General features: G+C 41.2%; 1 protein-coding gene across 1 annotated transcript; it reads left to right on the forward strand.

Annotated features, from left to right (window-relative positions):
• The first annotated feature begins 20,506 nt into the window (after window positions 1-20,506).
• Window positions 20,507-52,828, forward strand: TMX3 (thioredoxin related transmembrane protein 3). The gene is made up of 16 exons (XM_086472549.1): window positions 20,507-20,552; window positions 20,778-20,832; window positions 25,188-25,227; window positions 25,648-25,771; window positions 28,936-28,981; window positions 30,553-30,633; window positions 32,035-32,134; window positions 32,381-32,458; window positions 34,682-34,748; window positions 37,699-37,797; window positions 39,862-39,919; window positions 40,770-40,823; window positions 41,144-41,200; window positions 46,418-46,547; window positions 48,722-48,790; window positions 49,861-52,828. Exons 1-16 carry the CDS (start codon window positions 20,507-20,509, stop codon window positions 50,116-50,118), a joined length of 1,362 nt encoding a protein of 453 aa, XP_086328675.1. The 3' UTR covers window positions 50,119-52,828.
• Window positions 52,829-70,975: the final 18,147 nt, after the last annotated feature.

A 70,975-nucleotide genomic window follows, 5' to 3' on the forward strand; every position in this document is an offset into this window, starting at 1 on the left:
CAATTTCAGGCTCATGTGCCTCAGGGGCTGTCTTAGGTGTCCCACTTCAGCTCTAAGCCTTGTTTACAGGTGGGGTATTTAATCCTCTGCCCAGGAGATGAAGGGGGTGTTACATGTTCTGTACTACCCTGCAAGCTTGCAGCCTTCCTATGTCAGACTTAGAAGTGTGCTTTTCTCAGTAAAAGTTTTACACATTAATTCGGATGCTTCTGAGTATTATCAGCAAACACTAGAAATGCATACGTAACATGACAGAATGCTAGTGAAATTTTTCTGGTATCCATAGGGCACCTAAATCATTGAAGTTAGCTCTATAATTAACTGACTGGATGGCACCTAAGGCTGATTTGCTGGTTGAAAAGAAAGAGAGAATACAGAGAGTCTTACTAATGATCAGGATCTGCCACACTCACACTGAATATCATTTCACTGCCCAAATTGTCTCTTCAGTTTTAGTTGACCAAGTCAAGTCAATTAGGTTGAGCAGTAATTTATGCCAAAAATACCCGCACTGGTACTATTGGACTAGTTCTGGAATAAATTACTATTCATGTTTATCCCTGCTATTGTTCCTTCCCCTAAACAACAGAGAACACAGCAGTAGTTAAGGGTCATTTCATATTAAAATGCATAAGAAGTATTTTCTGAAATGTTTCTAAATCGATATCCAATGAACCAAGTCTTCTATTTGACTGTAAATTCAGTACATGTAATCACAAGTTTCCTCATTCCATCCACCCTGGCAATATGTTTTAATCCCAGTTTGAAACAATTACATCTGAAGCAAAAAGCTTACTCAGTTTCTATACTCCCAGCTCGTTGGAGTCTGCTTCACACATAAAAACTATATCTACACTGCAGAGTCAGAACAAACTGTGCTTCAGCTGCATTTAAAACTGTAGCATTTACACCTAGAGAACAGATATCTTCTAAGAAAGGCAATTAATCTAAAAATGAACATTTTTTTTTATTTCTTATGAGAAACCTCTTTCTAGTTTCAAAGCCAAAACACTCATTTTGCACATCACAAATGGACCTGGACTGCACAGTGAGGGAAGAATAAAAGACCTGTTAGTAAATAGTACATAAAATTTCTAGGCTGAGCATTTCTTTCCAGGGACATGTGCCTCTCTTATCATCAGCACAAGCAGAAGGGTAATTACTCCACACAACTGAAAGGCAGTGGTGCATAACCTCCATCTCTCAACAAACAAATACTTCTGAAGTGGAAGACTGAAGACAAAAAGTAAGGAGATTTCTGGGAACATCTGTGCCATTTGCCATGTTACCTTCTGGTGACCAAAACTGCTGATGCAAGAGCATTCTCCCTAACTTCCAAAGCTCCATGTCCCTCCTGATAAGCGTGCAGGAATCTGCCTGGCTTGAGGCACTGAAGGGCATTGCATAGAGAAGAAACAGCATAGGTCAAGTTCTTTAAAACTAATCGCCGCAGTCTGGCAAATTTTTGGCCCACAGCCACCCCCAGCAGCCTTTCAAAAATGCCAGGTGGCTCTGTCTTGCCAGCAAGATAATTCAGTAGAGTTTTTGAAATTAAGCAATTCGAAGTGAAAATCATCTGCCCTTTCTAAACAAAACTGTCTCAGACACTTGATTACATTTCAATCCAAAATAGGTATTTTTCTGTTCAAATTAACTGACTACAAAATAAGCCATTTTTTGTCCTAGCCTGTCTGGCCGATTGTGCCTCATAACGACTTTGTGGTCTTTCTGCATGTTATCTTTGCTCAGGCATGGGCTCTGTTATGGAAATTGGCAGGATATATTGTATTGAGAATTATATTTTGGTAATCTCGGTACGTAGGAACTTCATATTAATAAAACCTCTTGTGAGCCACAATGCACATCTGCCCACAGCTTCTTGCCACATGGAATCTCATCTTCAGCAGCAAGACTTACTAGGAGAAAAAAACCTCTAATTCTGTCTGCTAGATGTGAGCAGAGGTAGTTGAGAGGCTGTTAACAGATATATTTTTGTTTATAAAATATTGAATAGTCAAAACTGAACCTGAGTTAGTTTTATAAATTTTCTGATCTCAGAAAGATTTCCCGTCTTGAAACTGCTCTAAGATCTAGCATCACATAATTTTATTCCCAAGGGTTTTTTTTTTTTAATTTGATTTTATTTACACCACAAAGAATGTAAAAGTTTAAAAAAATCAACACCCAACCACATTTTAATTGACTGACATTAACTTGAAGTGAAAATTTTCAAAGGTACTTTTCATTCTGGTTTAACCTTTGAAAAAACTTTCATAAATGAGAAAACAATTTCCTAGACTGTTCTAGACAAGAACATTATGAAGAGATGTAGAATTTTTTTTTTTTTTCTAAAGGAAACGGCCTCAGAGGGAAACCTAGTTCTGATGCACAAGTCATTCCTGAAACTCCTCTGCAAGAAGGAAGCTCAGCAGCAACTCAGAGCTATTCAGGGTACCTGGTGAGGAGAGGGAGCTCCTGTGGGGTTCCTGCTGGGGTCTCTCCTTGCCCTGCTCCTCCTCTGGCTTTTCCCTACTCCTGAGCACTGCTCTCCTGTCGATTGTGACTGCTGCATGTTCATTTGGCTGGGTATAACTTTGATACCTCTGTTGGTATTGGTGCTCCCTTTTCTTTTAATTGTTTCTTATATTTCCTTAGAGCCCTTGCTTTTTAAATGTTCTTTCTACATCTGTTTTAGTTCACTGTGCCTATTTCATGATTTTTTTCCTTCATTTCCCTAATCCTCGTCACTTTTAAAATATTTTCTCCATGCCTATCTTTATTCCCTTTGCTGTTTTTTTAATTATTTCTTGTTTTTCCTTAGTGCTGATGCTTTTTAAATTTTAGTTTGCTGTCACTGTTTAATATTTTTTTTCATTTCCCCAGTAACCATCTCTTTTCAATTCTTCTTTCTATGCCTACTTTTAATATTTCTTCTCTTTCCTTAGTGCCCTTTCATTTAAATTTTTTCTCCCATTTTAGTTCGCCACCACTGCTTTCAAATTTTTGCTCTTACCTTCTTAATTCCCAGTGCTTTTAAAATTTTGTCTCCTTATATCCCATTTGCTGTCTTATTTTTTTTTGCCACATTTTAAAAGTATTTCCTGTCTTCTTTGGTGCCCTCACTATTTAGATGTTCTTTCTACCCCTGCATTTCATTTTGCTGTTGCTATTTGTTAGTTCTTTCCTCTCTTGCTACTTTGGCTATTTTTCCATTCTTTCCTGTCTTAGTCTCTTGGCTTTAAAAATGTTATTTCTGTGTCTACTTTGATCTAGTTTGCTTGTCTGTGTTTTTAAGTTTTTTGTTTGTCCTCTGCCCAGTCACTTTTGAAATTTTCTTTCTATATCTCCTTTGACCAAGCTCTCTATACTTACTTTTTTAATTAGTTTTTGGTCTCTTGTGTACCCTGTAATTTTTTTAATTTCCTTGGTATGTGTCTCTCTCTGTAACCCTTTCTTTATTTTTCAGTTTTTTCTTGTCTTGCCTAATAGCTGTGGCTTTTTAGGTTTTCTGTGCCTAATTTTATCCAGCCAATGCATTTGTTTGTTCTTTCCCGTCATTCCTGCAGCCCGCACTTCACTTCATGAATTTCCTTCATGTTTCTGTTTATTTAGGTTGCAGTCTCTGTTTCTGAATTTTTTTCTCTCTGAATTTCTTGGCTATTAAAATGTTGTTTCTCTAAGTGTACTGATAATAGAGTTTGCTGACCCTGCTTTTAGTCCTCTGTGGACTGTACCGTAGCTTTTTGCATTTTCAAGTTTGCTTCTATGTCTACTGTTACTACGCTGTCTGTCCCTAGGTTTTAATCCTTTCCTGTCTGTGACATACCCCTTTAAACTTTAGAACAAGGGGGGGGGATGAGCAGAGGCAGAGTCAAATAATAACTGTGTTTTGGAGACAGGTATAAGCATAGATTTTGATGGAGGTGTACAGCCTTGTCCTGCAGCAGCGCTGTAGGGAAGGGCATCAAACACGAGCAAGAGCGTTTGCTTTTATGCTAAGAACGTGTTGGAAATCATATCTGTTTGTCTTACTGTGGAGTTCAAGTATTCAAATCACTCTGTTTTGTAGAGGATGTGTTTGTATTTCGTCCTGGTCTCCTTTAGTTCGACTGCTGCCCTATCCCTCGTTCTGATTGAATTCCTCTCCTTTCTTCTGTGTTTTTCTTCTAATGTGCTGAACTGTGGTTCGGGCTTTTTGTTTCTCAGATGTCTTGCTCTAAGTGTCCGGTGCTGCTCAGCAGCTACAACCGCCCCTCCCCCGCCCCGCCGTTTGCCCGCTGGTCGCTCAGCGTGCTCGCCCCGCAGGGCCAGCTCTGTCTCCGTCCCGGGGCTGCCCCGCAGGTGCGGCAGCCATGGCTGTCCGGTGGGGAAAGGGGGCAGGTGTTGCTCCGGGGAGCCCGTCCCGGGAGGGGGACGTGGCAGAGCCGAGCGCGAGCAAGAGCCACGGCACAGTCCTTTGGGGGATGCCCCCCCCCCCCCCGCTGTGCGTGGGTCAGGCATCGAGCGTGGATTCTGTCTGGTGGGATATGGCAGGTGAGTGCTCTGCTGTGGGTTATGCCGGGGGGGGAGCCCTTGGTGTCGGGCATCCCCCACCCCTCTCCCGGGTCTCCCGGTGCCCCCAGCAGTAGAGAGAAACGCAGGTGCTGCTGCCCGGCGGTGACCGCACGGGGACGCTGCGTGCGCCGTGGCCGCCGTTTGCGGCGCTTTGTGCTGCCACTGCGTGAACGGGTTAAAGTACTGCAGCCCGTGAGGCGCGCATGCGCCCTGGCGGCCCTTTGCGGGGCTCTCTACTGCCACCATTTGACCAGGATTGGGTCCTGCAGCCTGGTACACGGGCGGGCGCGGTGGCGGCGATTTGCGGCTCTCGCTGCTGCCACCCTGTGACCGAAGTGCGGTACTGCAGCAGTGAGCCGCGCAGTGGAGCTTGGCGGCGCGCTCTGCTGCCACCGTGTGACCACAATGCGGTACTGCAGCCTGGGAACCCCGCATACGCCCTGGCGACGGGTCCCGAGGTTTTTTTGCGGGACGTGCCCCCCGACCCCCTTGCCCTCCTACCTTGTGCCCCCACCGCCTCCTCTCCCCCCCTCCGCCCTGCCATACTCGGCACTGCCCTCCTATCGCCCTTGTGCTTCGGGACCTCGGGTGCTGACTGCACTCCCCGACTTGCCCCTTGCCCCCAGCCCAAGCTCCTCCTTGCCGCCACTCCCCCGCTCCTGCCCCGCCGGGGGCATGTCCTCCCACTGCCACCACGGGGCAGTGCCCGGCTCTGGCCGCTGCCACCTGGTGGGACCTCCTCAGCACATCACCTCCTCAGACATGCCAAAATCTTTGTCTTCTGGCCACTTTGTGATCACTTCCAAAACCCCTGGGTGGCTAGGGCTCCCTATTCCAGCCCACTGTGTTATCAGTGCAACCCACTTACTCCATGTGGCATCAGTTGCATGACGTGTTGAGAAGAAGTCTCTCCCTTTGGACATCCATCCCAGCACTAGCAGTCGGGGTGATAAAAGGAGCTGTGCTTCAATTCCAGCCATTTCTGAGGCAGCTCAAACTCCTTCATATGCTGACAGTATCTCTTTTTCAGTTGGAGTATAGTGGGCCTCAGATCCTCTGTGTCCCCAACTCCAAAACCCTAGGAGTTGGCCTCAGGTCTGCCTGGATGCTTCTTGCCAGAGACTCCAGGTCTGGCCATTCTCCCCGGCTACGGGAAGCACATTCCTAACGTCTTGTCCTGTCTGGTCTGGCCCAAGGGCTACTGCGTGAACAATCTCCCTTTCTCAAAAACCTCCTCTGCTGTGTCACCCCGTACAATGATGTCAGCAATGTATTGCAGGTGTTCAGGAGCTTCACCCTGTTTCAGTGTAGTCTGAATCAGTCCGTAGCAAATGGTGGGACTGTATTTCCACCCCTGGGGCAGTCGATTCCAGGTGTACTAGATGCCCCTCCAAGGGAAAGCAAACTGAGGCCTGCGCTCCACAGCAAAGGGGTTGAGAAAAATGGATTAGCGATATCAGTTGTGGCATACCACTCGGCCGCCTTTGACCTCTGTTTGTATTGAAGTTCTAGCATGTCTGGCATAGCAATCAGCAGTGGCGTGACTTCGTTTAGGCCACGATAGTCTGCTGTTAGTCTCCGCTTTCCATCAGAGTTTTGCAGTGGCCATCTGGGGCTGTTAAAGTGTGAGCAAGTTTGGCTGATCACGCCTTGACTCTCCAGCTGACAAATCAGCTTACAGATGGGAATCGGATTGTCTTGGTTGGTGCGATATTGATGCCTATGTACCATTGCAGTAGCGATCAGCACCTGTTGTTCTTCAGCCTTCACAGAAGGGTCCTCCGAGAGACCAGGCAAGGTGGACAACTGTTCAGCTTCCTCAGTCTCCAAGGCAGCTATACCAAAGGCCCACCGGTATCCTCTTGGGCCCTTGAAATAACCCCCCCTTTGAAGCAGTCTATGCCAAGGACGCACAGAACCTCTGGGCCAGTCACAATGGGGTGCTTATGCCACTCATTCCCAGTTAGACTCACCTCAGCTTCCAGTACAGTTAGCTGTTGGGATCCCCCTCTTACTCCAGAAATACAGATGCATTCTGCCCCTCTATAGCTTGATGGCATTAGGGTACATTGTGCACCAGTGTTTACTAGAGCCTTATACTCCTGTGGGTCTGATGTGCCAGGCCGTCAGATCCACACGGTCCAATAAACCCAGTTGTCCCTTTCCTCCACCAGGCTGGAGGCAGGGCCCCTCTAATCCTGACCAGAATCACTCACTTGTGATACTGACTTAGAAGTGTCTTCAAGAGGATCAGACCTAAGATCAGCCCTTCTACCCTGTCTGGAGGATTTCCCTGGTTCACTGTCATCCCTCGCTAAGCGAGCCGATTTCTTTGTGTACTTCTTCTGTATAGGTGCAACTGATACTGGCACAGGTTGGATCTCTGGTTCAGTGGTAGTGCCTGTTGGTCTGTTTTCAGGTCCAGAGACCTTCTCTTCCCCTTGAGTGCACCGAGTAGTGTTGAGAGGGGCCCAGTAGCCATGGGCCAGGCCTACAACAACAAGGTAATGACAATACTAATGAAATAATACATACAGTAAGTGACACGGAACGCAACGGCTCCCTGCCCAGACAGCCCACCGCACCCTGCCGTGCGCACCTTCCCACCACTTCCCCGTATATACTGAGCATGACATCAGCACGGTATCAAATACCCCTTGTCTACTTCGGTTTGGCTGTACCAGCTGGGCCCCATCCCAGCTTCTTGTGAAAGTAAACCCTATCCTAGCCAAACCCAGGACATTAGCCCTTACAGAAAACATTCCATTCTCCTTCCATTCCTAAACCCACCCATTACATTAGGTCTAAGAGTTGCAGCACTACCGTGGCAATGGCAAGAGTAGGGAACTACAGCCCTGCCCCTGCACATGCTATTAACTGATGCTATTTAGGTAGCAGGACACACAGAGGGACATGTTCTGCCACACACCACCCCAAATGTCCTCAAAATTTAAGTTCACCCAAAACAGCACTGGGGAACATATTGCCAAAAATGGTTGGCAATACAACTTTGATGTCTGACACACGCACACGTACATTTTTTCGAAAGTTGCCATCGGCATCCTCTTCTTGTTGTTCTTCCTTCAGAAGCTCTATTTGCAGCCAAGTTAATCACAACCGGCTCAAGCATTCCCCTTTCTGGTATTACCAGCACAGTTACACAGGCAAGTAACTTCATTGTCCTCTGGGTCATTTCAGAAAAGCAATTACAGCTGTGACAGGAGTGAAGGAAAAGGAAGGCAGAGGTCAGGCAGCAAAAGAGCTCGGCAGCCTGCCACCAGGCAGCATCGCACGCTTTTCCCCAAAAACCACAGACCCCCACAAACCACAGCACCACCACTCATCCAACACCACACCACCACCCCCCACACTCCTCACCCAAACCCACACACACCCCCCACCCACAAAAACCACACCAAAACACCCATGACCCTCTACCTTTTTTTTTTTTTCCTCCTTTCACAGCTCATCCCTGTCTCAGCAGATTGTATTGTCAGAGGATGAACTGCAGATGACCTATATCTCCACAACACTTGCACATGAGGAGTACATGTTCAGAAATAGTCCGGATCGGTAAGATGGGTATCATTTCTGTGGCTTCAATAATCAGAAGTCAATTTTACTGACTTACACATTTGTGAGGAAATTTACTTAAATGTAGTGCCTCTTGGGGGGGGGGAGGGGGGGCGGGGGGAAGGTGTTGAAGACTGAAAAAAAGTCACAGTTCAGAGCTCCCAATCATGACAGAGCAACAGGGAAAGTAAAAAAAGCAAGGACAAAAAGCAGCAACGTTAAGTGAAATTCAGCTTTAATTCTGATCACATACTTAAGAGACTTTCCAAATCTATACCTCAGTCCTATGAAGGACTAGTCCTTTTTTGGAAGGTAACTTTTTTTTTAATGTAAAAGTCCTAGATTGAAGGCTCCACAGAAGAGAATGTGCATTGAGCCATAGGACAAGAAGCCATCAACGCCTCAATGAAAAAACAAATCAAATAACAAATTTCATCACGTTTCATTTGTTACATTTCTACTGACATCTAGGTGCCCAAAAATTCTCTGTCCTGACACCACATTTTACTAAGAATGTACTTAGGCATCTAAAAATAAAAGGACTCAACTTGGAGTTGAGTAACTTGGAGTTGTACAAGAATAAGAATCAAATTATAAGAAGAAAAGAATAAGTATAAGAATAAGAGGAAGAAGAAGAAGAAGGAGACAATAAGAATAAGACTAAGTATAAGAATAACATAAGAAGAAAAGAATAAGAATAAGAATAAGAATAACAGAAGAATAAGAACAAGAATAAGAATAATAATAATAGAATAAGAAAAAGAATAGGAATAAGAATAAAATATGAAGAAGACAAGAATAAGAATAAGAATAAGAATAACAAAAGACTAAAATAAGAATAAGAGTAAGAGTAAGAATAACAACAAGAAAAATAAGCATAAGACTAAGACTAAGAATGAGAATAAAATAAGAAGAAAAGAATAAGTATACAATAAGAATAAGGATAAGGATAAGGATAAGGATAGGGATAAGGATAAGGATAAGGATAAGAAAAGTAAGCATAACAATAAGAATGAGAATGAGAATGAGAATAAGAAGAAGGTAATAAGAATAATAAAAATAGGAATAGGAATAAGAATAAGAATAATAAGAATAAGAACAAGAATAAGAACAAGAATAAGAATAAGAACAAGAATAAGAATAAGAATAAAAATAAGAATAAAAATAAGAATAAAATCAGAAGGAAAGAAGAAGAAGAAGAAAACTAGAAGGAAATAAGAATACAAATACGAATAAGAATACATATAAGAAAGAATAAGTATAAAAATAGGAATAAGAATATGAACAAAATGAAAATAAGAAGGAAATAAGAATAAGAATAAGAAAAAGAATAAGAGGAAGAACAAGAACATGAACAAGAACAAGAACATGAACAAGAATAACAAGAATAAAAATAAGAATAGAATAAGAAGAAGGAAAGAAGAAGAAGAAGAAAATTAGAAGGAGGAAAGAATACGAATACGAATACTACAAATAAGAATAAGAAAATGAATAATTATAAAAATAGGAATAACAATGAGAACATGAAGAAAATTAAAATAAGAAGGAAATAATAATAATAATAATAAAAATAATAAGAATAAGAATAAGATTAAGATTAGGATTAAGAATAAGAATAAGAATAAGAATAAGAATAAAATAGAAGAAGGAAATAAGAATAAGCATAAGAATAACAATAACAATAATAACAATATAATAAGAACAACAACATAAGAAAAAGAACAGGAATAAGAGTAAGAATAAGAATAAGAATAGGAACACATATACTAAGAAAAAGAATAAGAATGAGAATAAGAACAAGAATAAGAATAGGAATTGGAATAGGAATAGGAATAAGAATAAAATTAAGATTAAGATTAAGATTAATAATAAGAATAGGAATATGAATAAGATTAAGATTAATATTAAGATTAAGATTAAGAATAAGAATAGGAATAAGAATATGAATAAGAATTGGCATAGGAATAAGATAGAATAAGAATAAGAATAAGAATAAGATTAGAAGAAGGAAATAAGAGTACCTATACGATTACGAATACGAATATGAATACAAATAGGAATACGAATAAGAACAAGAACAAGAATAAGAATAAAAATTGGAATAAAATAAGAAGAAGGAAACAACAAGAAGAAGAAAATTAGAAGAAGGTAATAAGAATACGAATACGAACAAGAATACAAATAAGAATAAGAAAAAGACTAAGTATAAAAATAGGAATAAGAATAAGAATATGAACAAAACTAAAATAAGAAGAAGGAAATTAACAATAACAATAAGAATAAGAATAGGAATAAGAATAAGAATAGGAATAAGAATTAGAAAATTAATAAGAATTAAAAAAGAAGAAAGAAATAAGAATAAGAATAAGGATAAGAATAAGAATAAAATTAGAAGACTGAAATAAGAATACGAGTACAAATAAGAATAAGAATAAGAATAAGAATAAGAATTGGAATAGGAATAAAAATTAGAATAAGAATTGGAATAGGAATAAGAATTAGAATAAGTATAGGACTTTGAATATGAATAAAAAGAAGAAAAAGAATAAGAGGAGCCCTCACAAGTGGTCGTGCTCAGTGCTGCAGAGGAAGGCAAAAAACCCCCGGGGACCAGTGCCAATCTGCCCCGGGGGAAAATTCCTTCCTGACCCCAGCGCTGGCTGGCGATCCGCTACTCCCTGAGCACGTAAGCAGGACCTGCCGCCTCCTCCTCCTCCTCCTCCTCCCACAGGCTGGTCACGCCTCCCAGGAGGTGCCTGACCCCTGCTTCTCCCTCAACCTGGAGCCACCTCCGGGGCTGCCCAGAGCGGCCAAATGCCCCCAGCCTGATCGACCTCGGGGGCAAGAATCCCCCTCCACCACGCCTGGCAGGGCACCTGTGGGTGCTCCAAAGCACTGGCACCCCTGCCAGCGTCCCTGCATCCCCCTTCTTACTGCCCCTGCCCCTGGCTCCGCAGGGGTGAGGACGGCGAGCTCCGCAGTGCTCAAGATGGCATCCACTTGCCTGGCCGCTGCTCTCCAGCTGGAAAGGCCCGACAGCCCTGGGCACCTCCGGCTGTCACTGGTGGTTCTCCTCCCCAGCAGCCCCGTGCGGCCTCCGCTCTTCCTCCCTCAGCCCCCTCCAAGCCATTCCGCCGGCTCCTCAGGGACCTCCTCTGGGATGTCTCCGGCTGCCCGGGCCAGCTCTGGCAGGGGCAGGGCAGGGGGCTCCCTTTATCCTGCCCCAGGGCATTGTGCCATGGGGGCGTTGCCGGGTGGTGGCATTGTGCCATGGGGGTGATGTGGCCCCCATGCACCGCCCCGCCCACCACCCCTCTGCCCAGCCCCCTTCAGCGGAAGGCCTGGGGGCACAAGGGGGGCAATTTCAGCAGCTGCAGCCCAGAGGAAACCCAAAGTCTGTTCTGCCTTCTTGGGCGGGGGGGAGTAAAATAGTGCTTTACTACCCCTGGAGCAGAACTTGTGATTCTTGGAGTGCAAATTTTCAGCAAGACACAGATACCTTCCTCTATTAGGGCTTGTGTCTGTGTTGAGGACACATCTCACCACACTGGGAAGACTCTGCTTTAGAATTTTCTTACTGCAGTCCGAAAAGCAGCGAAGCTTTTTGTCTTTAGAAGTGCTCAGCTGATTATTAAGAATATATAAATGGAAAAGGAATGGCTAAGAGGCTTAAAATGGTTAATAAGTGATATTTAGATATATAAAATTAGGATATATATAAGTAAAAGGAATGGTTAGTCTCTTCTTTTTTCCCTTATTCATGTTTTTTCTTTGGTTTTTCTATTGTTCCTTTCTCTACCTCCTTAACAGTAAAATGCTGTGCTGACCCTGCTGCCTGTAGAAGGGTTCAGGCTCACTCTTAGTTTTTGGGCTCTGCGTAGCAACAGAAGTTGGCAAGAGGAAAGGAGCTCCCCAGTATAACAACAGTCTGGGGAAGAATCAGCACTTGGAAAAATTCTTCATGAAGGGAAGCATGTTCTTTGTCCTTCTCAAAATGAGCTGTAGTGTTTCTAGACAGAATCATCTTGAAGTGAATAAGAAAGACAAAAACCAAAATGTGTGTTATCTTGGATCTCCTTTGTGGTTTGTTAAACTTTCTTTTTATTTTGGAGATTTTTTTTGGCATGTGCTTCTCTGGCAGTAACTGACTTCCTGTGTTGGAAGAGGAAGATAATAGTGGATCTAAAAACCACTTTTGTGGTCTACCGTGAAGTGTTCATCTGCTAAAGTGTTGTAAAGCAAGAACTGTCACGTAGGGGGTTGTAGAACTCGGATCTGTGGTACTAACACAGAATTGTCTTACTCTTTTATAGCTGGTTTCTGGAGGAGAAGGACCAGAATTGATATTGTTGTCATCTACGAAGACCTGTTATAAATACATGGGTATATAATCTAAATGGAGCTTTCGGGGTATGGGTGTGGGTGGGTTTTGGTGTGGGGTTTTATTATTCACACGCTCTTGCAGCTGACATTTGAAAAAGGGTCGGGATTCCCTCTTCAGCAGAGGTGCATTGCTAATGATAATGCTGACTTTATATGTTGCAATGGTGGCGTTCTTGTAAAACACGCTAATCTGTCCTGAAGAAAAGACTTTCTTTTTGTTAGTTACTGTGTTCTGTTACGGAAGTGCACAAGTTAAGTAGTTTTAGAACTGGTTGATGGAATGGAAAAATAACAGTTACATTTCAGTTGCTCTCAGTATTCAGGTTTTCTACATCTGTGGCATTTGTTTATGGTCCAAGTCTCTATAAAACTCGAGCCCTGAGCCAAGACATTGCTGTTCGTTAGAGTGCTGGCAGGTACTAAGCTGGATCATTTATTGAAATGCAGCTTCAGGCTGCGTCACCAGAAACCTTGTGGCAGAGCACTGTAGAAATCTGAAAGCTCTTCAAAGTGCATCCATCTGTGTGATGCTCAGCAGCCTTTCATTCTGCTGGCCTGGAGGTTCTGCTGTCCCAAAATCAGGGTTCTCTTACCCAGTGTGCTAAGAGCAGACAACCACAGAGTCCAGATATTGGTTTAATTCCAGTCTGCATAGAAAAGGGTGTGAGGTGGTAACTCCACAAAGCTAGCATGGCTTTTGAGAAATAAAGCTGGGTCTTATGTACAGAACTACAGTAAAGTCAGTGATGTCACGCCTAACCTTACATATGAAAACACACCTTTAACATTCTTTTATCTCGATTCTCCTTTCGTCTTCGAGATTAGTTGGGTGCCACCAAGGTCTGACCCCCGCCCCTCCACACATCAACTACCCAAGCCCACCCAGTTTGGAAACTTGGAAGGTTTGTGACTGCTCACTGTGGTTAGACTGTGGTTAAAATGTGATAATTTGTTTTGGTAATTTTTTGATTTATTTTTTTAATCAGCTAATCAGTGGGACTCATTATGAAGCTGGAGTTGTGCATTAGAACAATGGGCATCACTTCCAAGTCCTCAAGGCCACTTACAGGGAGGTAGGAGATAGTTTTAATGTCGTGACACTGTGAGCCACATCATCATCATCTCTACCAGCTCAAGGTGTGATTTACATCCAATACACTGAGAAAACAGGAGGGGAAAGGAGAAATGAGTTGGGGGGTGGTGGTGGGGTGAGCTGCAAGCATAAACACATAAAACAATTTCCTAAGATCAGCGGATCCTAAGATCCTTGATCTTTTTTTTTTTTTTTTTTTTTTTTTGTGGGGGAAGAGGTTGTTTCATTGTTTGTTGTTCTTTTTTTGAAATCATGTCTGGGAAAATCAGGATCTCTACTTGAGCACAAAGATCTACAGCTGGATTATGAAACCTATTGGAAGTATTGGTGTCCCCTTACTTGGATGGGTTATAAATGCTGTTTGAGGGAAGTCTGTCTTTTAAGTCTTGAGAGGCTTAAGCTGGCTCTGGGTGCAGTAACAACTCCAGACCCAAGCATGCTTGGCTAGTTATCTTGGGATGGACTGATTACAGTGGGTACTGTCACCCAAATACAACCGCACCCGTTTGGATGCAGGCTGCACAATACCTGGTCTCACACCATGTGGGCCACGTGGCACAGATGGGCCCTCTGTGGGGATGACCAGATATTCCGAGAGGAAAGTGTTCCCAAGGCCCAGGAGCAGTTCAGGATGCTGTGTTTCTGCTCACCCCTGCCTGCTTTGCTCCGGCAGGTCCAGAGGATTGTGCTGCTCCCCAGGCTCCTGAAGGAAAGAAGCAGAGGATCTCAGGCGCTGGCCTGGCACTACTGGTGGGTGCTGGTGGTGGAGGAGCCGCCCAGCCTCCAGCTAGCTCCTGCTGGGGATATGCCCAGTGCCCCATTGCCCCATGCCTTTCCCTGGGCAGGGAGTGTGCACAGGAGTGCTGAGACCACTGTCCCACAGGTGCACTCAGCTGGCCAGGGCAGGACCAAAGCACTTTCCTGCTTGGCTTTTGGCTTAGGATATGCTATCTTGTGCTGGAGGCTGTGGAGCCGGCTGCCAGCAGCACTGAAGTGCTGAGGGAGGTGGATCCAGTGGAGGAGACGGAGGTGGACAGGGACGTGGAGGAGAAGGTGGAGATGGAGGTGGACCCATAGCAGCCGGATAGGCATGTGCTCCCCATTCATTGCCCGCAGTCAGGGTGGGTTGCCTACCCCCAGGCTGAGGTTGGGGTGGGTGGTCCCTGCTGCAGGGACATGGCGACCGGTCCCCTCGTCCTGGCGGCACAACTGCCACTACGGCGCTGCCTCGAGCACCCGTCTGCTTTGGAAAGGGAGGGATTTCTTAGCGCCACGCAACCCAAGTCTAACCCTAAACCCAGCTGGGGCTCAGCGCTGCTGTCAGTCCTGCTCTCCCTAGTGTGTCCCAGGGCTGTGGCAAATCTAATGCCCATCAGTAGCCTGATCAAAAGGACCATGCTGCTTGCAGTCTTCCAGGGCTGATGGAGATGCAGGGCCTGGCAGAACTGGAGAGGAGCTTCCAAGATGAAGAGCTGGAGTTGGAGTTTGCAATGAGTTGTAGTTTGTAGTTAGTTAAAGGGAGTTGTTTTTCTGTAAATAAAGAGAGTTATTGGTGTTTTTGAGACCTAAGCTCTCTGTCTTAGCCTTTTATTTGCTGTAGGCACATGCAGCCTTTGCAGAGGTGTAGTTTCCACTTGCTTTGGGTTCCTGGGGCTGGCGGTGGCTGGGGATGCTGGCACGGCTGCCCCAGGGGCAGGGGGTACCTGAGCACTGGGGGGTCCCCCTTACGGGGGTGGCAGCAGCTGGCACGGTCCCAGTGCCCAAGCTCCATCCCCGGAGTGTTGCAGGATCCTGGGAGCAATTTCAGGACTGAGGGAGAGCCCTGCGAGCGAGAAGGGCACAGGGTAGGTGCCCAGAGAGAGGTGAAGCTCGAAGCAAAGCGATCCCTGCCCTGCCCGGGTTCCTGCTGCTGGCAGCACCCCCGGCCCCTGTTCCGCCTTGGCAGGGACCCATAGAGTGGGCAGTGCAGGCTGTGGGGGGAGGCTGCGAGGGGCTTTCAGGAGAGGGAGCTGGCGAAGTGGTGCCCTGGGCCTGGGCCGCCGCCCGAGGGAGCTCCTCGGGGCTTGGGGAGCGAGTCCCGCTGCTGGACCGACCCCGGGTGGGCCCCGGCCCGTCCGGGCGAGCGGCGCCGTGTTCTGGGCACCCGGGGCGGGAGGTTCCCGCGGGTGAGCGGGGGGTGCGGTGTGGGGCCGTCTCGCCGCAAGGCCTGTTCGCCAGCCGGGGGAGTTCTGCAGGCCCGGGGGGCGGCAGCACGTTCCCGCCCGACACCCGGGCTGGGGGTTTGCCTTGGGCCGTCGGGGCGCTGGCCGCTTTGGGTGGAAAAACCTTCATTTTGGGCAGCCGCTCTGCCTGCCGTGGGGGTGCCTCTGCCTGGCACCTGGGCGTGGGGTCTGCTTGGGTGGGTCGCAGCATCTCCAGTGACTGCTCTGCCTGTGGTGTGGGTGCCTCCGCGACACCAGTACGTACTGGATAATATGTAAATGTTCTCAATTTAATTTTCAAATAATGTAGGAGGTTCTAAATATGAGTATATACGATAAATTATAAGCAAACTTTAAAGCAAACCCAGGTAAAAAAAAGGAAAATGTTAATTTTGTAAATACACCCGAAGACCACCAGGTGTCTCTGTAATAAAAGGAATGTAAAAATCTATTTAAAAAAAAAAAAATCACTCTCCAGCCCACAAAAAAAAAAATCCCCCTAAGGATCAGTTCAAGCAGTTCTGAAAACCAAAGTTATATAGAAAGAGGCAATGTTAATGCAAGATCAGCCAAATTCTGCTGCCGTTGTCAACAGTATTCATGCCATCACAATTAGGGTTTTAATTCAGATTCTACTTTGCACCTTGCAAAAGCTGCAAACATTGTCACGCAAAGCGGTGAAAAAATCCCCAAAGTGTACGAGAACACGTGCAATTATCCGTTCTTCTAATTAGACACAAGATTGTTTCACTACAAGTTTCTCACTACCTTGAATTTAACTATGATTTGATGACGATCCGATTACTGATTTAGTTCACTTTATGAAGCTGCCTTAGGCTGTACCCACAGGAAGGTGCCGACACAGCACACATGGTACACCCCCCTGCCAGAGGTGCAGTCCCCATGATACTGCCTATCGGTGCATCTTATTCCTGTAAAAGAAGAGAGATAACCAGCACTGATAGAGCCTATTTACAGCAGCATAACTTTGCATATTGCCCATTACAACATTCAATACTGAATTTACTGACATTCTGTCTACTGATAATTCTCTTTTGTAGTAGTATTGCACACGAAGACAAACACTTCTGTAGCTGGCACGTCGTGTCATAAAAGTGCATAGATGTGTTTTGTAAAAACGCAATGACACAAGAAGCGTTTGTTCACAAATGTGCACATCACTTTCAAATTAAAGTACATCCCCTCCCCCTCATTGTGACAGTCTGCCTGCTTTACGTGAAAAGCTGCTTGAGTACTATTTATTTAGATTTTTGTTTTGCTTAACATGTCTTTGACAGCAGTTCTTAACTGTGAGCGCTGTAATCTTAACTGTTTGATAAAAGGTAAATACCACGGAGGTGAATATTCTCAAAGTAGGGAACACCTGTACCTTACTAAGAAACATACTTTTCTATACTTTCAAAAAGAAATCTCTTTTAATTTTGAAATTACTAAGTTAATTCTAGGACTACTTCTACAAAAATTAAAATATATAGTTTGCCACACATTCTTGGATTTCACACAACAGCAAAGAAAACATGAATAGCTGGAAAACATTTTATAGAAAATCTTTGTGTAAATGTTCAGAAATAGCATTTTTAAACTTCATTTTGATGTCTACACATTTCATGTTCTGTAACAGCAAATATATTTAGTAAATAGTATACAATGAAGTCAAAACATACAGTAAAATTTATATCAAACAAATAGTAAAATATACCCCAAAATAGCAGCATCATCAAGAGATGTTCCTGGTGGCGAAATGAGAAGGCATGTGAATTTCTCGCGTTGCCTCCTTTGTAAGACAGAACCTGTTCTCCCTTCAGCATCTCAGCTTCTTGGCTTGTCCTCACTTGTAACTTCTTCCCTCCCTACCACAAGCTCTCAGCGCGGGCTGCGTTATCAGCTCACCACCAAACTTTGTCCATCTCACATGCTCTTCCATCTCCTTCTAGGCATCTTTTTCTTGTTCAAGCTTTCCTTTCGCCTTCTTCCCTCTCCCCCCCCTGCCCTGTCTGTCTGCTTGTCTTTCTTTCCACTCTTCCACCCCCTCTGCACGCTGTCAGTCTGATCTGTCCCTACGACCCTCCATGCCTGGCTGGGCAGCGCTGGGAAGTCTCCTTTCGCATGGTGTCACGGGTAGGCTGCTCACTGTACAACAATACAGATGTGCGCAAAGAACTTTAATATTCAAAGTATTTTATCGACGCCTCTGTCTTTGTTGGACTTCTCCATCTATCAGGTTCAAAACCAAGAACCATTATATCTTCCTACACAGTATGGATTGGAAGGAGCCCTCGAGGCCTTGTCTGGGAACTTGCCTTTTAAATTTCCAATGTTTCATTGACTGCTGATCTCCCTATAGGCCCCACTTTCTCCTGCAGTAACCCAACAGTATTCTCTGTGCTTTTCGCTTCTTAGCCTTCTCTGTCTTCTTTTTTCATACCTCCTGCTCAGTTCATTTACCAAGGTCATCCCTTTTCTGCTCTAATTATCTTTCTTATATGAAACTCCAGTGAGCTTAATAATCTATTAATAGTAATGTATCAATCCCATATTTTTTTCAAATGAAAAGTGCGTAACAGAAATAATACAAACACAAAACCCCCTTGAGATTTCTCTACACCTCTCCTAGCATTACCCTATTTATTTCTTTTGCATGTCCCATGCTTTTCCCACAACACTTTGTTAGTTGGCTTCAGCGCAAGAACTATCTTTTATAAGCATATTGCATTTTAGGCAGTAAAGCTGTGCTGTAAGTTGTATAAATAAGTATAATACAGTGTTCTGTATGTGGGTGTACATATATTTAGTTATGAAGAAGTAAATACACAGTGACTCCTTCAATTTCAAAATAATACAGCTCGAGAGTCGTGTACAGGCTCGCAGAAGTAGACTTTGGCTCGCAAAACGCAAAAGTTCAATCAATCACATTCCATTATTTCAGAGACAGAAAACTTCAAAGCTGACAAACAGGACTCAGAGGATGTGCAAACAGCTTTATTCAAATCTATACAAAACTATGTAACAGGTTCCTTTCACTTTAAAAGTGACTTAAAGCCAGCCATGAACTGTCTGAGTAAGAGGACAGGATTGTACTAATTTAACAGTTACTTGGCTATTCCCATTTTCTCCCATATGGATTTTCCACTAAAGGACTGATGGGGTAAATTGTTTTCATTGTCTCAGTCTAGACAGCAGCTAGATTAGGATCAAAACAGCTGCCAGCTCTCATTTGGTCAGGCACACAGCCACCACTTAGCCAACAGAGGTGTACAGAAAGTGAAGTGCTGTGCAACAGAAATTCTCTGTATCCAGTGAATAATTCTCACAGTTTATCCAGGGCAGATGTGTGCAACTTCTTAGTTCTATTGATGGGGGCCGGTGGAGGAGGAAAATAAAAAGTGAAGTGGTCTGATCAAGGTACGTAATGCTGCATAATCCTTCAGTGAAACACAGGTAAGAAAGAGATACGTTCACCATAGGCCAGATCAGTGACTTCTGAACTCTAATGTGATCTATGGCACACGCTCTCAGGTCTTGACCTATTTCTTAGCCCAATAAACCTATGATATGGCAGTTGGCTTTTCCAAGGGGCTGGACAACTCTGGGGATGATCTGGTGAATCCAGCATGCTGTACCCACAAAGCCTAAGTGAAGGGGAGGTCCTCACCAGGCCAGGTATGGCCTAGCGAGGAAGGTGATGAACAGCCACTTCATTTGATTGCTAGAGAAGGAGAATGTGTATCTACGTGTGTGTAGATACATGCACATGTGGGCGCGCACACACGCAGAGCAGCCCAAAAGTGAGGCAACTGCAGTGTTCGCTGTTTGTAGACCCTCACATTAGAAGAAGAGACTTGAACACTTGAAGTCAGAGGACCTGAATTGTCACTGGAAGGGATCTGTCCTTCTCCAACAAAGATCTCAGACATTAGCATGTAAAGCTGAGGAATGTAACTCCAGCACAGGGGAGAAAGACATACGTAAGAACTGATACTGAAGGAGTCAGCTCTGAAAAGGAGCAGATCACGGAATCACAGAATGGGTCCAGCAGAGTCACCAAAGGCTGGTTGTTCAGGACCACGTCCAGGTGGCTTTCGAGCATCTCCAAGGTGGGAGACTGGTGGGCAGCGCCCAGCCGCCCTCTCAGTGAAAAAGCGTTTCCTGACCTTCAGAGGGAACCTCCTGTTTCAGTGTGCGCCTGTTGTCCCTGGTCCTGTCATGGGCACCACTGGAAAGAGCCGGGCTCTGTGCTTGCACCTCCCCTCGGGTATTGACATACACTAGTAAGATTCCCCCGAGCCTTCTCTTCTCCAGGCTGAACAGTCCCAGACCTGCTTTAACGGAACTTTCTCAAAAAAAGGTTCCTCACCCGGATTACTTGCCCTGCCCGGACCTGCGGGTCTGCACGGACAGGCAGACAAGCTAGCTGAAGCCGGGAAGGACTACCCAGGTCTGAGGAAAGCTGAAGGGAATGCCCGGTCGTTAGGCAGCGCGGAGCCAGCCCCCCTGTGCCGCTACTGTCAGCAGCCGCCATGGCGGCCAGGACCGCCCTCACCCCCTCAGGCGCAGCCACCGCCTTCCCACGCGCCACCCCCCCCGCCCCAGCGGCCCGCCGCGGCCACGCCTGCGCAGTGGGGAAAGGTCGACACGGCCGCGCGCCGCTTCCCCTTCCGGCCCTGCCGGGTCTCCTGGCATCATGGCCGCGGCGGGCGGGAGGCGGCGGTGGCTGCTCTGGGCGGCAGGTACTCGCCGGGCAGGGGAGTAAGCGGTGGGCTTGGGAGGCGGGAGCAGGGCCGAGGGGAGCCGCGGGCAGCGCTGCGGCGGGCGGGGAAGCCCGGGGCTGCGGGGAAGCGTTGGAGGCACGAGGGGAGAGGGGGAAGGGTGAGGGGAGCCTATCAGCGGGCGTGGGCGAGCACCCCCGGATGGGTCTGGAGATCGCTCACGGCACGGTCTTCCTTCCCTCGCAGCGGTTGCACTTGTGGTGGCATCGGGTGCAGGTTTTGTGGAGGATCTAGATGAGTCGTAAGTACTGGGGTGTCTTGCCTTATTGCTTAAATATTGTCTGTCTCTTTTGGGGGGTGTGGGGGGGTGACCCTAGGCTGACAGCGTTGTGTGGAGTGTGGTGGTCAAGAAAGCTGCGCTGGTAAAATTTGTCTTAGCTGGAATGGCAGACAGATTGTGGCCTGTATTAAGTAGGTGCAATTAATGAACGCTTTAATTTTGCGATTTTTGGTTATTATGGGTGCTGGTGCCAAAACGTTCTCAGGCTTCCGTGCCCTTTTCTTTCGGTTTGGTGAATATACTGGTGGATCGATGCCTGTCCCAAATAAAAGCTGATTGCGTCTAACCAAATTCTTCATTAGGGTTTGCTGCCACAGGGAGAACGGGTATAAGTGCATCCATGCATGGCTAGAGACGGAAGAGAGAGGGAGGCCTGCAGGGCTGGTTCGTGGCTGCTTGAAGTGCCGATTATGTTCCAGTGTAAAAATGTGCTTTCACAACAGATTTAGCCCCGAGACTGTGGAGGTTGCTGAACTGGGTAGTCCTGCCCTTACCTGGGTTGTGTAGTGTCATTTTTCATGTACTGCCTTGCTTTAGCAGTTTGATGGCTACGTACTTGCTGTTCCCAACACAAAATAACCTTTCAAAAATAGAATTTTTTTTTTTTGCCAGATCAGCAGGTTGAGCTAAAGTGCTACAAAGCAGCACGATTATTAGAATTGAAATAAAATACTTGCTGATAGGGGAGGAGAAGGTGGCGTCAGATGGCTGTGTTATGATAAATTTAAGCGAGTGAAAGGCAATGTTTTCATGAGGGTTCAGTCCATGATAAATTGCATCATAGAGCTAAACAATCAGACAACCGTTCACTTTTTTTGCCATATTGCTTATTCAGCTAGAGCAGATAATCACAGGATCAAATGAGGCGCGGGGGAATTATGGGGCAGGGAATGGGAGTGTACAGAAGGGGTGCTGAAGGGAAAGACATCAGCATCTCTGACTCGTGTTTAAAATGCTGTGGAAAAGCAACTGAAGGAGAGGAACAGCTTGGACTTGATTTTCAAAGCTTGTTTTTGAAATGTGCTTCATATTTTCAAGGGCTGAAGATAAAGAGGCTTAGTGATTAAAATAGCATGTATCTGTGCTCCTGCATCATGTTGCCATCGTGTGTTTCCACAGGTGTAAATTTAAATGTAATCGCTGTTTTGGAGTGAAGCAGCATAATTCTGTAGTCAAATAACTTTTTTTCAAATGGCTAATAAAAGAAAATCCTGTTTGAGAACATTTGGGATTTTTCAACTGCAAAACTATACAGATGCCTGTAGTTGCAATTGGGAGTAAGAATTAAATGGTTAGTTGTTCAGGATAGTGTTGGGTTTGTTGTTTTGTTGTTTTTTTTTTTTTTTAGCTAGCTGACAGGTGGTGAGAAAGGTCAGGAAAACAATTAAAAAAACCTGAGAGCAGTGACTGGTGAAAGTTTCAAGTTTTCTATTTTATAGATATCTAAACATGGAGTTTTTGCTATTGCTGGAAACTGTGGGTTTTATTTGAAGTTGAGTAGTTGCAAACAATGCCTGCTAGCTCAAGGTGCAGGTCCCTTTCTCAAGCTGGCAGGAGACAGGAAAACAAGCTGCAGAGAAGAAGTAACAGAGGGGCAAGGTGCCCAGCATCGCCCAGGGGGGCTGCGGAAGGGTTGCAAAATCCAAGCTGTGGTTCTGTTCAACTGGTGCTGGCCTTGCTGCCGCGGATCAGTGCTCACCTTGCGGTGTTCACTGACTTGTTCCAGGGTGATGACGAAGCTGATAAGTAACTTGACTAAAAAAGGAAATACTTTTCTGCCTGTGAGGAAGTGCTAGTGGCTCAACCCAGAACCAGAAGCATCAGAAGTGGTGCGAGAGGGGTGAGAAGGGAGACAGGGAGGAATAGAAACAGCAGCTGGGTTGGTTTAAGGCCCTTGGAATTGTGACCTCGGTCTTCAGTTTTGCTTCATGCTGGTTTCTTTTAACTGCTAGTGATTAAGTGGGCTGTGTGGATTAAGTGGAGGTTGAGGCAACATTTGGTCATGTAGTGCTGAATGTTGGGAAGCTGTATGTGTTTGAGACAAACAGTTTTGATTCAACGATGTGCAACACCTATGTCATCTTTCCACCAGTGAGGTTGTGTCTGTGTCAGCTGACAGAGGGAGCTTTGCCTAGGACAGTTGAAAAGAGACTCTGGGATCTTATGCTCAGAAATGTATTTACAGGGCCTAGAAACAGCACCTGCAGAAAATGCTTGGGTAACTGTTTGTACAGAGATTTCTATTTTTCTTGACCTTTCTAAATGTTGTCTAACAATTTAGTCACTGATGTTACCAAAACTAGAATGAAATTATATGATTGATTTCTGTCACACTTGAGGTTTTAGTTTCTGTGGAAGTTCATCAAATAAGTGCTTGTAAATGGGTGATACAACTTGGAATTTACTATTGTAAAAACTGCGGGGTTTTTATAATATCTTAAGCCAAAGTTACTAGATTCTTGGAGTGTTCTGCCTACAGGTGTTTCCTTACTTTCCGTCTTTTCCTTGCTGCCTGCTGGTTTTGTAAGATTTCGGTCTGCCTTTCTCAGTGCCCTGATGATCCCTCTAATCTGCTGTAACAGTTGTACTGTGTCAGGGGGAGGAGAACGTTGCATTTTAAGTTTTTCTGTTATAGACCAGAGGTGATATTCTGCATGGAAGCCAGGCCCAGGATCTGAAGATTCGGTAGCTGCTTTCTGCCTCTTGCATCATAACCAATTAATTGACATTGTAATTGGAGGATAGCTGAGGCTTCGTTAGAGTTCTCAAGAGATACAAGACTCTGACTAGCTCTTTCGTTAGCTCTGCAGCACTTTGGGTGGTGAAGTAAACTTTTAGTGAAGTGGTCAACTAAGCAATTTTGTGACTTAAAAATGCTGCTTTCCCGTAGCAGTTTTCTGTTAGTTGTTGCAAATACCTGTCCTGCTGTTCAAGCGTTACAGCCTTGGTATGCCATCAGTAAAACAAAAAAGGCTTGAATTTACCAGTGAAATGCTGCAGTTCTGAGTTTCAAACACTCAGTGCTGTAACTAGATTATATTCATGATTTCTGAAGGATTTCTTTCAAACGGTAGGCCAGCGTCAGCATTAGTATTTCTTCGAGACCATTATGGACAGTTACAAATCTATTCAACTTTAAACAAAGTATAATAAATGTTCTCTGATTCTGCTTGCTGCCTGTGAGGCATTCACAGGCGTGCTGCGTATTGGGAAATGGTGCGTTGGGCTATAACTTCTCTTAATTGGATCTTAGAGTGTAATCACATGCTTATTGTGTAATTATATATATATATTCATCTCCTTTCACAATAAGAGTGTTACAGTAAGAATGTTACAGAATGTATTTTATAGCACGTGACATTACTCCCAGTTTTAGCCAGCTTTACAAAGCCCATGTTTTACAAAAACAAGCGTTACAGTAAAATTCTGGTTTATCGAATTCTGAACATAGAAATAGTTATGTAATGCGGTAATTTCTGTGATCTTATAGTGGGAACAGTTCAGTGAAGTGTGTAACAACATTTCAAGAGGTACTAAGGAACATGATTTATCATGTTCTGTTTTTGTTTTAGAGGTTTTAGCATTTAGTGATAGATTTAGAGTTAATAAAACTAGTCGGTTCATTAAGATATAATTTGTCTAGCATTCAGACTATTCAGTAGTACCTGCGTGTCTCTGGTTTTTCAATAACTTGAACATTTTTGTTCCAATAAGTTGGTTTCTTGTGTGCACCTTTGGTAAGAACGTAAACCGGCACACGTGTAGCAGAATATTGAAGGAGGTTGAATTAAAATTGCTTTGTGTGTTAACATTGGAGACAAATTAGTTGGTCTGCATTCAGTAAAGCCAGGATTAACAGCATGAACCAATGCTCTAAGAGTCCGTATTCACTGATCTATGAAAATGCAACATTTTCTGAACAGTCAACGACAGCATTTAATGTAACTAGAATAGCTGCAAAATACCTCTTCCCCTTAGATTGCATATCCTAATCAGAGAGCTTTTGTGTGTTTGCTGGTTTCTTACTGTTTTTCTGTTTTGTTTTGGGTGGGGTTTTTTGGTTGGTTGGTTGGTTTTGTGACTTGGCGAATAGTTGTACAAACCTAATTGCTACCACCGTGTATGTGGTATCATGTGTGGGGGCAATCCTAATACTGGGAAATAACTATTTCCTTCCCCGCCCCCAAAGAAAGAAACAAAACAGAATTCTTGTTTCCATAGTTTTGTACAAACTTGACCATAGACTTCACACATGCGATTCGCTTAGTTATTTTCAGATCTATCATATATTGATTTCATTTTTTTTCCTCTCCTAGGTTTAAAGAAAACCGTAAAGATGATATTTGGCTCGTAGATGTGAGTATGTGAGAAACATGGGAAGACCTGCTGGTGGAAATGAGAACACAAAATGTACAATGTTCCAGTGTCAGAAAAGTGTTTGTACATGGTGCAGAGAAATTACACGGCAGTAATTCTTCTGACAGGATGGATAAGCAATCTGCCTGTATTGTTCAGGATGAACTGGGAATTAGACTGAGTACTGGATGCAGACAAGCTTCAGCCTGTGTTTTACAGTCCCTAAAAAAGGAAAGCTCTGTTTGTTACTCCAGCTTTGTAATGAGCATGCAGTTTGATTAAGACTTAAAGAACACCACGACTGGAAAATAAGCCTTGCTAATATATTTCAGGGTTAATCATAGAATCAGCTTCTCTTAATTATTTCTCTTCATTAACTAATTTTTTTTTTTTTTTAAATCAAATGTATTTGCTCCTCAGTTTTATGCACCTTGGTGTGGCCACTGCAAGAAACTGGAGCCTGTATGGAATGAAGTGGGTATAGAAATGAAAAACATGGGGTCTCCAGTAAAAGTCGGGAAGATGGATGCAACTTCCTTTTCTAGTAAGTGTGGTTTGGTTAGGGGTAATTTCATGGCAGTTTTTAAACCTATACATTCTTTTCATGAAGTCATGCTTCTGTTCCATACCATAGCGAAGGTATGCAAACAGTCACTGGAGAACAATTTCCTGATCTTTTTCCTTTCTAGAAGTAGTATGCATTTTTTATCACACTTGTTTCTGCTAATGTAGGGAATTCTTCTCGGCAAATGGGAGGTAAAAGCTTTTCAAAGATCTGCTTTTGATATGCTGCTGTGAGTAGCGTCACACAAGCATCTTTATGTGTGCATCTCTTGGCAGCATCCAGTTTTAGATTCCTTGTAGTACTCCTGGACAAATGCTTGTGTTCTTGCCATTGTTGTTTTCAGGTGATCAGTCCTGAAGGTGTTATACCAAAAGCCTGCTGAAATCGCTGAAGTCATTACATCAATGTTGAGCCGATTTCTCCCTGTGTTTCTCTGTAAAATGTCTTCTTGAAGAACCAATTTCAGCTATTTTAGTGCTTTCTTTTTGATGATGCCTTTCATGAGTAATGACCTTTTCAGAGAAAACCCCAAATTTTCATTGTTCAGAGAAGTGGTTTGGGTAGACATGAGAGGACTGTTGCATGCTTAACAGTATTTTCCTCGTTTCAGCGTGCTTTTTTATTGTCGTTTCACTTAGATCTGTGTTGAACCAGGAGAATATTTAAGAGGGAAGGCATAGGGAGCAGTGGGGCCCGAGTATGTAATAAAACTCTGTTAATACACGTGAAGTTTTTAATTAATACCTGTTAAACCTGATTATTCAGGATTGTTATATATGTATAAAATATTATGCAGAATACTTTTTTCAGTGATATCCCAGTTTTTCTGTGCTTACATACAGCAGAGTTTGATCTTTTGAGATGAAAATGGTCGTATCTCAAACACTAATTTATTGTAGGTAGCTTTTCCTGTAAAATCACATAAATTTGATCTCACGTTTCATCTTAAAGATACTTATTTGCTAAACAAAAATAAGACTGGGGAGTTGAAAGTTTCAAGATCATGCAAGCAGGTAACTTCAAAACTGGGGTTAGGTTTGGCAGAGCTCTAACATTCCAGTCATGTATATAAAATTCTAAATTATATAAATTGTATAAACTTTTACTGTGAAACACTTGTGTCTGTCATTCTGATACTAAATTTTTGTATTTGATGCCTAGAACATAATTGGCACTTTGTTTTTTTTTCTAAAATTTGGGTTTGCCTATTTAAAAATTACTAAAACCCGGAAGTGTTCCTTTGTGCCCTGGAAATGTTTATATTCTCAGTTTTGTGGAGAACAGGGTCCGATAAATCTTTTGAAGTAGTTTCATGTTTTTATTTTGAAAGTGGAAATTTTACAACATCTGAATATGAAAATCTCAGTCAACTTGTCTTAGTGTCTGCTCGATCTAGAAATTCTCTGAAATCAGAGTAATTCGGTCTTGAGAATGTCAGAAGGAAGTGCAGCTGGGCTCACATGCATAACTAGGAAGAAAGACGGATGGTTGGCTCTGCATAGTTCGTGTTCCTAATGGGAATGTGAATTAGTGTGAAAAACCTGAACTTTGGGTGGCTTGTTGTCAGAGAGTTGCGATCACAACTGAGCATAGAGGGCGTCCAATCAGTGTTGCTTCTAGTAGCTGTGCGGAGTGAGGATACAGCAGTTTGATCAGCAGAACAGTTACCTGGTGTGGTATCACTTGGATTTTCGTGGGGGTTAGGCTCAGGAGTCCGCTGAATGGGGTCAGAGTAGAACTAGGTCACATCTGGGTTCAGAGTCATTGCTGCTGTTCGCCAGTACTGCAATCCTCTTCTCAACAAGTGGAGGTGGTGATGGAAATGATCAGTCACTTCCGTGATGTTGAGAGGATTTAAGTAATCTTCATGGCTGGATGTTTCAAAAAACATATTAAAAAATGTCTATTTTGTATTTCTCCTGGCTGTGCTCAAGAGCTGTACAAGGAGAAATTAATTGCCTGTCGACAGCTCTTGTGATCACATGTTCCAATATGCATTTTAAGGCATTCTAGTCCTGTGTGGTACAGCTGTGAGAGAAGAGGGTCGGAATCAAATTGATCCCAGCACGCATATTTCTTAAATCAATCTCCTTTGACTAAGATGCCGGTATGTGAGCTGCTAGTTTTATTTGTAGTTCTGTGCAATTAGGGCTGTGATCCAGGCAAACAACCTTAGGATCACAATTTCTAAACTGTTGTTCGGAGCCCTGCCCCCAAGTCCTCCCCCATCTGCTGCTCTGGTGTGCGGCTGGTAGCTTCAGAAAGTTGATGCTAAAAGCATTGAATCTTGGTGCATTTTGAGTGCAGGGGTTGTTTTTCAGTAGGGGATTGCACAAGAATTGTCAGAATTTTAAGACTGACTTTAGGCTTTTTTGAAGACTCCTTTAACTTTTGTAAAACACCGAATTGACTGGAAGGAGTGGTTCAAGGCGGCAGTTGCTATGTTCATGACTGGAAGGGCGGTTGCAAATTGCACCCCTCTAGTTGGTGGGAGCAAGTTACAAAGTTTTAAACAAATGTGAGATGGGGGAAGAAGTTCTGCAGTTGTCTCACTTTTTACCACTTTAGTAAGCAGCAGGTAAGTAACTGATTGCTTAGGAGGTGTCTATTTCTGGTGATGTTGATGACTGTAGACATTTACCTCGTCAGAATATGCTTTAAAAACTGACTTTTTTGTAACTCCTGCAGTGTGATACTGCACTTTTCTTGCTACCCACTACTGTAGCACAGGAGTAGTTAATTGACCTTTTTATTTCTTTTAAGCATTAGTATTTACAATTCTACTTCCATGGTGCTTGGCTCTTGCCTCTGATATTTTCAGCCACTTGTATGTGCGTGTTAAAGGCGCACTCCCTTTTGGTGAGAACTGACCAAGCATGTCTGTCTAGAGGATTCTTGTGCCGTTTGACCAGTGGTGTATGGATTGAGAGCCTGTGCTGGGACCCCGCAGTACCTCTGAAAGAGGTCTTGAATTTGATGATGTAGCTTTATAACAGCAGCTGCTTGAAAGCAAGTAAAATAATTCATACTGAACTAAGTGGTAGGTTTTTAATTTATTTATGTGGCTTGAATAGTAAACTCTGTTGAAAGGTAGGAGAGCAAGAAAGTCTTGATTCACTTTGGCATTAACACGTGTCTTTCAGGTATCGCGTCTGAATTTGGAGTGCGAGGCTATCCAACAATTAAGCTGTAAGTTGATGCTTCCCGTGGAGTTTCTAACAGTTACCTATCCTAGCACTGATTTTGTGGCAGTAGAGAAATAGTCCACTTAAAAATCCCAAACAGACAAAGCACAAAAACGCCGCAAAACCCAACCCAAAACCAAACAAAAATACTTGACTGTCTCATTTTGACATTATCTTTGATTTCTACTGGACTGTTTTGCTTTGAAATTCAGTATTATCGAGCATCTTCTTTAGAAACAGAATTCTTAAAGGCAGGTTAGCAGATTTGGAATTAATTTAACTGCTGTTTTTTATACAACTTTCTAAAAGTCTGTGTATGTGTATTTCAAATATATATATTAACTTACTATTATTGAAAGGAATTTCATGCACCAATTGATTTGACACCTTTAGAGTGATTCAGACAGTAAGTGCATACCTGACTCTTCCCGTTAACTTCTTGTGAGCTGCTGATTGCATTTTCTTATTTTGAATTCCCTCTCTCTTCTCTTCAGTGTACCTGGAAATCTTATGTAAGTGACAGCAGTGGTTCCTATATAGGGTGAAGTGTGAGAGCGGTTGTTTGACAGGAGAAGTATCTGTAGATTTTTTTTTAGGGAGGACAAAATTTATAGGAAAATACCAGTCTGTAATGGCACTATATGTGCTTCCTTATAACTTGCATAGTGTATAGTCCAGTACGAGATCATATTAAAGAAAGACTTGATAGTTTTGAGTACTTTCTACTGTGAATGTACTGGGTTTGTTAGCAGGTTATTGTTTAAGCAGAATAGTATTCATAATGCATAATAAATCTTGTCAAGTTAGTTTTCTCAAAAAGGCATCAGAGAAGTTTGGTTTATTCATCTTTAAGGATGAAAAACTCCAGAGGCATAGAAAACTCCTCAGAGGCATAGAAAATTTGGTTTCTGATTACTTTTTTCCTGTGAGTTTCCTAAACCTATATGTATTCAAGAAAAGCCTGTTTGAATTAGTAAAACTTCCTTGAATATTCTTAAATGCAAGTGTGCTGCATCCCCTGTCAGCAGAGTACAGTAAACTGAGCAACACTTCATGGAAGCTTAATTTAATACATAAATTCAGGAGGTTTTGCGAGTCATTTAATACTTCTCAATTACAAAAAAGCATTAAAGAAGTTTATATATTTTACGAGTCTTTTACGAGGACTAATCCCTAAGTTATGTAAATGTTGAATGTTTGGGATTTCGTTCGGGTGTGTGGGATTTTTTTGTGTAGTCATAAGGAAATGTTCCAAATGAGCTGTGTGTTTACAAAGTAAATGACTGCTGTGCACTAGAAAAAAAATAATTGTAAAAGAACGTTAATTATTTTTAAGAGTTGGTAGATCAGATTGTGTATATAAGTTTTTACTCCATAATTGCATTGTATTGCATTACTGAGTTTTATGTTTTGCTGACCACTTCTTTTATCTGACTGTTTGAAAAATTTACCTTGCTTATCACTGGCTAAAAGGTGAGTGTAATAAACACGTGTAGAATGAATAACTCTAGATGTGCAGATACAGTTTAGTTGATTTCAATTCTGTTCTTTTTTTTGTCTTTCCTATTTACCTAGCTTAAAAGGTGACTTGGCATACAACTACAGAGGACCGAGAACCAAAGATGATATCATTGAATTTGCTAATAGAGTGGCAGGGTAAGTGTACTTTTCTGTGACACTGGTTCTGGTGACTTGAAACTTCTGTAGGAGTTTGAGGTGGGCCAAAAATTACATCTCTTTCACAAAGAACAAGACGTTGACATGAAGTTAAAAACTACATATACAATACACGTGGTTGCATGTGAGACTGGTGGTGAGTGGCACGGAGAAAGTAAGAAAGAGGCTGGCTAGTCACAGTCCCTTTTACAGTGCAAGAACGAAGGGCTCTTCAAAGTAATGGAAACGAGGAACAAATGAAACGTGTGGAAGCCATGAGTTAGTTCTTGCATGGGCCAGAATACCGACCTAAATGTTGGCTGATAGACAGACATCAGATAAGGCAGAATCTGTTTAATACTTGAAAGTTATCTTAGAAATATCAACTTAATATATGCTTATGCATCTGAAAAGTTGTGGCAATTGGCAACATAAGGAAATTGCCTTTACAGGTTTGTTCGTACAGTTTCTGTTGGCTTTTGCTTCCTTCCCTACCATGGCCTGTGGCCTCAAAGTGTTATAGACAGTAGTCTTTGGGGAGAAAAAAGGAATAATTTCTTTCCTTCATTCTTACATATAATTAAGAAGCATTCATATAGGAACATAATATTATTGTTCAGAGTTTTGTAGTTGAGGAGCATCAGTGATCTCTAGTAATTTACCAGAGTTGTGTAAGATGATTTATTTCTAAGACCATATTTTCTAACTGCTGTGCTTACACTGACAATTTTCTCTCTGAAATGGATGAGACCTTATTGTGGCCTTTCACTATATGAAGAGGGCTTATAAGGTGGAGAGAGTCTTTTATCAGAGACTGTACTGACAGGATAAGGGGCAACAGTTTTAAACTGAAAGAGGCTAGATTCAGGTTGGATGTAAAGACGACATTTTTTGCTATAAGGGTGGTGAGGCACCGGCATAGGCTGCCCAGACAAGCTGTGGCTGCCCCCTCCCTGGTGGTGCTCAAGGCCAGGCTGGATGGGGCTGGGAGCAACCTGGTCTGGTGGAAAGTGTCCCTGCCCATGGCAGGGGATTGGAACTGGATGGTCTTTAAGGTCCCTTCCAACTCAAACCATTCTGTGATTCTGTGGCTGGTAAATGTCATGCATGTTTACATCATAGCAGCATTTTGTACCAAGATATTAATCTCAAATCTAAATGTGCTATTTGAGGAATGTGACAAGTTTATTTTGGGTGGATTTTTAGTTTTTTTGCTTTTAGTTGAAACTAAAATAATAAATTGAAAAATTAAATTAATTTGCATTGGGGTATCTAGGTTTGGGTTGGTTTTTTTTAAATACAAAAAACTGTATGGCATTTTCTTGGGGATTTTTATTTGTTTGGGTTTTGCAGCTTGCAGAAACTGAGATTGTTTCTTTCTCTTTTTTTCCCTCCTCCCAGACCTCTTATCAGGTCACTTCCTAGCCAGCATATGTTCGAGCATGTGCAGAAGAGACATCGTGTACTTTTTGTGTATGTTGGTGGTGAATCTCCTTTAAAGGTTTGAAGCTTGATTAAAGTTACTTATTTTGTGTATTCAAAGGTGTAGTTTAAAATATCTTCTAAAAGAATGAAGTGCATGCTTGTAATAAATTCTCATTTTCTTTTACACTTATTGAAGCGTTTTTACAATCATGTCATAACTGTATTTTCCGATTACTCTTTGAAGATAAAACATGTCACAAAACTTTTGCTTGAAGCACACTAAAAGTTCAGAAATAAAAAAACATTGTTTATATTTTTGCAGGAAAAATATATTGAAGTTGCTTCAGAACTAATAGTTTATACATACTTTTTTTCTGCCTCAGAAGATGTGCTGCCTGAGGTAAGCTGTTTCAGTTCCTGCTATTTCCACAGAAATGCAATAGTTCTCCTCGTGTGTGATTTTGCTGTTTTGATGGCACAGAGATGGCTTCTTACAATATATTTGGCTTTGGTAGATTTCAAACTAATTACACTGAAACATTTAATTTTTGAGTCTTTATGGGGAAAGAATACAAAGCAAGGTTCAGTCTGTTCTTGCTTTGTATTGGCCAAAGGACTTGTTCAGTCGTAATAGTTGAATTTGACAGAAGGTACGTGGAACTCAACGTGGATGGCGCAACCTGCTCAGGAAGGTAGATACCTTGATTTTTAGCCAATGCAAAGCTCTTACTGCTCCTGACAGCCATTTTGCCAGCCACTTTTGTAACTAGTTTGGGGGTCTGTGACAGGGAGCACCGCCGGTACCCTAGTAACAGAGAAGTAAGTGGAAAGGTAAGTTGCTTTCACCTTGTGCAGTACAGCTGATCAAAACATGAGTCTGCCCAGGGATCAACTGAACCAGTCTGCTGGCTGCAGAATTCTCATGTGGCTCTTTGGAGGATTCTGTAACAAGGAAATTATTTATAGTTAGTCACAAGGGTGCAAAAAAAAAAGCTACTACTGTTATTAAGTCTAACCATTGTTGTTTGTGTTGAAGCAAGATCGAGGGGCTTTTCATTTGTTGTTTTCTCCAAGTGGGACCTCAGTCTAGTCCATGCCTGGTAACGCATGACTTGGAAATTAGTTTGGGATTAGCAGGGTGAGGACTAGAGTAATTTTTTTTGGAGGGCATCTGCATTTTTCAACACTGTAAGTAGAACTGGCCGGGTTATAAATCAGTGTGTTGTAAGATTTCCAGGAGCCTTGTATCAAAAGGTGCATCAGTTTGAATATCGCTATTTGCACTTCAGCCCCAGCTGAGCAAGCAAAGTACTGCTCACTCGTGCAGTGGAAGGAGTGTGAAAGACTGGAACTCTTTGAGATTCTGTGATGCAGTGATGTAAGCAGAGAGCTGGTTTTCCCACTGAATGTGATATCCTGTGAATGTCATTTAAGCTGAAGTAGTCGTGGTATGCCGTATTCTGTGGAGAGAAGCAAAAATGTTAGGAAATCACTGGTTGCTGATTGTAATGAGGCTTTACATGCCAGTGTTCACTTTGTTTTGTCACCGTAGATAATCTTGTTCCAAGCTTCAGGCGTTTTCTGCAAGCCATAAGCTGTACACAGATTCATTTGTCTCTTTTTTTAAAGATGCTAAACTGTGTGTTGGGCAAATAAGAGAACAAAGCGTCAGGTAGAGTTACCTTCTTTCTTGCTCATATGAGCTGTTATGCTACAAACATACTGCTCTCACATTTATTTCCAAGAAAGGTAATGCAGAATGATTACAGAAGGCATGTCATTTGGAAAAGCACTCATAATACTGTTCTTATGTTTCCCAAACATAGCAGTAAATTAGACAATTCAGCCAACATCATCAAAACTAAGCTCCTGATACAGTCCTTTCTTAGCCACAAATGCTATTAGAATTTTAACTTGGAATGGTAACAGGCAGTATGGAGTAGATGCAGTATTTTTTCTGTGGCAGTTTACTGAAAACATGAGCTGAATAAGATTCTCTAAAGTTCCAGGGGAAAGGTTTCTACACCTTGTTTGGTTTTTTTTTTTCATATATCCCTGACCACCCTAAATACCATGTTGTGATGGTAATGCAGGCATTCGTTGTTCTGTTTGCCTAAATGAGGGCTGTTTGCAGCCCTGTCTGCTGAAGCTGTCTCTTTATGTTTCCATCAGCCAGAACCACAGGAAATAGCCCAGATTTAGTGGGACATGTTATCAATGTTACAATGTTGCCTGTCCATTTAGTAGAAGTAATGGTGTGACAGGTATGCTGACAGCAGCCCAAATTGTGAACAGAGAGTATAATTGATAAAACCCTCAAGTTATGATCTCCTGTGTAAAGATCATGTCCAACCAATAAAGTATTCATCATGCTGCTGCAGATACTAGTAAAAATCCTGCTTCATGTACACTTCGTGAGACCTATGAGTCAAAAATACATCTGTGTTCTGTTACTTTTTAGTAAGTGGGAGCTGATAAGTTTATTTTAGTAAATGGAGACAGAAAACATTTACATGTACTTTGAGAGTTTCCCTATGGACTACATTTCCACATTTTAAGATTTGTTTGTATGTTTAAAAATCTTTTAATCTTCCATGGACTAATTGAAAACCACCTCTTTCAGTATGTGACATTGCCTGAATTGCCTGCTGTTGTGGTCTTCAAAGATGGAACTTACTTTGTTTATGATGGTGAGTAAAAGTGGATGTTACCTTAAGACGAGGTATTTAAAGTACATATGGAGAACTGGAACAGTTAAGATTTTTTTCTGAAGGTTGTGTTGAGGTGCTGAGAAATTCCCCCATTTTATGGTAAATAACAGCTCCTTCATCAAGAAGAGAAAAAGCTAATTAGTTCTTAGGGGGCAGAATGCATTTGAGAAGTAATCAGTTTTAGCAGTAGTGAAGTAGAAGTGGTGACATTTGCTTTGTGTTATCGGTAACATGTAACTTCTAATATTATTGCTTTGCTGACATTAATGCACTTACAAAAGTTATCCCTTCACTCGCTGTCCAAATTCATCATACAGAAAATAGAACTGTTGCTGAAGAGGAGTACACATAAGATAAATTTACAGTTCCAAACAGTGAATCAGATTTCCTCTAAGTGCTCTTCCTGACAGTCAGATCTCTCTGTCCTGAAGTTAACTTGTTTTTTTTTCAGATCTGTACTCCGCTCAGAGATTGCATGAAAGGGTCCAGTTTGAGCTCTTTGTGCCTTGGCCATACCAGCTTGTAGTTTCTTAGTGCAACAAGCCTTCCTTGTGAAGGAAGAGGAAACTGGTCCTGCCATTATTGCCAATATTAGAACCTTCCCTGAGAGCTTTAAGCATCCATGACTTTCACGTTTGTGTTACTGGGATGTGGGTAGTGGGAGAGGAGCAGACAGCCTGTCCTCTCCCTGTGTAACTGACGGAGCGTGCGATGTGTACGTACAGCGGTTGGCCATTCGGTCTGGGTTTCCCTTCCTGAAAGGGTCCCTCGCAGACAGAGGTTAAGGGGACGGAGGCTGTGGTCACTGGAGCGGTCGATATGTGATTTGAGGCTGGATGAACTACTTTAACTGGCTCGTTCAGCATGCAGGCTGTAGAGCGGCCCCTGAGACTAGCAGCGTTCGTCACACCACTGACAGCAGTGCACCTGCCACTTACCTAAAAAGGGTGCATTCACACGTATGGATATCCATATGGAAGTGCTAGGTTAAGCACGGGCTTTATGGTATAGTCTGAGTCTGTTAGATGCATGTGCACATCATGGGTTGGCTTGTATGTGCACTGCTTATTTACAGAAACATCTCCTCTCAACTTGGATTGTTTTAAATGCAAGGTTTTGCTTGAAGTTGAAAACATATCATTTGGAAGTTTATTCTGCTGTTTTAATTTCTGAGGGTCATTAGTACCATGGCAAAATACTCTAGATGGGCCATCAAGTATATGCTTTGTGATTTCGCAGAATGACTGTACTTGTCTTCCTCTTCAGTCTGTTGCGTTGCCAGTTGTCCTCCAAATACAAACTTGATTTGCATTTGATTTTTTTTTTTTTTTTTTTTTTTTTAAATGGGCCTGGAAAAGGAAAGCTTGTCAAAGAGAAATGCTTCTGAATTGCTTTTTGCTGTGTGGCCCCTTCGCTTTTTCCACACCTTCTAGAACACACACAAAACTCCTAATAATCCAGGCTTCTAATTTACTTCGTAAAAATTTTACTCTTTTATAATGTACTAGAAACGTTATTGTAAATCAGGTTACAAAGACGCAGTTTAAGAGGGTGGATAAGGTCATATGTGCAGAAATTCGAAGAGCTCAGTCTAAGGAAAAAGTTTAGCAAAATCCATTTCAATGCTCTGGCCTTGTTTGGTGTTTTGTTTTGCTTTCTTCCACATAGCAGGGGAATGGGGTGCAGATCTCTGGGAAGCCTTGTGCTTGCTATAGTCTTATGACGATCAATTATTAACCTGAAGTTACTGATAATTCACTCTATACAATAGGATACAAATTTATTTAATGTGCATTTGTATATATGTGTCATATATATGTTTATATACATTTTTCTTGCTTACTTGTGATTGAGATCTAATTATAATGGTGTTGGTGGTATGTGTTGGAATTTATTCTTTACAGGTTAAAACCTCTAGCATCTGAAAGTGTAGCCTGCAGAATGACTGGTTCTGAATCATATGTAAATATTTGTTCATTTACATTCACAATGCTGTTAGTGCATCTGCTTCTTCTTAATTTCTTTCTGTATCATAAAGACTTGCACAAATACTGCTTTCTGCAGTTTTGTATCTCTTTACTTTGTTTGAAGCTTGACCCTCTCCTTTAAAAACAGGGATTGAAACGGTTCATTTCTGCACTGGGTCGCAGTTATCTTCTAAAATAGTATTGTTTATCCTTGATTTGCGAAAAAAATAATCATCAAATCAGCTTTTCATGCTTTGCTATCACAGAACGGTGGGGGTTGGAAGGGACCTCTGGAGATAACCTAGTCCAACCTCCTGCTAAAGCAGGATCACCTACAGCAAGTCACACAGGACTGCACCCAGGCGGGTTTTGAATATCTCCAGGGAAGAAGACCACCACCTCCCTGGGCAGCCTGTTCCAGTGCTCTGTCACCCTTAGTGGAAAGAAATTTTTCCTCATGTTGAGGTGGAACTTCCTGTGCTCCGGTTTGTGCTCGTTGCCCCTTGTCCTGTCACTGGGCACCACTGAGAAGAGCCTGGCCCCATCCTCTGGACACCCACCCTTTAGATATTTATAAGTGTTGATAAGGTCCCCTCTCAAGTCCTCTCTTCTCCAGGCTAAAGAGCCCCAGGTCTCTCAGCCTTTCCTGGTAGGAGAGATGCTCCAGTCCCATCATCATCTTCGTAGCCCTCCACTGGTCTCTTTCCAGTAGTTCCCTGTCCCTCTTGAACTGGGGGGCCCAGAATTGGATGATACACTTGCTTTTTGTTCAACAATTGAAAATAGCTTCAGAAGTTTTAAAATTGAAATGTCCAGAAACGTGTGAGATCTTGTCTAACAACAATAGAAGGAAAAAAGGGAAAAAGTAGCATTTGCCCCTATAGTACTGAAATAAATAAATGTGATTGCCCACCTTACAAAAAAATTTTTTTTAATGCATTTCTTTTTTTTCTTCTTTTTAGAATATGAAGATGGTGATTTGTCATCCTGGATAAACAGAGAAAGATTTCAAGGTTATCTTAATGTAGATGGCTTTACACTGTATGAGCTTGGAGATACAGGTGAGGTACAGCTACCACTAAACTCTTTGGTGTCTCTTGTACTTAGCACTAAGAAAAATTAAGGAGTGCTAAATGTGGCTTTTAAACCTCAAAAATTAGTTAATCACAGAGTTAGAACTGATAGTGCCAATGCTTTTTTGATGTTGGTGAGACCTCTATTGATTAGAGGTTTCATCCAAAGCCTACACTAGTCCTTTCCTCGCAGCGTAAAAATTAGTATGTCTAATGTTGTAGTATTCACAAAAAAATTTTAGGACTTTTAATTTAAGAGCAGCTTAGGTTTCGCATAAATTACATACTAACTCTTGGACTACCTACGGGGAATTTTATGACTGGATTTGGAAGCATCAGATATGGATTTAGATATGTCTTAGATCTAATGGATACAGTGAGGAAGGGAGGAGAGCATGTACCAAAGTGGACCTGTCCTGGAATACTTCAGCTTTTCTCGAGTAAAAGTTTTTGCAAGCCAAATGAAAACTTTGCAGCCAACTGACTTCTGGAATAGGCGAATGACTTGTACTGCTCTGTTCAATGTACGTACTCGGAAGTATGTACTGTGTGTATGTTGTACGTACTCAGAAGCAGCAGAAGAAATGCTGTAAGTGTTGATTTTTCCAGGCCAGGATACCTTATAACCTATGTTCCATTTCAAAAGAAAGATGTTTCTATTCAGTGCGACATTGAGGTCTTTCAGGTTTTAAAGATTATAAAACGTCTGGGTTCTTACATGTTTGTGAAACTAGTATTGTTACACCTGTATTTTAAAAGGTTATCTATAAAAGTGCTGTTACAAATTGTTAAATGTAGCATATTTCTTCCTGGTACACTTTTGTCTAATAATTTCTCAAATTACCAAAAAAAGAGTAATTATGAAATTATGACTTTAATAATACAATGGAGAGGGCATCATTTGTTTTTTAAGAGTTTTATGTATAAATACACAGTACCTGGAATTTTTCTACGTTTTCTTTTTCAGCCTCAAAAGTAGTTGTCTCCTGCTGTATTCAGTAGGTGATGTCTTAGGGTGTGGAAGGAAATGGGGAAAAGTGAGAACTGAGGTATGGAAGAAGCGGGGTGGGGGGAAGCTGTTGCTCTTTCACGGGAAAGCCTGGGCATAGATCATTGTTCTTGCCCTCAAAATTCTTCATTTATTACTTGAACAAGAGTGAGTTTCTTTTTTTGAGGGGAACGCTTCCTGTGGCATGGTGGTAGGTAGCACTGAGCCCTAGATTGCCTTGGTGGGGAGGTGGGGAGTGACTCATGGCATCTAGAGAGGCTTAATGAACTGTCCTTCTGCACTCCAGAGGCTTTAGTTAATCCAGCTGATGACTACACTCTTAACAGATCTGCTTTCCTAACATGAAGTACTTGATCTGGAGAACCTTTGGCCAGCTTTCCAAACATATTTTGATCTGGTTCACCTTAGGAGGCTTTGGGTTATTTTCTTTTAATCGGAAAAACTTCACAAAGTGAATCATGAAAAGTTCAGTATATTCTGGTGTTTGGTCTTTAAGCTCCTCTGACAGGGATCTGTGAACTATGTTGTTTTTCTGATGTAATGGATTCTGGGCTCTGCCAGTAAGTTTTCCATGTTGTTTTTTTTTTTCTGTGAGGATAATACTCCAGATTTTCAGTAGTGTGAAAAATAGTCATTACTGAATCCATACAGTAGTGATTCAGTCACGTAGAATCAGCTTGTAATTGCCATTATATAATAAAGGTTTCCACTGCCTCACGTTTAGGTATATGCAAATATGCATATTTGAGTAGGGAATTAATTTTTATCTCTGTTTTTCACCTTTTAGCTTCTTTCTGTAGACAGGCTTTTCACAGAATGCTAGTGGTGTGGCATTAAGCCACATCTTAATTTATTTTCAGTACCTTTAAGAAAGTCACAGTTTGGTCAGCTAGAAGAGGCTATTTGGCATCGAGGTTGGTTTATACTTAAAACTAATTCCTCTCCCTGGAGAGTATCTGATCTTCTGGGTTGGAGTATTTTCCATCTGAGAATGCACATTTCTTTTTGAATGGTTTCAAGTTGTTGTTTTTTCCTTATTTTAGGGAAACTTGTGGCTATTGCAGTCATTGATGATAAAAACTCTTCAGTGGAACATACCAGGTACAGAACTGAGTATTGGTGACCCTATGGGAGAAACGTGCTGGTACAACAGAGAACTTTGGGTTTCTTAAATAATAAGGAATGAATGGTTTAACTTGTGGGTGTTCTCTAATTCGTGACTTCAGCCTACGGAATTGACTTAATTTATGGCTCTGTTAAAGCACTGTGAGTTCAATGAGATGGTGGGAGTTCCTGTGTCACTCTTCTGCCGTTTGTTAATCACATCACAGGAGCAAACAGGGACCACGTAGCTTTTCATAGCTATTGTGTCACCTTTTAAACAAACACGAGTACTTGAGTTCAGATGACTTTGAGGTGAACATAGTAAGTTTAAACAAATAACTGTTCTTCAGCTCAGTTGCATTAAAAATGGATTTAGTCATGCTTATTTATTGGTTGTCTGTGGAATTTATGTTAAGAAGGGGCATTTTCAGTTGGGTTGGAGTTTGCTGAAGAGACTGAGAGGAACAAGACCTTCCCCTGTCCCTTTCCGGTGGCATACATAATTAGACTAATAAAATACTGTTCAAGCACTGTGTATGCTATTTTCCCAGACCTCTCTGGATTTTCTTCAGAGTCACGGTGCTGCATCTTCAGTAGGCAATAGATGGAGTGAAGCACCCTGTCTGTTTGTGTGTTTGCTCCTGTTGAAACTCTGTGGTAGATAAGTCTTTGAACCCTTAAAAACCAAGCAAGATGAACAAGGTGGTTTTTGTTAATGGAACAGGGAATCCTTATTGCTGATGAGGTACTATCTGCTGCTTACTGGGGAAATCTCAGTGTTTATTGTTTGTATTTTGACAGAGTATATCCTGGATTATCAATGTCCCTTTTTTTTTCCCTCCTCCAGACTAAAATCTATTATTCAGGAAGTTGCTAGAGATTATCGAGATCACTTTCACAGGTAGGCATACATGGTACTGTGCTTTCTTAAATGAACTTCTCCATTAACCTTTCTAAGACAGCAGTCATTTTTTTTCCTACGTGAAAAATGTTATAGTGCCTGCTTTTATATTCACATACTGATACATAATAAGACCATTCCATTAACTGAGTGTGTTTTGGAATGCTGAATGTCTTGTAGATGGTCAGTTTTTGAATTCTATTGCTGAGTGTGTGCCCTCACCTTCAGTTACAGGAAAAATATCTAAGGAAGAAATTTTGCTGAAACCCATTATTGTGTCTTCTTTTTCATCATTCTGTTTTCCACTGCTTCTCTTACAGGGATTTCCAGTTTGGCCATATGGATGGAAATGATTACATTAATAGTTTACTAATGGAGTAAGTAAATTGTTGTTTGAATATTCTTTCTTCTCTTGTATTCGTTGCTAAGTGTATTTAATTGAAAACAACCTTATGAAGAATTCCTGCCTTTCATGGGTTAAAAAAAAAATTTGCCGTCCTCAGAATTCAGCTGTAACATAGTACCAGTTGTTTGTTAAATTAAACTGCGTAATTTAATGTTGGAAGTGTGGCTTACTGATAATGCTGGTTGGCAAAGTGTACCTTTTAGGTCTACTTTGTTAAATTAATTACTCTATTAGAACTATGGGGTTTTTTCCTTCGTTAGATTTACAGGGCACTACACAAATTGAAAGATGTCAGTTTGTAACAGGAAGTGTAAATAATGGTTATGCATTATCTCTGGTTTTTATTGCTGCAGAGGCATCTTTCATTCTTGATGCATTTTTAAGGCACGTGTAGAAATACGCTGCTACAGAGAAGCAGCATAAAATGCACAGAAGAGGCTGTCTGCAGTTAATATGTACATGATACATTTTGAAATATATGAGTACTTTAACAAGATGCTTGACATTTGCCTTTATTATGATCCCTGCCTAAAGATGCATAGTTAGAGCATTAAGTTGCTTGGCATTTCCAGCTGACCGTTTGCTCTCCTCTGGCCTTTTGACTGAGAGAAGGGAAAAACAGGGTTAATGTGCCAGATCTGTAAGGTTTTAAAACCCCTTCCTTGGGTTTCAAAGCATGAACAAAGCATGTGTTTGAGCTCCTAAAGGTTCTGGGAGCTTCATGGGGACTCAGGAGGCAGGAGGTCTGTATTTCTGTGGAATGTCTGCAGATTAACACCTGAATACAATTAATTTAAAAGCCGCTGTCTCTCAGCTGAAGTTGAGTGATGTGGTTGATGTAGTGCTTTATAGTTGCCAAAAGTGAGACCTTCACTTCATTAATTGCTTCTCCTGTGCAGACTCTTATGTCTGACTGCTGAGCTGTTCCAGCCTGTTTACCTGGCAGATACGTGTTTGCTTTTTTGGTAGGAGAGTAGGAGAGTTATTTTGCTGGTTCAACAAACCCTTAAATGTCTTCCTGTGTGTGTTGCTAAGTACCAGAACTGATGTGCAAAGAAGCAGTGGAGGGAGATGGGGTCCCTGGGAGGAAGAAGACAGAACTGCCTCTTACAGTGGTAGTGATCTAGTTGCAAGATCTGCTCCTCTGGATTGTTTTAACTTAATCTGCAAATTCCTGATTTTATAATTTGTAGTATATGGGAAATGGTTGTTGAAGTACTCACAGGCTTTTGGTTATTTTCTAAACAGAGTATACATTTCCAGCATAAGTGGAAAGCAGCAAAAGTATGCAGCAAAACATGTTTGGTGTTGTAAGTAGCTACTCTTCGTGTGGCTACTTGAATAATTCAAGCAAAACCGTATTGCAAGTGCTTCAGTTTCCCACTTGATGGCAGCAAGTGGAAATAGAAAAAGCTTCCTGAATAGGGAGAAATCTGTTGCAGAATACTTCTTTACAGTGCTAGATGCATATAGGAAGAAATTCTGTTTCTTCACAAAAGACAAAATACTGTATGATTCATGGGGATAGAAGCAGTAGTCCTTCTGTCATCAACCTCATAAGTAGCACTTACGAGCTTGGCTGTGACTCCATTAGTAGACATATAATTTATCTCTCTCCAGCAGTGGATGAACATGCTTTTGTTGGATTAAAAATGGTATAGTTAAAACTAAAGAAGAACAAAAGAAGAAAACAGAATATTATGTGTTTAACTGAAAGCAAAGATGCATCTTCGTGTAAGTGAAGGAATATAGCATCATTGGAACGTCAGCTGTAGGTGTATGTAGAGTATTAATTCCTCAACTCTTGGAAGAAGCATATTAAATGTCGTTTTTTATGAATCTCTGTGAAGCGTATAAAATTTCTATATGGAGATTATCTTTCAGCTGCTCTGCAACCAACTCCAAGAACATCAGTTACCAGACAGTTAAATGCAATACAAGTACTTTTCTTTTCTTTTGGCGGGGGGAATCTTTTCTGCGTCCAACTTGTTCGATTTTAGCTGGGGTGAGGTATTTTGGCAGAGGTTGATAACTTGTTACCAGGCACTTGCAAAAACACCTGACTTGGTTTGGTTGCCTCCTACTTATTTTTTTTGTTTGTTCCTAATAAATAGAGAATAAAAATGTCAAGTGAAAAGTTGTATTTTGAGACTCTTATGTTGCAGGTTGTCACTGTTGACAAAGTTTTGTTGTTTGAGGTTTTTAAAATTCCCTCGAAAGGATGGAATTATTTTGTCATCTCTGTAGTTGGCCTTACATTTTCTGAGGTGCCACCATGCTTTCAACTTGAGTACTGGAACGTGGTCTGCACCTTGAGTCTTAAGGGATTCAACTTTCTAGGAGTTTAGCAAATTATCACGTATAAATATTAAATATTTTCATTTCTAGGATTGGGATTGAATTTAAATTAAAAAACAGACAGACAAAACCCCTAAAATGTGTGAGAAAATTTAGAATAATTTCTATGACCTCAAAGAAAATGGGAATCTTGAGTAAATGCTAAATAGTTTCACGACATAGAATCATAGAATCATTCAGGTTGGAAAAGACCTTTGAGATCAAGTCCTCAGCCGCTCCCTATAAAACCTGTTCTCCAGATCCTTCACCTGCTTTGCTGCCCTTCTCTGCACTCTCTCCAGCACCTCAGTGTCCTTCTTGCAGTGAGGGGCCCAAAACTGCACCCAGCACTCGAGGTGCGGCCTCACCAGTGCTGAGTACAGGGGCACGATCACCTGCCTGCTCCTGCTGGCCACACTATTTCTGATACAGGCCAGGATGCTGTTGGCCTTCTTGCCCATCTGGGCACACTGTTGACTTATGTCCAGCTGGCTGTGGACCAGCATCCCCAGGTCCTTTCCTGCCAGACAGCTTTCCAGCCACTCATCCCCAAGCCTGTAGCGCTGCATGGAGCTGTTGCGACCCAAGGGCGGGACCCGGCACTTGGCCTTGTTGAAGCTCACACAGTTGGCCTCAGCCCATCAATCCAGCCTGTCCAAGTCCCTCTGCAGAGCCTCCCTACCCTCGAGCAGATCAATGCTCCCCCACCCAACTTGTGGTCTGCAAACTTACTAAGGATGCATTCTGTCCCTTCATGGAGATCATTGATAAGTATGTTAAACAGAAGTTCCCCTGGCACTGATCCCTGCAGAACACCCCTCGTGAGCAGTCGCCAGCTGGATTTAACCCCACTGATCAACACTCTCTGGGCCCAGCTTTCAGCTAGTGTTTTACCGAGCAGAGCATGTGCTTATCCAAGCCATGAGCAGCTCGTTTCTTCACTGGAATTCTGTGGGAAACAGCGTCGAGGGCTTTACGAAGGTCGAGGTAAACAATATCCACAGCCTTTCCCTCATCCATCTGGCAGGTCATCTTGTCACAGGAGGAGATCAGGTTCATTAAGCATGACCTGCCTTTCATAAACCCATGCTGACAGGGCCCGACCACCTGACTGTTCTGTAAATGACTCTTGATGGCACTCAAGATGATCTGCTCCACGACCTCCCCGGCACCGAGGTCAGACTGACAGGTCTGTAGTTTCCCAGATCCTCCTTCCGGCTTTTCTTGTAGATGGGTGTCACGTTTGCTATTCTCCAGTCCACTGGGACCTCCCAGTTAGCCAGGAGTTCTGGTAGATGATGGAAAGAGGCTTGGTGAGCACAACCACCACTTTTTCGGTACTCTTGGATGTAGCCCATCTGGCCCCACAGACTTGTGTGCATGTAAGTGGTGTAGCAGGTCACTGACCACTTCCTCTTTCATTGTGAAGGCCACATTCTGCCCTCCCTCCCTCTCTTCTAGCTCAAGGGGCTGGGTGTCTGGGGAACAACTGGTTCTACTACTAAAGACTGCAGCAAAGAAGGCATTGAGCACCTCAGCCTTTTCCTCATCCTTTGTCATGGTGTCTCCCCCTCTATCTAGTAAGGGAGGAAGACTGTCCCCAGCCCTCCTTTTGTGGTTGATGTATTTATAGAAACATTTTTATTGTCCTTAACAGCTGTGGACAGTTCTAATTGGGCTTTGGCTTTCCTAATTGTCTCCCTGCAGAGCCTCACTACTTTTTTATGGTCCTCATGAGAGACCTGCCCCCTCTTCCAAAGGTCATAAATTCTCCTTTTGTTCCTGAGGTCGTGCCAAAGGTCCCTATTCAGCCAGGCCAGTATTCCCCACCAACTCGTTTTTTGTCACACAGGGACAGCCTGCTCCTGTGACGTAATTGGGTACACACAGTTAAGGCTGAAATCATCATCAATATTACATGGATTGCAAATGTACATCCATGGGGCTCTATTAGACATGAGTGAAAATTTAGAAAAACAAGGTTGCATTGCTTCTGCTGTGAAGGGAAGCTACCTGGTATTGAAATTTGTTATTGACAGAACAGTAGAAAATTGGCAGAGTACAGAAGATTTTTTCACCTACTTATTTAATATATTTAAAATCTTTTTTACTGAACAATGTACATGTGCAGTATTAAATTTTCTTAAACCTGATCTAATTTGGAATTTAGGGCTTCTTTGAACAGTAGATTAAACTGATTTTTTTCAGAGATAATCTCTAACCTTTTTTATATATTTTTTTTCTTTTTTCTTTCTTTCTGATTCTGTGATTCTATACAATGCTTATGCATGCGAAGGTCAACTGCTGAGCAATAATTGTTTAAAATCGCTGTTGTTCATCTGCAGTATCTAAAAGAGATGTAGAAAAACTGTGGTTGGTATGGCTTATTCTTTTGACTTGACAGGTAGAGATGGTTTGGTAGAGCTGATCAGTTGGACTGTGACTGTATGGGAACGAATTTTTGGATTATACTTTTGCCTTTGTGTACTAAAGCACTTACTGTGTTGTGCTAATAGCACATTTCATATACGAGGTGACCATTTGTGATCTCTTACTAATTGGCAAGTCCTAACATACCTGATTTGCAGTCACTAGGGGTATGTGAAATGCAATAAGCTTCAGTAGTGTCACTGTCCCACCTGTGAAGGTAAAAATGCTAACGAAAAACATGCTCATACCTTTCAGATGATTCTCTTCCCCCTTCCCTCTTGCCTTTGAGGAGCTGCTCTAAGGAGCACACATGAAGTGAAGATTAACAGATAACCTTTTAAATGCTCTAGGAATTATTTGAATTGCATTGTTTTACACAGTAGTTCTTTAAATGTATAAACTATTTGTTTTATGTTTCTAGTGACTTGACCATCCCCACTATTGTTGTATTGAATACCTCCAATCAGCAGTATTTTCTACCAGATAGGCACATTGAGAACACCGAAGACATGGTTCAGTTTATTAACAATATCTTGGATGGTACAGCTGAAGTAAGTCTTCATTGTCATTTGGAATATATCATTTGGTATTTATTTCCTTAGATGCTAAAGTAGGGAAAAAATGTGGTCACTCTGATTGTTGTGCCTTGTGTTTTATCTTCCTGTCCTGTCTGTCTGCCTGTCTGCGTGCTGTCAGTGAAGATGTGATTGTGAGTTCTTGAGCTGTTTCCTTGCTCACTGTTGTGACTGCAGAGCCTCTTGTAGAAAACAAGCTTTTTTTTGTTTATAGCATAATGTTAGCTGACTTCTGTTGATCCTCCTTACTGGTGTCACTGGTAAATGGGGAACTTTTTGTTAATTTCCGCTTTGATTTAAATGCATTTGTTTAAAATTTTCTTTATAGTGCGTGATTCAACTCTACCCTTTCTTTTGGGCAGTAGATTAATAAATCAAATAACTTGATGGATGGTAGGTTCAGACTCAAAACCCAGTGGTATACTTGCCTTGCTTGTTACAGACAGGCACAAGCTTACCCCTCTGTGCTCAAAAACTAAAGATGAGCAGTCTTGTTAAAACAACACAATTAATAAATCCCTCTGGAACTGGTGGCTTGGACAGGTTTTTAATGTTGGCAAAACAAATCCGGGTGCTTCTTCCCTCAGTGTGCTGTAAGTTGGACAGAAGGCCATGTGGTGTGGGTGAGGAAAGGGGTTATGGATCAGAGCTTTCCTTTGCATCTATGGAGCAAGCAGGCTCTGTCGTGGAGGGGCCAGTACTCACAAATCGTTTGGCCCCTTCCTAGGAGAAGCCTGTGTTGGTTTAGGCCCCAGTTCAGTGTCTGTCAAATGCTGCCATGTAGTTGAGCCAGCCTGACGTCGTGCCGGCCGTGTCAGGTCATCAGCTGGGACTGACAAGTAATGCTGTGGAGCGTTCAGCCCTGTGGGGTATTTAATCTGACAGATTGAGGTAGCCACATAATGCAGGTGGATTTGCTTGCTGTTCATGACTTACTGGCCTGCTTCCAGTTGCAAGGTGAGGGGTATTCCTGTAACTTATTTGGTGGTTCTTTGTTCTCTAGTTCTCAACTTTTTTGTGCTTTGTTAGTTGCACTGAATTATGTCATCAACATCTGTTTGACTCTATCTACATATAGCCTTCTGGTTGAAACAACGAATGAAATTGGTTTCTGTTTGTTTTGTAACTTTGTGGCAATTCATTTGTGATGCCTTGTGTTTTTTGTCATAGTGTCACTTAGGTCTTTCTACATTTTGTTTGCAATATTTCAGCTAGAATGATTAAAGGTCTGTCTAAATTCACATCTCTCTGTGTCTCAGAGTGCTAATACAAGACAAACCATATAGATGTGAGTTTGTTTAAGCTGAATGGTGTCTATAGACATGAAATGGCACTGCTTTGGCTACGTTCGGACCCAAGAAATTGTGCAGCTGTTGAGGAATGACAGTCTTCAAAGTGTGCTGGTAAACAAGTAATAGGATGCTGACTTTCTGAGCCACAGTGACATTCTGAGAAGTGTAACATTCCCCCTGTCCCCTCCTTGGGAAGTGTTGGGTTATTCACCTTGACCTGTAGGTAGCCTTCTGTGAGTCTTTCATCTTTGTGGACTTTTTTGTAGTGTGAGGAGTTTTGGTCAGGGTCAAGTGCTGATCAGCTGACTTCCACAATGTGGGTTTGTCTGTTTCTCAAGGCAGGTGAAGACAGATCCTGTTCAACAGACAAATTGCCTTTGGATTTATGTGGTATTTTGAAGGCTGCTAAGTTAGGTGGCAGTGTAGGTGCATCTGTCATTGTTGGACACAGATGTTCTTTGTTAAGCTTCGTATCTTCTTGTTACTTAGTTCTTAGATTTTTCTAACTGCTTCTCTCGTAACCCGTAAATAGGTACCCGCCTGCTGCAGATGATCTCTTTTTCCAGAAGATCTCTGCAATTTTCTGTTACCGCAGGACAGTTGGTAGTTCCTGTTTGGGTTCCTCGATGGTAAGAGAGGGGAGTGTTTACAACAATTGCGAGAGAATTTTTCATGAGACTGTTGAAATGTTTGTCCATGCTTGAGAAGTTGGAGTGTCTGGGCATCACGAGATGCAAGAATAATTACTTTTCATTTCCTTCTAAAGGGACTTAAGATTGCAAGGTCTGAAGAATGAACTTTTGGATTCATAACTGAAAAGTGTCAGCAGTTTTGACATGGTTCCATTTGAAATTTCAGGCACAGGGTGGTGATGGACTTCTGCAACGAATCAAGAGAATAATCTATGATGCCAAGTCTACTGTAGTAGTAAGTTTTATCTTTCGTTAAATTAGATGATGCCCTTGTCAATCAAGATGCAAGTATTTTCAGAGGGTTTAGAAATACTTTTATAGAAGTTTGTTTATACTGTAGAGTATATATTATAGGTATATATACATTAGGTTTAAGCCAAATGAATTTCTTGATTAAAGTTTTTGGTAATACTTGTCCAGCGTCCTAAATATTTGTCTGTTTCTCATTCTGTGCTCCTTTTCTGTATTAGACTGAAATGTATTTTAAGGGATACAACAGGGAGAATTCAAAATCTTTTCCTTGACTCTTTTGACATCCTTTCACTGAAATTGATAACACTTTCATGTTCTAAGAAGTGTTACAGTTTCAGTCTGATTAGTTAGAGCCTAAAGGGATTAAAACTACACTTGGTGTAGTTTTAAAGCAGCTACGTTTAGCATCTTTCTTGTAGGTTAATTATGCGTAATAGACTTTTGTTGGGAAGATGTATACAAATCCATTTCTTCACTTGTCCTACACAAGCAAAAACACCTGAGCTATGAATTTAAATTGGAACTCACACGTTCCTGTGCGAGTTGCTTCCAAACCTCTGTGAACGTGCAACATTGAGCTGTCGGTTTCTGAAACCAAAAGTTCTTCCTCCTGTACTGTTGAACTGCTCTTCATAGGAAGCTGTCCAATTACAGAATGTTTCTGCAGACTCCTTGTTACTAATTATTGAGAATGAGGCACATGAGGAGATGAAGCTGGTTGCTTCAAAGTGTTCTTTTAACACTTGGAGAACAATTGTTTCTCAAGTTTCAAACCATGAATGGGCTGTACAGTTGGCATGTTATTAACTGTCCCAGTGCCACATTATGGTGTTTGAACTTCTAAGTCTTATTTTATGAATGTATAGTAGGAATTGTTACAATAAGGCCTCCTCCTCTCTGAAAAACAAATAACAAAACAAACAACCAAAACCCTGACTCTGTCACTTTGGTTGTTTCTGAAGAAATACACAGAGTAATAAGACAAGTAATTGTAATGGTAATTTTTGTATATTCACTGAAAGTGTTTTTTGCTTCAAACTTGTGTTTCAACAGTCGGTGTTCAAGAGTTCACCACTCCTGGGATGTTTTCTCTTTGGGTTGCCCCTGGGGGTCATCAGCATTATGTGTTACGGCATCTGCACAGCTGATACCGACGGAGGGGTAGATGATCATGAGGCAGCTAAAAAGGACCGGGAGCTCACGGACGAAGGCAGTGAGGAAGAACAAGAGGAGGAAAAGAATGGGAAATACACAGAACTTTCAGATGGAGAGCTTAAACAGAAAGACATAATGGAAAAGAAAAAAGACTAACTTGTTTAGCAAAAGAATTCTCTAGGATTTCCAAATAGACTTATTTATTGAAGGTAGTCATTTATTGATGATCTTCATGAAAGAGGACCTTTTTGTCTGCGTTATGGTAGTTTTGACTTGCATGTATTCAAATTTTCTCAGAAACTGACAGAAAAAAACCCATGGGTGTTCTCTTAATTGTCTTTAATAGATTAACAAAGAGCAATTTGACCTGAAGAAATTCGCTGGTACAATTCTACACTGTTTTTTTGAAGAGCTTTGAATTGTTCATTTCCGGAACCAGAACAGCGAGATAAAGATAATGTTACTTGACCTTAGTGTATGTGATGAACTACTACTAGTGTAGCCCAGCTGAACACTCATTCCTGGAAAATGAAGGCTGAAAACTAAGAAAGATTAAGAGATCTGTAAGGTCTTTCAGAGTCTGATAGCTAAAGACAGCTTAGAGTATTCTGTCTGTTGCACATTGTTTTGGAACCCCCCCCCAAATTTTTCTATTTTCTCAAGTTAAATGTAAATCGTTAGGAATTAGAGGAGTGTTTTACCATGTAATAACATAATTATTGGCAGTCAAGAATGTTTACTTGATATAGGATGTGGGAGTTAGAAGCTAAGTTAAGTCTTTTATTAGTGCTTTAGCAGCTAAAAATATTGGGAAACTAAGTTATAAACCTTTTGGAACATGATTGCCTGTTCTGTTGTTTTGTGTGAGTGCTTACACAAACTTATAGTGCAAATGATCTTTAAGTTTTCCGAAGCCACAGTACAACCTGATAAAGGAAGATGTTAGTACCAACTCCCTCTGACTGTATGACAGGCTTTTGGACTGGCGTTCCTTTGGTTTACAGCGTTTCGTTGGGTTGTTACATATCTTCAAGGCCGTTGGTGTCGATACTTGTGTTTGAGACTGTTACGTACTCTAGAGGAGGGAGCTAATAGAGCGTAATATTAACATTCATAGAGGTTGGTCAGTGTAAGGCGTTTTCATTACCGGTTTGATCATCAAAGTCACTTTTGGTGACTGTGGAAAGGACTAATTTGGGTCCAGGGTTAAAATCTCTAAGGATAAGCTGTAAAGCAGCCTTTGAGGGTGGTGTCCTGGAGAGTACTGCAGAACATTGCTCTTCCTCTGAAGTAGTCATGTTGGGTTTTTTCTTTTTTCTTTTTCTTTTAGGCTGTGTTACTGTATAATACAGATTTTAATGTCCTCCTTATGAGACAGCTTCATCACACAGGAAACTACTGTGTTATAGCACCAAATTAAGGAATTCTTAATAAAAGCCGTGGGTAAGCTTAAATAGATAAGTTCCATGTTTAAGTAAACCTGTTGATGATATAAATCGTAACCAGGGAAAATGCACCGCACCCTTTTTCCTTGTAGGAAAGCAACTTGTTTCTTCTGCTTAAGTAGCTTGGTAGCAGCTGGCTTCATGTTGCAGTGCAGAGTGCAGTAAGGAGATGCCTGACTTCACGGATTTGCATTATCAAACAGTGTAAATGATACCTAAGGAGATAAGGAGTTTTTTTCAGAGAAATTCCGTGTCTGATTTTGAGTCTAAACTTTTTCCTTTTGGGAGGAGAGGGAAAAAATGCATTCTTAGAACACTGAGTAGCAGGTGTCTGAACGGGGTTTTTTCCTTTTTGTTTTCTCCTTTTTCCTTCTATGATTTGCCTTTTCCTTTTTTTTTTTGGTCATTATAGCTGGTTGTACATAGTGACCTGCGTTTTCTTGCTTTTTGATTTTATTTTGGGTTTTTTGGCAGAATCTGAGGTGTAGTTTTAGCATTATTTGAAGAGCGAGGTGCTTAAAAATGTGTTTAGAAAGTTTTTTAACATGGTGTAGAGCTCTTGAGTTGTTTGTTTTTGTTTTTTTTTAAATCACTTGATGACAAGCCTGTAAATTTCTTTGTACTTCTTAGCACAACTCAGTGCTGGCAGTTAAAATGTAGGACTATTAAGGCAGTAATATGTTTTGTTGATTTGTCTCTCTTAAGATTTCAAATATGGCTCAATTACATGTTCAATTTTGGCTCAGGCTGGAAACCTGCAGCTTTTGACTCAATAAAAAGACTGAAGTGGTCACTGGAACGCTGCTGTTCCTTCTATGGTGTGTAATTAAAAAATGAATAAATTCTGGATTCTGCTGTGCTGCTAAGAACTGTTTCAACTCTGAGCTTTCATTTTTGTGGTTATTTTTGTTTGTGTTTATAATCAGTAGTAGCCAGACAACTTGCTGGGAAGTCTTCTGAGATCTGGACATGATTATGATAAATACGGTGTAAGAAGCAGACCGCTCTGGGATCTGTTAAAACTCTAACACTTGCCTGCTGGAGTTGGGAGGAAAGCGTGCGTCTCAGTCACTTCTGAACTGAAATATTGATCAGATGTGAACTGAAGTGTCGACAATTAAACTTGAAATGTACTGCCATTTTCACCAAATCCTTCTCCCAGCTATCTTCGACGGGACACAGGGAGAAGAAAAGCATAAAAGTCATTTACTGGGTGTCGGAAGTGGTGTGAAATTAGGGGTGACGCGAGTGATTTAGAATGCTGCCTGAGGGGGGGGTCTGGCATTTTATTTTTTTCCTTTGGTTTCTAAAGGTTTCTTAAAGCAACTTCACTGTATAAATGTCTAATTCACAAAATAATGCTGCTTTTTAAAGTCAAGTGTATGCCTTTTGTTTTTCTGTAATAAAAACACGTAAAAGAGTTTGTTTCTGTGGCTTAATTCACACCGTGTTCAGCTCAGCCGTCGCAGGCGGTGCAGGAGGCCGTGTTCCCCGGGATGCTAGGTGTGAGGTGCTCAGGGCCCCAAGGAGCGGAGTACAGAAACGCAGCTGGTAGCTTTTAAAAAGACAGAGGAGTTCATCCTGCCTGATACCTTCCTGTCAATATTTTGGAAATGCTCTCTAGATGTAGGGGTGAATATTTACTTGTCTTTGATGTAGTGAGCATCCCAGCGGTACAAAACGAATGCATTCTGCAAAAGAAATTTTAAAATACCAGTTCGTTCTGTTAAGAACTCGAGAGTATCCTACAACAGTCTCGGTGGCAAAGGGAACCTGAGGCAGTGTCCTAGTACACATCTCCTTCTGGAAGAGCTTGAGTAGCCTTGGCACTTGGGCGTGGGCGATCGATCTCTGACTGCTCTGTGATGTGCCTGGGCTGTTCTGACAGAGACTGTCCACACCGTGGTGCTCGCTGCTTGAAGTGGTTATGCTCTGTAGTTCTGATGTGTTCAAGAGGGTGCAGAAGTGCTTAATTTTCATGAGTTATATAAGTAAAAGGTGCAGCTTGCTCTCTTTTGGCCCAGAACTAATTTACCCTGTTTCTCTGTTGTCAGTGTGTTTGAAGAAGTGGCTGTACTCGGAGTGTGAGGGTGGAGAGTCGTTCTGGTAGCAGCCAGAAGCTCACGTCAGTGAAAAGGGTTCAAAACCAGACTGTACTTCCCTTAAGCTGTTAAAATGTCATGAGGCAACAGGTGCTTCAGGTTGCGTTATGGCGTGACAGAGCGGTACCAGCGCTCGAGTCGCGGGGAGCAGAGCAGCTCCGTGCTGTTTGGTTGCGAACAGATTGCATTGTACGGCGCTGTTGTGTGTTGTATTGCTGTAACCAGCAAAGGCAATTTTGATAATATTGTGCTGAATGCTTTGTTGAGCTCTTAACTTGCAAGTCTTTTGTAGTGTACGCACTCCCGAAACAATCCTCTTTCTCAGATTTTGAAGTTTTCACCATTTTAAAGGATTACTGCTGCTGTCCTGTGTATCCATTGACTGTCGTTAAAGCGCCATTTAGCAGCTGTTGTGAACTTTCCTGTTGCTAGCACGCTTCCTTCTGCCTGTACACCAAGGAAATGTTTGCAGTTGTAGTCTGTCTCCTTGCTAAATGAGTTTTTAAATAAAGCATTTTTGAATGGAGTATTGCAGCTTTTAAGCAAAAAACCCTGAAAGATCGAGAATCCTTCGAAGAGGAGCAAGGACACCTCTAGGATGATTACTAGTGAGTGGAATCGCATTGCTTTGCAGCTCAGTTTCCCCGTAAGTTTAGACTGGCAAAGAGAGAAAACATCGCCAAATGAGCGTGTAACTGGACGGCTTATTTGTACTGAAACCAGCTTTTGCTTTTCTAGCGTGTGCCTCTGTCCCTTCACTGTCATGACTTTGCTGCTAGTACTCGGCAGCCCCCGCTGCAAGGTTGGCGTAGCATTCAGCTGGGTTAGTGACTGTCCTGACCAAAATGGTGGGGGGTTTTAGGCTATTTTGAGTCAAGGGCTGGAAACCTTGGTAAGCACCAAGACTGACGCACAGTGGGGATGCAAATGCATAGACAGGAAAAATGGGAACAGGCGAAAGGAATGGAGCAGGGCTGTGTATTCCTGTATCTGTGTCTTAGTCTTGATGTGGACGAGCTACATTTAGCATACCCACACGGCTAGTGGGAGTCTAAGTCCTGCTGAAAGAAATCTGGTATCTGCATTCACTTTGCAGAGAGCCTTTGGCTGGATAAGTTCTCCTGACATAGAGCGGGTAGCATCACTACCCAGTCAAGATTACTTACGGGTGTTTTTGCCATTCCTCAGCAGAAACACTCCAAGTCACTTTAATGTTCATCGTTTGTCTGAAACAAAAACCAAACCCCACCTCTTTCACCTCCTGTTATTATGCTGCTATTTTAAAGAAATGATAACTTAGAGTATATTTAAATTCTTGCAAAGGTGGCAACTTATAGTCTCAATGCTTTCAGGAGTAAGAGATCTAATCAACAATGTAGGATTTGGATGTTCATCTTAAAGAAGGAGGTTTTTTTTATAAATAAAAAAAATAATACTGCAGCAGTTGCTGAAACTTCATTCGTTTACCTGAATAGTCAGTGTTGACTCTTAATCCAAAGTTTGCAATGTTCTGTTCATAGGCTGTAAAAAGAAGTAACATTAAAAGAAAACGAAAGGACTTTGGGACTTCAGTACCTAAGTTTTTAATCCCCTCCCAAAGTAATTTTTTTTTTACTTTGATCATTGAGTTATTTTGACTTAGAACTGACTGTAACTTTTTAGTTAATCTTTAATTTTTTTTTCTTAATACGCTTCTCTGAAAGGATTTTAATATCCTGACAGTACACTGTACATTAAAAAGTGAAATGCAGACTGGTGTTTGGGATGGCCACTGGCTAATTTTGTTTATTTCCTCTTTGCTTTTGTAAAATACATCTTTTTTGATCTTGCCTTTGCACATCAAGCCAGTTAAGCTGCTTCTACTTAGCATTTCTTGCAGGATCACACAACTCACTAAACATAGGCTGTTGTCCTTAGGTCTGTGTTAAAATTTATTAGATAACTTTTTCAAAACCAGACTGCAAAAAAAAAAAAAAAGATACCACTTAAAAGCTATCAAAATATCAAGAGTGTTTTTGTAAGACATTTTTTGAGATCCTTTTTGTCAACAAACATTTAAGTCTTCAAGTATCAGAATAACTTCCCTGTCCCTAAACAGAACATTTGTTAGAACCGAAGGAATTACAGAAAAAAGGTGGTCCTGTGGCAGCCTGCCTGTTAAGTAGGGGAAGGTGTGTAGATGGTCTGTATAGAAACAGTTTCTAGGAACGGAATTCCCCTTTGAAGTAAGAGTTCTCCTTTTACATGAAGTAGAAGAAAGCGAAGGCTTCCTTCTTTTCAGTTGCTACGAAAATTAAATTTGAGGATACTCTCTGCAGAAGATGGAGAAATACTTGTTGGCCCAGACAAGTACCTGATAATGCCTTAGTCGCTCCTGAGCTGGAGATAGAGATGAACTGCCTTCAGCAGATTTATCATTTAATAGCTGTGCCCGAGCCTCAGTGGAAAAAGTAATTATAAATTATGCTGTGCCTTCATGCAAAATTATGCTTTATGCAAATAAAAAACACTTGAGAATTGAGTTAAACCTTGAGATGGCAATGCTATGGTGCATACCTTCCCCCCCTTTCTTCCCCATCTTTAAAAATACATACTTTTTTTAAAAAGCAGATGCAGAAGGAATTCATATTTTTATTCTTCATGGCTCGTTTATGAGCTTCAATCACATCTCAAATGCCACAGGTTGCAAGCCGTGATGCAATGTATTGTGGTGTTAACTTTTTCAGATTTATCTGATCCTACTGTGAAGTAAGAAGTATCAAAAGGCTCTCAGAGTGGGTTGAGGGAGAAGAGGAAATATTTTCTAAAAGGTAAACGGAAGTATTGTTCTGTGTTGAGTGCCTCTGACAGACAGATGTACTAGAATGTGAAAAATACTCTTTGGGATGGATCTTTGAGTAGCCGGAAGCGTCTTGTATCGCATTGTTGTGATTTAAAGTAGACGGATTTCTAGCAGACTAAGAGTAAGGAATGCTTGATTTTTAGAACAGGATTTAAATGCATATGAATCTTGACCTGAACACAGTATATTTCTATTTTTACGGTTTGCACCATGTTTGGTTATAATTTAGCTGGTCTGTCTTCAAGAGAAAAGCTGTCAGTGCATTCATGTGAATCTGTGTTGTGTTTTACTTTCCAGAGAGCCCTTGGAATTCAAGCATAATGCAGCAGCACAGGGTTCTTTCAGTGGCCGTAACTGCATCAGCTTCTAAAATCTAAGTGCGAAGATACGCTAGAAATAGGACCTGGAGTTGCTCACTTTGCTTTGCAAAGGCTCAAACCACGTATGGAAAATTAATCAAGTGTAGGCGTTGTGTGTTAGCTAATGGAGAATGATTATCGGTGGCTTAAACAATCCCAAGAAAGAAGCCGCAAGCCTTCTTTTAGTTTTGTAAATAATGGTTATGAGGTGGGAGGAATTTTTCGTACTGACATCCTCAACTGTTGCATCCAAATTTGGGAAAATGTGCAGCAAGGCTCATAGGGGCGTGAAGTTCACAATGAGGGCTAAAGGCATGATGGTCTTAAAGGCTACTCCTCCTGTTAAGGTGCAGTGGGGGCTGGGAAAGAGTTGTAAAGGAAGTGCATAATAAAATAATGAAGCTTGTAATATGCACGTGCAGATAATATGCTAGTCTATCATGCCTGTCTTAAAAGAATGTTAATAAGCTTATTAAGGTTATATCAGGATATGATGCACCATGGTGGTAAGAAAAAGGGAAAGGTCTCCATAGCGCTGGCATTTCTTTTTGCCTCAGTGCAGAGCAGCTGTGCTCCAACACCGGTTTCTATTCCCATGTCATTTCCCAAAGCAGGAGCTCGACTGCACCGAGCGGTATCTCTGGTGAGCAGCATCTCCAGTAGCCTCTGTCTCACACGTGTGGTTTTCAGAAAGAGTTGGAAATTGGCCACAATGAACGTGAGCCCAAAAAGTGGCAGTAGCAGAGACTTCAGGAGCCTCAGCTTTGACATGCAGGATGTGTGCTGCTGGGGTTAGTTCTAGTGACCATCTGAAGACATGGGGGAAAAAACACTTTCTAAACATTGTAAAAAATCCTCATTGCATCGCTGTGATGGTGTATCGTAAAGTGAGGAAGAAGACATGAGGTCCAGAGGTGGCCAGACACAAAAGCCTGTGGGGCATTTCCTCTGCTCAGGCCCGTGCACGCCCGTCTGAAGCTAGGACATGGCCACTCTGTTTGGGGACAGTGAGTTCATGATCACAGATGCAGGTTGGTCTGTGCATGTTGGTCCTTGGGCAGTGAACGTGCCCTGTCATGTTTAAATTAGAGTGTAGACATGTCATGGAGCATTCAATTCGGTTTCTGGCTATCTTCCTTTGACGTGGAGCGCAGTTTTAGGCAAGTTACTTAGGCCATGGTTTCATTACACTGCAACTTTAATGACAATGCTGGCTTAAGGAGTTTCTGTCCTCATGCCTTTGTATGCTGCCCTTCACCTCATGGCCACTCAGGCTGCTGGAAAAGCAGTGTTGTAAGGGCCTGAGTGACCTGATCCACGGGAACACAACCCTTTGGACAGAACAGCATGCCAGAGTGTGAGAGCAACAAGGGTTTGGAGGCAGCAGCAGAGTGGGAAACTTTCTAAGGCTGTTTCCTGACAAGCTGGCTGTGCTGACTTAGGTATTTATTTCATCCTTTGCTTGCTTCCACCAGAAAACAGAGGTGATTTGGCAGAGTCCTTACAATGAAGAAAGTGTGGGTTGCTGTCCTATGATCCCTCTTTCAGTAGTGCAGTAATGTTGTTTGTAATTGTTTAACCTCTCCTTGCTAGGAGACAGTTAAAATAGAAGAGGAAAAATCTTAAGCCTTGTCATGTTAGAGAAAAGGCATCTTGCACAGGATATAACTAGGTAGGTGCGGGAAGGGAGCACTTCTCGGAGTGTAACTGGGCAATCACTGTCATAGCGATAGGATGACTCACTAGCTTATATGCTTGGAGATCAATTATGCTTTACAGCTCTGCAGGTGCACTTAAAACACGGAATGCTTGAAGTCTGAGTCCAGACGCAGCAATCCTTTTCGTTTGTGCGTGACTACCTATGCAAGTAACTAAGAGAAACAGGAGCTACACCACAGAAAGGGACAGGGGGTTCAGACTTGCATTTTAGGAGAGAAATTTGTGTCATGTATAGAGAAGGATAAGTACATGAATTTTAGACTGTAATCTGCCTGGCATGTAGCAATTGCATTTTTTTTCCGTAGTATTTTCCATATGAGAAAATTTTGCTTCAACCAGTTGGTCCCTTGCCTGTTTTATCTATTAACTTAGTCTGTTTTGTTTCCTTTCTTTTCCCCTTACCTCTAATTTTCATTGTCTGTTTTCCTTTGTATTGTACCCTCTAACTCTTTTACCATCTCAGTTTCCCCTGCCCTTTTCCTTTTGATTCTCCTTTCATTCCCTCCCTCTATATAAGCAGTCAGAAATATACAGAAAATACAGATAATGATGAAACAATCTGTAGTTAAAAATCCTCATTCAGGCTACGGCTGTAGCAGTACTCTCTCAAGCTGTTTCATAATGATGCTGTTTCCTTAGTGGTCCACATGCTCAATACTCTGGTATCTTGCATAGGTTTGTTCATTAATTTTGACTGGCCGAGTTGAAATTAATAGGATATTTTATTATTAAAATATGAGGAAAGCTTGTTACAAGTAACTTACAGATTTGAGGTTTGACAGATTTACATGCAGTACATAAAGCATCTTGTCCTTGAGCCTTCCTCTTGGGAGTTGTCACACTTCACCCCTATATTTAGAAAACAGAAGAATTTTAGATTTGCCTCTTTTGAATTTTTACTACACTTAATGAAGAATTTAAGGCTTCCTTTCAATGAAGACCATACAGATAAACATTTGCTGCTTAATTTTGTCCTGACCTCAGATGATAAACATGGTCTTGCAAATTACTTCTTTCCCTCAAGCCAATTACTAATTTCTGTGATTAAAATACTGTAGATACAAACTTACCTGCTACTCCTGTTGTTCATGTAGTCAATCTTTGGATCAGCAATTGATGTCTAGCTAATTAGAATACAGATGCAGAGCATATATTTTTCAGATTGAAAAACAATTACTTTTTTCAGAGGCCTTTTCTTTCCTCCCTGTCTCCTGTTTTTATAGTTTTGAGTGAAAAGTAGAGAAAGCGGGTAATAATGTGATGTAGAAGTGAGTAATTTTAATGAAATGGCACAACGACTGTGGAAAACGCAATAGTCACTGTCGAAGAACTGTTGATGGGTTTGTTCTCTGGGCAAAACTATTTTAACTGAGCATAACTAATGCTCTCGGGTTTTGCAGAATGCCGTAAGAGCGCTCCGAATCTCAGCTAGCCGAGGTGTATTCAGGGAGACATCTCTCTCTGTCCCCTTCTTTGCTAATGTAATTATCAACATGGGAACAAACTACTGGGTCCTGTGCAATGGCTAAGCTGTGTGGGTAGTTCTCATAGTGAAAATGTCTCATTTTGCTTGTTTTAGGCGTGACCAGTGCTTCTGTGACATTCACAAGAACAATTCCCGATTAGCCCAAATAGTTTATGCTTGAGCAGAACTAGAAGATCTCTCTGGCTTCTTCAAAGCTTTCTACCACTGTAATTTATTACCTTTTTGCAAGGCAATTTTTTTTGGTGAATTGCTTGTTTGTCAATGGCATTAAGTTAGCAATCTTCTAGTTGTGCAAGTTCTAAATTTCTGTGCAGCCTACAGAAATGGAACACAAAAAAGGATGATTCAGCAAACTCTCTCTTGTACGATGCAATCCCCAACCATCACAAACTAAAAGTTAATAATTTGCCTGTGATTATTAAAGCTTAAGGCTGCTAGTTAGTGTAATTTCTAGGATCTGTGTCTGCTGCCATGAGCTGAAATGTCTGATTTTTAGATGGTGCTGTTTAGGCTGTGCCGCAGCTCACGTCTCCCAGAATAAATTGTAGTAGTGTGGTCCTGCAGTACCGTAGTGAGGTCTGGGAAACTGTGGTTCATGGAAATATTTGAACCATGGTCTCTGGAGATGAAAGACTAAGGTAATGCTTAACTTCAGTTGAAGTCGATCTTTGTTCAAAGTGAAATTACCTCTTCCTGTCAACTCTCTCAAACACAGCTGTAAGAAACAGAATTCTGAGGTAATTTACTTCTGTCTCATTGCTTTTTGCATCCCATTGGCTGTCAGGTTGTTCAGCACTGTTATGCTGTTCTAGAGTAACTTGCTGCCTCATGGTCAATAATCTAAATTTGTAATTTTATGGACTCCGTGTATCTACACAGTCGGTATGAAACATCTTTAAATGTGGACAGTGTAAGTATAGAAACAATTGAACTGTCTCTAAAACTGAGAATTCCAATGAGAGGCAAAATACAAAACTTCAAAATAAATTTTTCATTAAAAAAATAGAATAAAATTTCATATCTAGATCACATAGATGTTACCAGATCACACAGGTAATGATGATAATATGCTTATTTAAATTAATATCTGTGTCTTTTCAGTTTCATATATTCACACGAGGGCAATATTAAAGGATTGTTTAATTACTCATTCTTTAAGTCTTCTGAGATTCGGGAAAATATCACACAGATGAATAAAAAGAGGAAAAGATTATAACTGTTAATCATTTGTATAATTCAATTTTTTAACAGCATGTGACTCAATTACTGGGGAGCTTAGTAGAGAAAATGTAGATTGTCTTCCCTGAAAAATAGATTTAGAATACCATGGGTGGTCTGTTCCACAGAAAATTAAAAGAACATCTCTTTAGTTAACACTAGGCATTTTTCAACAAAAATTAAGACAGTTCTGGACAGTTGCTTGTGAAAACAGACCATGGAATTTAATTTGGATTTCAAGTCTTAATCTTCCAGCTGCGCCTCTCTGTTTATATGGTGATATTAGTCAATGCCAAGTCTGAATCTAACTCTGTGTGTTAATGTGGGATCTTAATAATTAACAGCCTAATCCAGTGCTCCTAGTGCAAGGCCACTGGAAGTCTCTGAAATATAATTACATATTTAGAAATAATTCAATGGAAAAAAGCATAGTGTTTTTCAATAGAATTTTCAAAAAATAATATTTTCAAGCCTCTTCCTTTAACGTTGTCTCTTTGCAAATGTTCTAATGTTCCCCTCATGATCCCCACCACTCGGAAAGCGCTTTGTGGCTCATTAGTTACAACCGACTAATAAAACCCAGAAGTGGATTTTTGTGGAATCACAGCATGGTTTGGGTGGGAAGGGACCATCCAGTTCCAACCCCCTGCCATGGGCAGGGACACTTTCCACCAGACCAGGTTGCTCCCAGCCCCATCCAGCCTGGCCTTGAGCACTGCCAGGGAGGGGGCAGCCACAGCTGCTCTGGGCAGCCAGTGCCAGTGTCTCACCACCCTCACAGGGAAGAATTTCTTCCTCGTATCTCATCTCAATCTCCCCGCTTGCAGTTGGAAACTGTTACCCCCCGTCCCATCACTACGCCCCCCCCCCGACCAAGAGTCCCCCCCCTTCCCTGCAGCCCCCTTTCAGCACTGAAGGCCGCTCTAAGGTCTCCCCGGAGCCTTCTCTTCCCCAGGCTGAACCACCCCAACTCCCCCAGCCTGTCCTCACAGGGAGCTGCTCCAGCCCCTGAGCATCTTTGTGGCCTCCTCTGGACCCGCTTGAGCAGGTCCGTGTCTGTCTTGTGCTGGGGGTCCCAGAGCTGGACACAGCCCTGCAGAGGGGCTCTCACCAGAGCAGAGCAGAGGGGCAGAATCCCCTCCCTCGACCTGCTGGCCACGCTGCTCTGGATGCAGCCCAGGAGGCGATTTGCTTTCTGGGCTGTGAGCACACATTGCTGGGTCATGTTCAGTTTTTCACCCACCAGCACCCCAAGTCCTCCTCCCCAGGGCTGCTCTCGATCCACTCATCACCCAGCCTGTGTCTGTGCTGGGGATTGCATATTTGAAAATAATTGGTTTAAAATTCTAACATATACATTTGAGAGAAAGACAACTGTCAGTTTAAACACCCTACTAATCAAAAGAGAGACTGCATTGCTACAGTGAATCATGGGTTTGATTCAGCTCTGAAATAGTTTCATGCATTCTGTGTTTAACTGTTAGAAGTGTAAGTTAAAGTTGTAATATCAGCTGTAGAGCTAAGTTATCTGCTGCAAACCATTTGTTTGACTTTTATGAACAAGTTTTCTAAAATGCTGTGATTACCATCTGGAGTTGTCTTTTGAGTAATCCAAAATAATACCTTACTGTAGACAAATAATGAATGCATGCACCTACGATGGTGAACTTGGCTTGAAAATTGCTGTGCTGCGCTGTTCCAAGTGGGGTCACAGAATGTTGAGGCTGAAGCCATTTCCAAACCAGAAAACCCCACCTCAAACTATTTTTTTTTTTCTGGAGCATTCAAATACCATAACCCAATGCATTTGTTTTTACTGTCGTGGCCTGTCCATGAATATGCCATTTTTCTCCATGCTGGGATACTCTTCAACTGTCTGCCTTTCGGATAGAGGCAGCAAAACATCGTGGATTATATTTAGTGTCTATTAGTTTCAGTATCTTTCTGCTCATACTGTTCTACTCAACTGTAGTTTGTGAATGTATGTATTTCTAGTATGGAGATATTCTGTCCTGTTATAGAAACATTTCTAGTGTCAGGCACTATGAAATTCCCACATAACTGAATTTCTGGGACACTTACATCATCTTTTCTATTAAAATGCAACTTTTAGAGCTGCCTACTAGCTTTTTGTTATATATAATTCAAGACAATGGAGTATGAGCTACTTTTTACCCATTTTTCCAACAGTACTTTTAAATTCCTTTTCTGAGAACTCAACAGAGCAGTACGTAAGATCTTTAAGCTAACTTTCTTCACCAAAAAAAGCGATGCCAGTGTAAAGGAAACCAACAGCCTCAGCTGATTAGGTGTTTGCATGCTGTTCATACAACAAATCTTATGTCTGTATCATGCTTATAATCCATAAATGACAGATACTTTGGCCGTCTGACCATGAGCTGTATATGATTTTCCTGTAGGAACTGCTGGAAAGCCAACAAAAACTTCTACAGTAGGTCTCAACTTCCCCAGCCCCCCAGTATTTTCCATTTTTAGTGCTTATGTTCTGTGCCAGTTTCACTAATAGGAAAAAGAAGAAAACCCGGGGGTTTAATAATGCACTTGCTGAGTTATGATTACCCTTTGCCGATTTCTTTTGAATTAACAGTAAATTAACTAATCAATGGTGGACAAAAGTCAACAAAATATTCAACAATGTGCCATGTATATCTTACTTGGCTACATTTTTGCACTTCTGATTATAATGAATACTTTTTATTGTATCATGGCATTTCAAAAAAAAGGCATTTGACTCCAGTTGTGTTTAGATTTCCTTTTACACCCAGTGTTTCATAGCGATTCTTAATAACAATGAGAAGTTAGACTTAGATGCTAACTTGGAGTACAGTTAGCATTAAATTGTTTTATAATAATTAAAGTCATGTGGGTTTTGTCTATTTAATGGAAGAGCTTTTATTTTTAAAAAATAACATATTAAGTAGTATCTGTTTAGATTTCTCATAAATGTGGGAAGGCAAAGTCACAGGGTAATAATATGTCTGGTAAGGAATAATGCTATTTTTCTGTTATGTTCTTTCACTTTTACTTACTCTTATTACTCCAAGAATTTCTGAATATATATTTTTAAATGAACTTGAAAGAGTGTCAGATGAGTGTTTCAGACATTTGTTTAACATGCCAGCTATAGCCGAACTTTTGTAAGTTTTATATTGTACTGATTGATTATCAAAACAGACACTTTTCAAAGGTCAGTACAGTAGCAGAATACAGATTTAAATACAGCTTTTTCATGGTATAAACAAGGATAGATATATCAGCAAGATTAATTTCTATTGATAAACAGTGAAGCACAGGAAAGCATTATCTATTTTTCAGCAATTTATAAATTACTCTAAAATAAATGACTATGGTTCATAACTTCGTGGTTTCCCCCAAATCATAAATATGAATTGAAAGGGTATGAGGAAAATCTTGGGAAGAATATATTTTGGTCAGGTCTAATATTTCTCTGGTTTTAAATGTGGAAAATCTATTGTGACTTTTTTGCACAAAAGGGAAAAAAAAGGGCAATGGGGGAGATAGGCATACATTCAGTATTAGGAAAGACTGATAAAGCGTACGTCTTAGTATAATATATGATATGTAATTTATGATACTTATTTGTGCATAAAAATAGAAATGGTTAAAGAAAAATACTGTCATAATGACAAACCAGTTCTGAGATCCAGATCAGCCCTGATGTTTCTGTAGGTTGGAAACTCTTTGATGTCATAATGAAGGCAGTGGAATTGCAGTACAAATGTGTAACCTGTTCTGCAAGAGAGGTTTGTTGGCCGTGGTAAATGACAGATGTCAGACAGACCTCTTTGGGGTGCTGCTGGGCCAGTTCGTTCTGTGCATGAGGCTTTTATAAAGTGTTCGCTATTACTTACGCACAGCTAAATGGGAACTTCCCTATAATTACAGTTTTGTATGTCAAACATCAAACATTTTTTTAAAAAATATCTCTCTGGTTATTGTGTTGGGATTAAACCATGAGCTGTGTGTTATTGGCTTGCTTGTAGTGCTTAATGCAGGTCGTAACCAAGGTGTTTGTAAATCTTACATAATGCCCCCATGCATTATTGTTCTAATCTTGTGTCCTAGTTTTATAATATTTTACCAGGTTTTGGTTTAAACTATATTATCAGTTTTAAAACCTTTTATATCCCGAGCATGAGTAGCAGCCATCACACTTTTGGAATTTCTTCAAAGTGGGCAGTAACATGCTCGGGGGATACGTACAAACCTGCTTCATCACGGTGAAGCTGGTGAAACATTATGTGTTGCTTTGTGTCTTAACATGCCTGTGGTTTGTGTGCAGTATATTGGTTAACAAATGCAAAACCTGAAATGTATTATTGCTGGGAGGAAGAAACACAAATACTTGGAAGGGGAATAATTTTGAATAGATTTGATGACATCTACTTGTTCTGAAAAACAAAAGATTGGTCAAAGTATTTGAAAAAGAGGGGAACATTTTTTAATTAAACAATAGTCTCTCAGTCCTGGCTGGCTGTCGTCTTCTTCACAGTTTTTATCAAGCTTTTAGCGCTGGCATGTCCTATTTTATAAAATATATTTTTCTGAACAAATTCAAAATTAGCAGTAGATGAAAAAATGGTTTTCATTGGAACGTGTTCACTCATTGAGGGGGAAATTCACAGAAATTTGCTGTACTTCAGATTAAATAAAAAAGAAGGAAAAAAGAGGTCCTTATTTAATTAACACAATGATTTTTTTCACCTAAATGGTGGAGAGGAGAAAACTTCACCGTAAGGGCTTTAGGATTAGATCACATACGATTTGGGATTTGGCAGATAAGAGTTCAAGTCACGCCTATGCTGTTTGGTTTGAAGTAGCTTCTCCTATATCTCTGGAAGCTGCTTCTCCTCAGTGCCAAGAAAATGATGGTGGTGGTGGTGGTGCGCTAGTCATCTAACAGATTGGTGCACGGCGCTTGAAAAGCTGCAGAGAAGGTACCAGTTACCCTTGTAGTGTTAACTGAAAAATTCTAAAAATAATACCAAGGATTGGTTGTAACTACTTTGTTCAAACGTTTATTCGACATTGAGACATTAAACAAAAGAGAGCTCCAGTTTCTTGCTCGTTAGGTACTCGTTACCCATGTACGTAACAGGAACAATTCCTGTTCCAGTGCGATTGAGCAGTGGTGCAGCCCAGGGGGTCTTTTTCATTCCTCTTGGCAACCAGTTCATACTAATATGGGAGTATTAGAAATTGGTCTGATTGGAAAAAGGAAAGCTGGTGATGATTCTAAGGTTTCGTGCCTGTGCTCTTAGGTGCTGATTTAAACTATTGCAATGATCATAGACACAAGGCTATGTTTTGTATGAGATTGGCTTTGATACTCTTTGCCCCACGTAATAAGGACAGTCTAATACAGCTCAATCAAGGGGGAGAAGCATGGAAGATTTGTCTTTTAAGTATTACCAATAATAAATAACAAGACGAATTACCTGTCATTGTTTTCTTCTCCAAAGAAGCACGAAGAATTTCAACTTTTGCATCATCATCATGCTTTCTCTTCCAAAGGAAGACGGCAGAGTTTGGAGCTGGTGCACAAGGCTGATGACAGCCACTATCCACACCCTTTGCCATTTTCCTTTTCATGATTTACTATTTGGATGATCATTAGCTGGAAAGAAAAAATGTTTCCATAAGCATATAAGACATCCAGGCTCATATCCCTAATTACTATTCTTTGGAAAGATGACAGCACGTTTCACTGTAATTACTGCTCAGCTGGATGTGTGCTTATGAAAAAAGAACTCATTTCAGATTATTATATAGGATGTTTGGATGGCACTCTGTAGTGTGCGGGGTTCAAAACTAGCAAAGAATAGACTTGATATTCTTACTGATTTCTAAGCGTAGCAGAATTATTTGCAACAGACCTTGTGAGTATTCAGTTTTATTTGCACAGAAACTGAGAAACCTGATGTTAAAAAAAAAAAGTTTTAAAACATAATTGAAAGAAGGATTACAGAAAGATGTTACTGAAGACAGCTGGATTAGTTTAAAAGGCAACAAACCAAGGTTACGGCCACTAACTTCAGCATGCAGAAAATCCATGCTTGTACGTAGTAAGTTAGCCCAAAGCATTTTAGTATGGCCTTAAAATATAGTCCTGTTTAAAAGTTGACTAGAAAAACTGGAAGGTGCTGCTTGACATATGTGATACCTGGGCGTGTGGATGTCTCCCTGCTTATTTTCATGATGCAATTAAGTTGTCATTCCACTTTTTTTTACTGGGTTAATAGTGTATTTTTCACTGTTCTGATAATGAAGGTGTAAACTGGATTTTCTTTCTGTGTATCAGCTGAGATTTGGAAGGTTTGTGCACTTAGGAATGGATTAAAACAACTATAAAAGTAACTGGAAGCAGAATCTTACTGTGGATTTTGCTACTGAAAATAATTCAATACATGAAAAATTCAGCATCATGAATTTTGCTCAGATTGGGTAAAGAAGTTGTCTATGTATAATGGGAAACAGTGCTTAGCCAATCATACCTGAATTACTGGTCGTCTTGGTATAAAAGAATGCATATTCAGTCCAATGCTATTTTTTTCTATAATGTGTGAAGGAATTTCATTAATAGTTGTGGAAACGAGTTGTCCATGCCAATTTTCAGGACAAAACAAGCATGGCTAGATGAAACTAGCACCTTATACTTGTCTTAACATGTATCATTAACTTAAAATTCAGTCTGGTGAGCATAATGACATTATACAGTGCATCCTACTAAAAACCCACACAAACAACAAAACCAGCTATCTTTTTTTTTGAGCTCTCTAGTATCTTTTGTTATTATAAGTTGATGCTTAATCAAGAATAGCTACACAATGTTTTGCCAAAACATTTGCACTGTGTACTGCAGCTTTTCTGTGTCTAATGCTTACTGAATAAAAGTTGTATTTAAATCTAAGTTAAGGTAGTTCCTTTTGGTGTGATATCTTATCATTTTGGAGATAGTAGCACTTATATAGCTCTTATAGAATATGTTAATGGGTATTTTGCTTAGTAAACCATAATAAATATAAACGGAAATATGTATCACAAACTATTGTAGAAAAGATAAAATACTATGAAACGGTCTTATTAAAAATCTGATTGTGGCCACTAAATTTTAAGGTGCTAAATGACACGTCAAGGATCATCGTGCCAAAAGGCAAAGTTCTCAAAGCAAGCCAAGAATGTTTACTGAAGTAAAGCAAGCCTGCCAACTCAGGAACTTCTAGTAAAAGGAGACAAGGGCCTTCAAAGAAAGGTGTTAGCATTTATACCTGTCTTTGTATGCTGTGTTTGTGAAAGCGTTGGAAGCATTTGCTGCATCATTCTAACATTATGTCCACCGTGCTTGTACAGGAGCTGGATGTATTTATTGCTTCACATTGAGAGACATCAGCTGTCTTCATGCTAGTCCTGGCTTCTGTTTTGACCTCCTTTCATACATGGCCATTAGTGTTTGAGCTGAGCTGCCTGTCCCTTATGACACAGTAATGAACTAGAGGTAAAATCTGTTGAAGGAGCAGTTTGATTTGGATGAGCTATCAGAAGTGGAATGGAGCCTATAACACATCTAAAACCAACCCATGAAGATACTTCCAACATGGGGGAACGGTAGCTGTCGCTTTGACTTGCGACACTGTCTGCCTCCATCTAAACCAGCGCTTCCAGCTCTCTATCCCTCTTTGACACTTTTCATTCGATGCCTTGTGCTGTGTTTATACTGCTGAAAAGAGCTCCATGTTTCACTAAAATTGGTTGCTAATTCCCTACTATGGGGAGGGCTCTGAAAGCTGAGGCAAATACCAATAGAGCAATGTCATTGCCTGGCGTCCCAGACAATGTGTGTGTTTGTCTGCCCAAACTTGCTGTCTAATCATTCCTGAATAAACAGAGAAATCATCACTTTAAAAAGTTTGCAAATGAGTTGAAATGTATTTGTTTCTTTCCCTCCCCAAAAATACATGACACTGGAGCCCACAAGTGAGTTACTATGCTATTTCTCATTGAAGAAAGTGGGTGTCTGTCTATATATTTTTAAAACAATAAAAATTGGGGTTTGCATTTCTGATACATGGGGCCTTCCTTACTCTTCATAAACGATGCTATCTTCTTTATTTACCATGTTGTGTTTATGTGGAAGACATCCACTATAGAGATCTGAAACGGCCAAGAATTTTAAGAGTCTGGCCCTGTTAAAATTAACTTATGAGTTTCCAACTCCCAACTGCTTAAAATAAAACCAGAACATAACTACATATTTTTTTAACTTCAAAATAAGCAATGCATGGGAAATTTTAGAAATCTTGAAAAAGTTACATTAGGCAGGTATTGAACTCAGTTTGTCAGAACCAAAAAATTTCCCCATCTCAGTTTTTAAACATTAGACAGTTCCCAGGTAAAAGCAAGAGCTCTTTATGTTGTAAATATCAGTACTCAAGACTTCTACGTTTTTGCTGGGATGGAGAACTATATTTTAGTCCTGTGCCTCACAATGTTGAGCTCTACTCCTATATAAAGAATTTTTAAATGAACATCTACAAAAAAGCATTAGAGGAGAAAATGTTTTTTGTTTTTTTTTTTTTTAAACGACAAGCAGGCTTCATTAAAAGTTGAATAGAAGCCAACTTACATTCTTCCAGGAAGCCTCAAACCTCCTGTGATCCACCCCAGTAAATGTACCTCCTTGTTTTATGTTTTCAGCTCACACCGCTCTGACTGAATCTATTCCCATGAGCATTGCCTGTCCAAGAAAAAGATCCATGGTATCTCCCCCATTGCTGGCTTAGTTAGGCTGGTGGGTTATAGTCACAGGCCTGGTGACTTAAAGGTTTCTCTGTGTGGGAAAGCTACTGCTCAGGGAGCTGAGGTCTGAATTTACAGTACTGTTAGCTTATTCCACTTACGTTTTTAAATATAGTTGCGAACAAGCTCATTTGAAAGTGAACTTACAGTATTCTGAGTAGGTTAACTGGCAAATTACTCAGCTATAAATTCTAGCTTCAGTTTGTGAAAAGGGGTTGGTGGGGCTTTTTTTTTTGGTAGACGAATCAAATTTTTCTTTTTATTGAACATTAATTGCAATTTATGCAATGTTTATAATTTTATTCTATTATGTTAACCTGGTCACTGATGCTGCTGTTATTAAGGTACATGAAAAAAGAGCCCATTAAAAAAAACAAAACAACAACTATGAAAGTGCTATAGAGCAAAGGCAAAGTACAGATGTAAGGCCTACAGTATGACTCAAGTTAGCATTTTACCTGGGTTCTGTTCTAAATATGATGACAATATGCCTTAAGCACAAATGATGTTGCTTGCTCTTATGAGGTACACATCCTATAATTGTTTGACCTTTCTGTGTCTTTCATACTGGCACTGTGGATATTGGGAATAAACATCCCATTATATGGAGTAAAAAAGTGGCTTACAGAGTTAATGGAAACCCTGCAAAAGCCTGAGAGACAGGAGAGCTCCATCAGCATGCAAAGAGAGTCCTATGGACCAGCTTGGATGGGAGCTGCCTTGAAGGAGTTTTTGATTTCTTTGTATGAAGACTGGTGGTTTTGTTGTGTCAGAAACCACCTATAATTATTTAATGCTACTAATTTCCTCCAGCTTCTAGAAAGACAAAGCTGCCATGTACTTCTTAAAACACACAGGCTTCTCATTTAAGATTTCATTTGAAGCATTTCTTTGTCCTAATTCGTCTGTAAATAGGGTGTTGTAACACTTGCTTACGCTCAACAGAGTAGCTGCCAGTGCTTTCAGGTTCTTTAATGAAAGGCACCTTCGTGGCAAATTGATTT

Source organism: Leptosomus discolor, chromosome 13, assembly GCF_034619465.1.
Source record: "Leptosomus discolor isolate bLepDis1 chromosome 13, bLepDis1.hap2, whole genome shotgun sequence".
Lineage (NCBI taxonomy): Eukaryota > Metazoa > Chordata > Aves > Leptosomiformes > Leptosomidae > Leptosomus > Leptosomus discolor.

Excerpts from the sequence above, each read along its gene's own strand:
- TMX3 (XM_086472549.1), top strand. The coding sequence starts at position 20,507 with ATGGCCGCGGCGGGCGGGAGGCGGCGGTGGCTGCTCTGGGCGGCAG. Across the intron at positions 41,201-46,417 it reads ATTAATAGTTTACTAATGGA|TGACTTGACCATCCCCACTA; the intron begins GTAAGTAAATTG and ends TTATGTTTCTAG. Across the intron at positions 46,548-48,721 it reads TCTTGGATGGTACAGCTGAA|GCACAGGGTGGTGATGGACT; the intron begins GTAAGTCTTCAT and ends TTGAAATTTCAG.